Source organism: Lactuca sativa, chromosome 8 (genome assembly GCF_002870075.4).
Source record: "Lactuca sativa cultivar Salinas chromosome 8, Lsat_Salinas_v11, whole genome shotgun sequence".
In the NCBI taxonomy this organism is placed as follows: domain Eukaryota; kingdom Viridiplantae; phylum Streptophyta; class Magnoliopsida; order Asterales; family Asteraceae; genus Lactuca; species Lactuca sativa.
Window position 1 is genome coordinate 193,720,559 of NC_056630.2, and position 72,089 is coordinate 193,792,647.

A 72,089-nucleotide genomic window follows, 5' to 3' on the forward strand; every position below is an offset into this window, starting at 1 on the left:
CGAACACAGGGAACGGTAAACAATTAAAATAAATGCTAATATTATCTAAATAAAACAAATAACAAAAAGGGGGTTTTCTCTAGTTTTACAAGACTAGAAACTTAATTAGAATAACCAACACACAAATTAACTAAATAGCAGCTAAAACAATTAACTACCAACTAAATTCAATAGTAAAGAGGACTTCTGTTTAGGTACGACTCATTTGTTCCCATGGATGATTTTAATGTATTGGATTAATTCTTCATTGGCTACCGATTAAGATAATTAGGTTCACGTTCGCTATTCCTAATTCTTAGAAAACAAATTAATTCAAGCAATGGCCAGTTGTCTAAATTAACGGGGTTCCTAGATTATTGATTCGGGTTAAGTAAGACTTGTAGTGGTTAACTAAATTGGCCCTTCAATTAACCTCTTGTCGATGTTCATCCAACAAGCTTACACATTAACTTACCTATCTTCTAGTTAATTCTAGTTTCACATTCGTTATTCCTAGACATACAACTATGTGGTCACAATAAGTCATATGAAATTAATAACTAAGAGATGTTCATACAACTTAATTACTGATTTATTAACAGAATAATAGTTATTGTCAACACATAAGGTTCTTTAACAAGCTTAACAAAACATAATTACCAATTAAAATTAATCCTACTCAAATAATCAATCCATGTTCACAAAATTGTCTACCCTAACAGAAGAATAAGTTTTTAGCTCATGATTGCAGTAAACATAAACTCAAAAATGAAATCAAAGTATGTAAACATGATTCAAATCAAAAACTTACTAAGAATAAACCAAAATTGTCTTGATTCTCTTCACAATTGAATGTATGGTTGATTCTTCAGTTCCTCACGACCTAACAGCACTTCCAATCGTTTCTCAGCCTCCTAGGGTTTCTCTCCATGCTAGGGTATCGTTCTGAAAGTCCCTTTATACATATTTTCACAAAACAGAGGCTACTCGGCGAGTCCAGTGACCTACTCGGCGAGTAAATCACTTAAAACCTGTGTACGGCAAGTCAGCGCGTCCAGAATCGCGAAAGTTCGATACAACTCGCCGTGTAATCGACCCTACTCGCCGAGTATGTTTCGAATTAGCATTTTCTCAAAACACAAAAGTCGTCCTAAATTGTGTCTGGTTTTCAGAACATTTTGAATCTCATCAATTGGAGTTATGGTTCATGAGATATGGCCAAAATACTGACAAGGGGTCAAGCTGTCCAGCAACATCCTTCTTTCTTCAAAATTCAAGATCCAAGCTTCCAATCGCTAGTTCCGCTTCCTTTTCCATCCGAGCATGTCATTGTTGCTGAAAAACAAAATTATAAACTAATTAAACACCTTTTGTTCATTAAATGAGACAACAACAACATAAAGTATTAAGATAATGCATGAATTATATGACTAAATATGCTCATATCAGTCTCCAACTGAGATTTGGAGTTTTCTTGGTCTAGAGGGTTATTACTGAAGATTCATCCAGGATTTCTCTAAGATTGTTGTTCCCCTGACCCGACTGACCAAGAAGTCGGTGACATTCTGTTGGGGGCCTGAGCAGCAGGCAGCCTTCGAGACCCTTAGACAGTGGTTATGCGAGGCACCGATTTTGACTTTTCCAGAGGGAGTTGATGACTTTGTAGTTTACTGTGATGCTTCGATCACAGGCATGGGAGCAGTAGATGCAGTGGGGTCACATGATAGCTTATGTATCGAGGCAGTTGAAGCCTCGCGAGGCTAACTATCTGACACGCAATTTAGAGTTGGGGGGCTGTGGTTTTCCCCTCAAGATTTTGTAACATTGCCTTTATGGGGTCCGTTGTACCATTTACACGGACCACAAGAGTTTGAGGTACCTCATGGATCAGTCGAGTCTGAACATGAGGCAGCATCGGTGGTTAGATGTGGTGAAGGATTATGAATGTGAGATCCTCTACCACCCGGGAAAGACCAACATGGTGTCCGATGCCCTAAGCCGCAAGGCAGTAGCAACCCTGATTTGAGATATATGTCTAAGGATGACAGTGATTACTCCATTGTTGGTGCAGATTAGAGAGGCACGGGCAGAGGGCCTGAAGGAGGAGCACCAGAAGTGCGAGTTGATCATAGGTCAGGTGGCCTCCTTTGATTATGATAGTCGTGGGTTGTTGACCCTGCATGGGAGGGTCTGGGTACTGTACCGGGGTGGTGTACGGTAGATCCCAAGGGATGAGGCCAACAATTCCAAGTTCACCATCCATCCCGGGCAACGAAGATGTACGAGATCTTCGTCCAGATTATTGGTGACCCTGCATGAAGTGGGATGTAGCCTGGTACGTTGAGAGATGCTTGACCTGCAGGAAGGTCAAGGCAGAGCACCAGAGGCCCCACGATAAGATGCAGCTGTTAGACATTCTTGTGTGGAAATGGGAAGATATCACTATGGACTTCATCACTAAGCTTCCCATGACCGCAAGTGGAGTTGATTCGATATGGGTCATCATGGATCGGTTCACCAAGAGTGCTCATTTTATCCTGATCCAGGAGAGCATATCGGCTGAGAAGTTGGTTGAGATGTCCGTTTCACTTCCAGATTCTAGAAGTGGTTTCATGACGAGATGAGTACTCGTCTCCACTTCAGCATCACTTTCCACCCTCAGACGAACGGACAAAGTGAGAGGAGGATACAGACTCTCGAGGACATGCTACGCACATGTGTCTTGGATTTCGGTGGCAGCTGGGATACGTATCTTACATTAGCAAAATTTTCGTATAACAATAGTTACCACGCCAGCATAGACCTACCTCCCTTCGAGATGCTCTACGGGAGGAAGTGTAGGACCGAAATTTGTTGGGGTGAGGTCGGCCAGAAGGTCATGGGGAGTACCGAAGTGGTACTCAAGATGACGGAGAGGATACATCAGGTAAGAAGTAGGCTTCAAACTGCTCAGATTCGGCAGAAGAGCTATGCCGACAGACGCCGATTAGAGCTGGAGTTCCAGGTCGAGGACATGGTCCTCCTGAAGGTGTCGCCTTGGACAGGTATCATTCGGTTCCGAAAGCGGGCAAGCTGGGCCCAAGGTATATTGGTCCTTTCAGGGTTATAGCCTGGGTGGGCAAGATGGCATTCCGATTAGATCTTCCAGCATAGCTCAGCCAGATCCACAGCACTTTCCATGTTTCTCAGATGCGGAAGTACGCTCAGCATACGTGAGTAGATTCCAAACCCTAATTTTTAGGGTTTAAGCCATATAAATACCACATTATGACAGAAACCCTATCCTCCTTACCAGCCCCTCATTCTTGGAAACCCCATATAGCCCTTTCTTTTTCTTCTGTGTGTTTTAGCCTTGTGAAGCTTGTTTGGAGATTTGAAGCTTGAAAGAATGAAAGAGAAGATAGTGAATAGGAACTTGAGTATCTTAAGCTCATAGATCTAAGATAACATTAGCTTTTGGGACTCATTGGAGGTATAAATCTTTCATATTCATTTTTGAATACTTAGATCTAGTGTAGTGCTGTTTTGGGGTCTTTTAGTTCCAAGAAGGGACCTTTATGACTCAATTTTGTTTCTAGGCCAATAGATACCACTCTCAGTGATATTCATGTCCCATGAGTAGTAAAGTCTCGACCTTTAAGTTCCTTTTATGACCATTCATGAGTTTAGAGTCATTTCCATTTAAGTTAGTTGCTATACTCCAAGTTTGGTCTCACTTGGTGGGTTGCAATCCACCAAGTAATCGGCTTTATTGGTTAAGACGGGTTATTGGACTCAGATCTATAATTTAGATTTAGCGTCTTAAGGGATTAAGCAGTTTTAAAGAAAATGGCTTAATAGAGTAGTACGTTGGGCGTACACGCCAGTACGCACAGCATACAAGCCATGCAAGCTATACACGTAGCCTATGGAGGAGTACGCTCAACGTACTCTCAGATTTTGGGCTTTGCGACATTTGGGCCTCGGTTTGGACCAATCTTTAGGCTTAGCAGATGTTGGGCCGAAATGGGCAATCAAAAGTCAGATAATGGACCAAGGACAATTTTGGGCTTAAGGGAAGGCTCATTTGAGGAGTTGGGCCCAATTTAGAAAATTGGGCCATTAATTAGCCTTTGGTGGGCCATTAGTTATTTGGGAAGATTAGAAGGAATTAGGCCTAGGTTATGGTCCAAATTAGATCAGGGGTTAAATGGGCAGTTTACCCTTAAAAGGATTCTTAGTTTTTGATTAAGTGTTTATTGTGATAATGATAGTCGGGGAGTCATTGGCGCAGCCATCAGAGATTCCCTCACACGAGTTTTCAGCAATCAGCTTGAGATGTGAGTTTTCCTCCAGTAGGAAAGGGTCTAAGGCACCAATGTCGGCCTGTTTATGTATGTTAGCTTATACCGGACTTGAGTCCGATGTCGGGGCTAGCCTGATGTAGATTATATGTTTCCGGACTTCGGTCCGATGTCAGGGAAAGCCCGAGGAATGTTTGTATGCTTGATGTCTTCGTGATTCTTGCATGTGTTTGTTATGTGTTCCAGACTTCAGTCCGATGTTGGGGCATGCGCAAGGAATGTTTATATGTTTATGTTATGTGTTTATGTTATATGCTTGATGATATGTTATATGTATACCAGACTTCGGTCTGATGCCGGGTGGGGCCCGATGCCGGACTTCGCCCTGATGTCGGGTGGGTCCCGATGTAGTGGGCAAGGCCTAATGTATGTTATTATGTGATTATGTGTATGGTATGTAGTAGTTTGGGGAGACTCACTAAGCTTCGTGCTTACAGTTTTCAATTTTGGTTTCAGGTACTTCCGCTAGTAATGGGAAGAGCTCGGGATGACCACATGGCACACACCACAACTTTTATCCTGGGAGGATTCACTCTTATATTTTGACATATAATTTTGATACATTGATAGATGATATGAGATTTTTTATATACAAGGTTTATGACATTTTGATACTTGTGGTTTTATTTTTATGATGTTTGATGAAATATGGTTTTTCTTAAATGATTTAAAACGAAATTTTTGGACCATCTTTTTGGGATGTTTCACATGTTTAATCTCATATTATGCTCTCACTTTTGTGAATGGGATGCCGAGGATCACAAACGAGATGTGAATAACCATGCAAATTAGCTTGGCACTCTCTATGTCATTTATCATCTCATTTTAATGTACCGGTTAACCACACGCGCTCCATTAATCAATGATAATTTTCGAGACACCCATTACCACTCTTTATTAGTCCCCCATTAGTGTTCCTATTAACCACAAATGCTCCACTAATGACTTATAAAGTGTAATGTGCAACTTCATCGATTAGCATATAAATTCACATTTTCGTAAAGTACCTAAGAGTGGGATTTTAAATAAAATAGTTTAGTTACCTTTTAATCGCATTATACTTTAAATGAGAATTTATTATCCAATCAAATACGTTCGGCTAAAGACCATCCACTAGTCAATGAAGCGGTGGGTGAGAGTGGACACCCATTCAACTACCATTTTATAAGTAGTTTTCCTTATACCCCCCTTATAGACTAGCTTCGTGAATGAGGCATACTAGCGGTTTGACTGACTATTCATATACATATAATATATATTAAACTTTTAATAATATATATAGTATAAGGTGTATTTTAAAACATTTTAATATTGCAAGGGTTTAATTTTTTAATAAATTAAACTTTTAATTTAAATAAATATTAACCATTTTATGGATTTATTAATTATCTTTTAATTAATCATTTAATTAAGTTAATAATAAGATCCATAAGGATGTATTTTAAACTTTTCAAAATACTAGGGTTTATATTTTAAATTTTGAAAATTAAGAGATTAATTTCAATTTAAAAGTAAACCAATCATGAATTCAAGATAAGGATATACAATTACTTAGATAATTATTCAGTTTTACTTATTTAAAATATTATTTAAGGTAATTATCCTAATCAATTCATGAGAATCAGTAAAAAAATCTGATTTTTTGTGGGTCTGATTGTCCACCACGTCATGGTAAGCAATTACCACGCCGTGGTCAGACGAATTTGCAGGTGACCACGTCATGGTGATGGAACAGAATGACGATTTTGTTTTGCTTCTCCTTGTTCAAGTTCAACAATTCAATAGAAAGCAAACCCTACGCTCTGATACCACTAATGGGTTTAATGCAAAACAAATAAAATCCTAAGTGTGCATGCAACCCTAGTTCATGATCTATGTTTTCTCTATTTGAACATACAACTTTGAACAACAAACAAGAAACCCTATGATATCTAGCATACTTTCGAAATTATACTAATTAGGATTGTTATTGTAGAGAATAACAAAGAAACCTTCTTGAAAGACTCTTGGAAGAAAGCGCCACAAGTGTCGTGTCTCTAATGGTTCACGTCCAAACCCTAGCAACTAAGGAGCTTGAAGAGACAGAGAGGAAAGAGGTGGAAATTTCGGAATTCCTCTTAGAAATGAAGGCATGGACGAAATTCAACCCCAATGGGGGTTTATATAGGTGACAGGAAGGTGTTGGATAATGTATGTATCTCCAAGATAACCCTAATCCATTTTCTTCCTCTCTAAGGCATCCAAGGCACCCTTAAAGCCCAAGGAAACCCTAGAAGGTATTCTAGAATTCGTACCACCTATGGTAGGTTCTAAAATTCCTCAATGTTCAACTATTGAACATTTTCACCTTTGGTCCTCCTACTTTTAATTAATCCAATTAATCCCAAATTAATTCCAATTAATTTTTGATTAATTATTAAGTAATTAATACTATTTCCAATTAACATATTATTCTCATATATTAACAAACTATTTATTTTGAATTCTAATTAATTTATTAACCAATATAATAAATTAATCAATCAGTCTCTCTCTCTAAAAGTTACCTATTCAATTGCTAGGTTTGAGGGCAACCCCATTGTGCTACTATCAATTCAAGTGCATATAAATTATAGTTATGGGCTTAGACATCTAATCTAACAAAAACTTTGAGTGCTAGTGGCAAGGATTTTGACTATTTATTCTAAGGACATGCTTGAGGATCTGACTTATTGAGGAAGAGGTTGCAGTTGCCTCGGTTGGTAATTTTGTTGTGGAGATGGCGGCCTTGCTTGGTAATGGGGTAGTTGTCTTTGTTGATAGTCCATGTTTTGGTTATTTTTCCACCCTTGATTTCCTCAGGGATGATCATATGTTTTTTTATTGTGCCAAGAATAGCCTCTCATAGCATTTGCTTCTTCATATTCTTGTTCTTGCAATTAAGGTCACATATCGGTCGAGTGTCCCACTTGAGTGCAAATACCACAAGGACGAGGTGTGGATTGCACACCATTGCCCTTAGCAAGCATCATTACCACCTTATTAAACTTGGATAGTTGAGCTTCAATTTGAGGAGTGTGCACCTCTTTCACACCTTAGGGTGCATCCGTGTACCAATCTTCATCTTCACTTGTATGCTTTGAATCCTTCGCCATGTTTTTTATGAGATCCCAAATCTTAGTTGGGGTCTTATCGGTCAAAGATCCTCCACCTGAAGCATTAAGAATTCTTCTTTCCCAAGGATTCATGCCTTCAATGAAGTATTGGAGGATCTGATACTCACTAATACCATGCTTTGGGCAACGGGCACAAAGCTTTTTGAACCTCTCCTAATATGTACGAAAGGCTTCTCTCTTGTATTGTTTGATCCCAATTATCTTTCTTCTTAGGGTTGAGGCTTACATTTCTGGGAAGTATTTGTCTAAGAAGAGGCGTGCAAGATCCACCCATGTATTAACCATCCCCGGTGGAAGGTCATAGAGCCAATCTTTTGTTGAGTCTTGCACTGTAAAAAGGAATACCCTAAGCTTGATTTGGTCCTTTGTGACTTTGTGTGTTTTCATGCCAACACACACAAGGAACTCTGTGAGGAACTTGTGGGGATCTTTGTTTTCAAGGCCTCTAAAGGTTTGGAGGAGGTGGATTAGATTTGACTTTAGTTCAAGGTTTGTGGTTGTCGGATAAGTGATGCAAAGAGGTTATTAAGTAACCTCTTACCTCGGCCATTGGTGAAGGGTTTGTTCAAGTGGGTTTAGTGGAACACGGTTGTTGTTATTACCTCCATTTCCTCATTATTCTCCCATGATAAAAGTAGGAATTGAGGTTTCTGTGGGTATAGAGTCTGGGATTTCGTGAGTAGGTGAAGAGGGTAGAGTGGTATTTTTGGATGAGTATGGTTGAGGTGAGAGTGAGAGGGTTTCTGTTTCAGTTTCTGACACACTTGAGAGGGGTATGTTCTCCCAAATGTTGATGACCAGAAGGGTAGATGATGAAGAAGTCCCAAAACCCGGTTGCCTCTTACGAAGATTGGCTTGCTTCCGTAACCTCTTCGCAGTCTTCTCTATCTTCAATTCAATTGACAGTGGTGTACTTGTACGAAAAGATCTAGGCATAAACAATTAGTAACATTGTGTAACGGCAACAATTTGTTAGGCGTGTCAAACCAAACAAATAATAGGGGTACAATGGACTCCAAATACACTGATTTAATGCACTAAAAAGTAGTACAAGGAAAGCAGGGTCGAATCACAAAGATACAGGATAAAAGTATATAACTTTTTGCGCAAGGTACTTTGATCACAAAAGGGGATTTTGTTTGCAAAAGTAAAATAATAAAATAACAATCTACTTTGAAACATGCGGAAAATTAAATAAACTTGTAAACAATTTGATTGGATGGTTCTAGTTCTAGTTCTCAATGTTGTTGTTCAACTTGATTATGACTTGATGCAATTCATGATTGCTATTCTAAGTTAGTACTTGAAGATATTAACAAGCTCTAACACCTCTCGCTTGCCAAATTATCTAACCAAAACATGCTCTTTGACTAGACCTAGCTTTACTAATTCAACCTAAAGACGTTCTTAGATTGTATTAAAAAATTGCATTAAGTTATGTACAAGCTTCCCAACAATGTTAATTTCCTCTCATACGCTCGGAAGTGTGAAAAAATGTGATATATGTTTTACAATAAGAAAACGTATTGTTTGTTACCAATTATTAACTTAATAGAATGATACGGGAAACCTAAAAGTTAATTAACTACACAAAAATTCAATTCATTAAAGTGGCTAATAAAACACAAATCAAATTCAAGGGTTCTAGTTTAAACAAAAACATAATCACTAGAATATAATCACAAATCAAACATCAAATCATATGCTTCAAGTCAAGCAATCAACATGTTTTAAACAAGAACTAGAAATTAGGGTTTCTTAGCCACACATGGCTAAGAAAAAATCAATCAAAAAGAAAGATGGAATTAGAAATGTTTAATGATTACAAATGGAAATCAAAATGTTTGTAATGATTAGAAATCTTCAAAAGCTCCCAAAATCACTAGAGAAAGCTCCCAGAACCGTATGTGAATGAAAAATGTCGATCCCGTTGAATTTAGCACCCTAATTAACTGTTCACATACATTCCATGAGACCAAGCATTTTAGCATGGCCATTCCTTTCGCCCATGTGTTTTTGGCATGACCATGTGTCTTGACCATGTGTTTTTAGCATGGCCCATGCTTTTTGCTAAAATTCTAATGAGTCTTCACTGCTGGTTCCTTCTTTAGTCTAGCTTCACCAGGAGTCATGTTGCTCACTTATAAGATGAGAAAGGAAAAACACGAACCTTGTCGGTGTGACACGAACTGTGTTTCAAATGTATTCCTTTGATATGATGATAATGAAAAAAGGACTCAGGTTATGTAATCACGTTTTCTTCCATGGTATGACCGGTCCATCTTCTCTTCATGCTCCAAAGCTCCATGCTCCATGCTCCATGGCTAAAAAATAAATAAATAATAGTGAAGTATCAGGAATTCTTAATAAAATATGCAATTTCCCAAATAATTAACTAAATGCAAGAATTACGAAGCACAATGCTATGAAAGGACGGAAATAAACATGCAAAATGGGTGCATAAAATGACCTATCACTAGGCTCTAGTAAATACACAAGAATTTGGATCACCAAGAATATGTTCTTTCATATACCATTTCGTCCATTTGTCAATCGGTGGATATACGGGATCAAAGTCTAAAGGGGCATCTTAATAGATGTCATTAGCTTCTGATCCTTCACCTGCAATTGAGATATTATCAGTTACATCATGAAATTCATTTTCTTGATCATTGCCATTATCAGGATCCGATCCACTTGGCTCCCCCTCTACCAATGGATTTGAGATGTGATACTCCCCCTCGACATCAACATGGTTCGGCATATGTTCCCCCACAACATGAGCTTGAGTTGTCATATGTTGGCCCTCAACATATGAATCATGTCTTTCGTTTTGAGATGTCGAAATCAAGTGCTCCCCCTCCACTTTATTACCATTCTAAACATGCACTCATTCGACATTTAATCTTGAAGTTAATGAAGAATGTGCTTCATTTTCTTCATTGGTGAATGTCGAATCATCAGAGTGTTTCGATGCCGCAGGAGTACAAAAAATTAAATCAATATCAATATCATAAGAAATCATTTACTCATATTCAACATTTAATTCGACAATAATTGGTTTTTGAACAAAATATGTTCAACTCTTTTGACATAATAATCATCGAACGTGATATTGAATGTTTCTTCGATCTTCCTAATTCAGTTGTTTAACACCCTATAGGCTACAAAATTTTGAGAATATCCCAAGAAAATCCCCTCATCAGTTTTCGAATGAAATCTAGAAGGATTGTCCTTGAGATTTAAAATGAAACATCTGCAACCAAAAACATAGAAAAATTTGACATTAGTTTTCTTTTTGTTTATAATTTCATAAGGTGTTATGTTAAAACGGCAAAGAATGAAAGAACGATTTTGCGTAAAACAAGCAGCCAAAACTGCTTCTGCCCAAAAATATTGTGGTAAGTTCGCATAAGTGAGCATCGTTCTCGCCGCTTCACACAAGGAACAATTCCTTCTTTTGACTACACCATTTTGTTGCGGTGTATATAGGGACAAAAAATTATGTGATATTCCTAGTTAGGTCAGATTTTAATCAAGAATTCAATTTTTGAACTCCGATCCATTATCACTCTTTATTATTCGTACTTTCCTCTTTAAGTTCAATTCGACATTCTTGATAAATCAATCATCACTTGAGCAGTCTTAGACTTTTGTCAAAGAAAGAAAACCGAAGTAAACCTTGAAAAATCATCAAATATGACTAGGTTGTACTCCTTTTTATTAAGAGACTCAATAGTCGAAGGTCCACACAAATCAATGTGAATAAGTTCCAGAGGTTCAATGATTATCGAATCTATTATGATCGGATGACCTTGACGCTGTTGTTTTCCCTGTTCACATGTAGCACACAGTGAATCATTATCAAATTTTAAAACAGGTTTTTAGATTTTTGAAGTTGAGATGAGAAAGACGGAAATGCCATAGCCATCTAAGATTAGAAGATGCTTTCGACAATAAGTATACAGAGGGAATGCCCACAATAGGTTTTATGTCAAGAGTGAACATGTCTCCCTTTCGTTTCGACTTTAGCAAAATCTCCTTCGTTTCTTTATTAGAGATAACACTTCCTTCCTCATCAAAAAGAACATGATTTTCAGTGCCAACAACAAGTTGTAACACACTAATCAAATAGTGCTTTAAACCTTCTACATATACGACTCGATTCACTGTAAACTTCCAATTCGTCATTTTCCCATAACCTTTGACTTTACATTTTTGGTTGTTTCCAAACTTTACAACCCCAACATTGTCCAACTTTCAAAAGTCACATAAATTCTCCTACCTTCCAGTCATGTGATACGAGCATCCACTATCGATATACCAATTTTTGTTATATTACTCGTCACATAGTATTTGCGATCATTTAGAAAAATTTAGGTCCCCGAGACCTTCTAGGTCCTTGGACATTAGTTTGGAACACATTATGCAACGAAGTACGAACTTTTGATTTGAAACTGTCAATTAAGTCAATTTCATTGGCTTTAGGCATCGAAACATAATCAAACAATGGAGAACTTTCGACTTTGATTTTCTCTTTTTCATCCTTTGCCTGAGAAACATCAATCTTCTTCTTTGGGAATTCTCTCAACTTTTGTACTGATGGTATGGGCTCTTTAGATGAAATGCTTCCATTCATTGAATCATTTAAATACTTCTCATAAGCATCTCGAATTTGCTTCTGAGAATACTTAATTGATTAATATTGTCTTCCTTTTTCTTTGAGCCAATGGTTGATGTTTTTAACATCATTTCTTCCTTTCGCAGAAGATGCTTTCGTCTTTTGCTTTGAATTTGGATTTGGAAAATTTAGATTTTTTGTTTTGTATGGCATACTCTTCCTTTTTTTAGTTTCCAACTTCTCAAAATGTCTTTTGGGAATTTGCTTTAGTGAATATATTTGAAAACGATTTTGATATCGGTTATGATAACCAATCACTTTGAAAAACTTTCGATTTTGATCAAACTATTTTTGTGCATGACTTTGAACAACCTTCCTTTGAGCATGATTTTGAACAAACTTCCCTTGTCCATTATTTTGATCAAAAGCCCTTTGGTCATTTTTGTGAAAACCATTTTATCGAAAGTGATTTTGAACAACGTTTCGACTCTTTTGAAAATCCTTTTGTTTTTAAAATTGTTTATTTTGAGAACTCTTTCCATTCTTTGAAAGCTTCTTTGATGTTTCATGAGATTTTTGTTTGAAAACTTTTATTTTATGAAAAGCCTTTTCATTTTTCCAATAAGATTTATTTTAGGGCTTTTGATTTCGAAAGTCCTTCCTCGGAAGCCAATTTCTCCACATCCTTTTTGAAATCATGTATTTTTCTTCTTTTGAGACTTTGAATAACTTGGTGATGAATAAACACACTTTCCTTTATTTTTGTTCTCAACAATTGATTTTTTGTTTTCACGACACACACACACGTGTAGTGTTCTTTTGTCGTTGAAAATATTTTAAGTTTTTGTTCAAAACATTTTCGATTGTGTTCTGATTCGAATAAAAACCATCTTTTGTCACGCAAGAATTATCTTCATTCACCAATTTGTTCAATTCAGGATGGAATTTATCACCATTTCCTTTGGTAACAAAGACTTAGTTTGGAAACACAATATTTTCTGAATCTTTGAATTTGGGATAATTCACGGCATTCGATTCTAGATAATGTTTTCCTTTGTTTTTGAACACTTTCATGTACTCCTTTGAATCATAAAAAACTTGATCGACCACAACCCTTTGAGGTGGTTTCTTATTCGAAACATCATCCTCATCACTTATATAGTCTACAACCACAACATTATCATGATAATCACAGACTTTAAATGGTGAAGATTGATCATTATTTCAATTCAACATTTGATCATAAACTTCTTTTCCTTTAGCCACTGATTTAACATCAATGACTGACATATCTGAGCAATTGACACACTCCTCAGCTTCAATTTCATTGATAGTGTCAGAATTATCTTCGAATTAGCGAAAAAAATTTGAGAGTCAAGTGTCGACTTCTCTGTCATGTTTAAAATCTTAGTTTGTTCATTTTTTCGATAAGGTTTCATTAACAATATGTGCAAGTTCATCGACATTCAAATGTTCATTTATAATTACAACACCATATGGATAAGAATCATTTGGAATTTTATCATATGCAGCTATATTACTTTCGCAATCATATGTTGTTTCATCAATTTGTTCTCTTTTATACAAAAGAAAAGGAAGCAGTTTCTAGTGATGTTCATCACATATGTCAGCTGAGTGATAGAATTCAGTGAACTTTCCAAACAAATGCTTGGTAGAATTACAGTATATATTTCTATGTTTAATAAGCATTGAATTATCCATTCTAAGTGTATCTCTATCTATTAAAATATTAGTATCTCTAAGATCAAGAGACTCCACTAGTCCTTTCTTCTCCTCAAGTTTATTTCTAGCTTCATATATTTGGGGCTTGGACCATTCTGTTTCACTACTCAAAGAAATTAGCATGTCATTAAGATAAGCACATGTATCATCAAACTCATACAAAACATCATTATAAGAAGATGAAGGAATGTTAAAAGATATGAGAAGATCACATACCTTCGCACTTATTGGTGATTTAGTCGAGTCTATGGACACAAAACACCTCCATGTGATCTCATCTTCCTCACTCGAAACTCCATTCTCCTCTTCATCTTACTCTAACTATGCAAACATTGCCCCATGAGTTGGATTTCGCATCTCATCATCATCTGATCCATATGACCAGATCTGATATGTGCCCTCTTCTTTGTCACTCCCTCTTGCTATCAAAGAAACACCCTTTCTTCGAGCTTTGATTTCCTCAATCTTCTTAGCATAGTATTCCTCGTCCTTCACTCTCTCCTTTTTCTCTTCTTTCTTTCTAAGCATGCAGTCCTTTGCCAAGTAGTTCGAACCATTATAGTAGTTACAATCATAACCCGAGCCACCTATAAGCTCCAACTCCTTTTTTTCAAACAAATCCTTAACATCCTTCTTCTCTCCTTTCGAATCATCCTTCAAACTTTTTCCTGAAAAACTAATTCCTTTAACCTCATTGTTCTTCTTGAATTTTGGATTAAAAGGCTTCTTGAAGAGTTTCTTAACTTTGTTGTATGAGTAGTAAGAGACAACTTCATCGTCGGAGTTAAACAAGAAACCTTCTTCATCATCTTTGGCTTTATTAGTTTTGACTTCAAATTCTTTTACTCAACCTTTGACACCAATGCCAAGGGTCCATCAAGATTTAGTTTACTTTCTTCAACAATTTCATTGATTTTGTTTTCATGTGCTTTCAGGACATTATACAGATTTGCAAGCGGATAACCATCAAAACGTTCTTGAGTTTTGATCATCAAGCTTATGTTCCTCCACTCCTTTCGTAATCCCATCAGAAACGTAAGCTTAAACTCCAAAGTTGAACGAGTCACACCATATCGGTTACACTTGAAAATCAGTTCGTTCAATTGATCATAATACGATTCGATCGATTCATTGTGTTGTTGCATGAACTCTCCTAACTTAAGTAAACATTGTTTTACAGGACTCTTCTTTGTTTTCTCATTACCTAGATATTTTTCTTTAAATATATTCCAAATTTCTTTTGCAGTTTTAAAACCTCGAACGTAGTTATAGACTACTGGTGGAAGAGCACCACGTAGTTCGCGCATGCATTTCTTATCGTTTTCCTTCATCTTGTATCATCTTGTGGCAATATCTTCAGAACTTGTAGATGAACCAACATTGACTAACATCGTATGACAAAATTCTCCACTTCTGATGGATCTTATCAAGTCTTCATCGATTCCATTAAGATAATCCTCCATCCTATCAGCCCACTGCTCATAGTACTCCGGAATCAACATCGGAATTTTAGTTGCTGATACGAACAAGTGTAAGAAACTAGACATCGTGTTCATGTTGAAGTTCGTCATTGTTGTATGGAAGAAAGTGATTTTGATTCAAAAAGAGAGATCTAACAGAGTAATCAATCTAAGATTGAACATAAATCAATCGATCTAACACACAGAATGTAAAATCGAATCAAAACAATCAATTGAAACTAGTTTTCTGATTCAATTTGCGGCAAAAAATTTAATCGGAACAAATGATTCAAAAAAAATAAAAAATTAGAGAAAACTTCAATAGATGGAATGAATCCTGCTCTTATACCAATTAATGTAGTTAGATTTGATTTACGAACACAGATAAATCAACAAAAATAGTAAGAACACATGATCTAAATATGATCTGGCTGGCTCGTGTATTAGTCCAAAAAGAGTACAGAGTATTGAGAGTGTTTACATTCATGAGTGCTCAAAAAGTTGCTTCTACTCTAGTACTTACCCTATTTATAGGGTATAACAGACTCAACAAAAAATACAAGGACTAAATGTTCTAGCATCGAAACTAACAATGCCTTGTAAATACATAAAGTGTCGAAACAACTAATTTCGACACTTTACAAACTCTGACCACTTTTGACTCCTCACTATACAAATTCGATCCCTACATATTATGTATATTATTTCCCACAACAGGTTGAATTAATGGTTATGGATGTAGCAAATAACCACGATGGTGATTTCTTTGAGCAATTAACTTTGATGGTTAATGTGGTGTGGGCTTCTTGTAAACTGAAAGATATCATACATGAAACATCCCGAAAATACGGTCCAAAAATTTCTTTTTTAAAACATCAAACAAACCATAATTATCAAATCATTTCTTTAATAAACATAAGTTGTTTTCTCAAAACGGAGTATTAATTCAAAACATGCTTATTTTATCAGAGTAAAACATCCCGGGCTAAACTTCCTGGTGTGTGCGATGCAGTCATCCCGAGCTCTTCCCTCCACTATCGGAAGTACCTGAAACCAAAAATCAAAACCATAAGCACGAAGCTTAGTGAGTTCCCCAATTTACCACATACCATACACATAATCACGTACTGGGCCCCCGCTCGCTGTATCGGGAATTGCCTGGCATCGGACTTGCTCAGGCATCGGGCCCCGCCTGGCATCGAGCCCCGCTCGGTATATAGATTTGTCTCTCATAGGCCCCGCCTTTCTCTAGGCCTCGCCCGTTATACACATACAATCATATAAATATGCTAATACATAAAGAAACATACTCTATTGTACTCCTGATCTAAGGCCTCGCCTAACTTGGGCCTAGCCCCTGGTCTGCTACTGATGAGTTATGGAACCCCGTCCATAATCCTGCTGATAGTGAGATACGGGCCCCCGCCCACACTCACTTCTCTCCTATCACAGACCTCGCCCCTACTCTGCTAATATTGAGATATGGAACCCCGTCCATACTCAGCTAGTGATGAGATACGGGACCTCGCCCACACTCACCTCCCTAGCATGCACATACAAGTATCACAAAGACAACAATTATGATCTAGCATGCACATATAAATCTTCCTCGGGCTTGCCCTGACATCGGACCCCAATTCGGAACATACTACCAAACAAACATACTTCGGGCTTTCCCCGGCATCGGACCTTGGTCCGGAACCTATCGTACCGACACATGCAAGAATCACAAAGACATCTAGCATACTAACATTCCTCGGGCCTCGCCCGACATCGGATCGTGATCCGGAACATATAACATACAATGTCTAGGGCTAACGACCGGGTCTTCCTACTATACACAAACATAATAGGCCGGCATTGTGGCCTTAGACCCATGCACACAGTGACAAGACTCACTTTGCACTGCTGAAGTCCTGCTGATACTCCTTTGGCTGCTAACTGGAAATTCCCAAAACTATTGCTCCTTCGGCTCCCTGGGCTATCACTAACAACATGAAACTTAGTCCCAAATGTCCACAAAGTCAAACTAGGTCAAAGTCAAAGTAAACAGTCAAAGTCAACGCTCCGAGTTGACTCAAATCGTCGAGTTGCTCCATCAACTCGCCGACGTCAAGCATAAATGGAAACGGGACAACTCGCTTCGATTCGTCAACTCCCTTCCTGGACTCGCCGAGTCCTTCATTATGTTTGTGAAATCATAACATATTAAGCCCCTACACTTCAGATCCAGACCCCAAACTTCGTCTACATGCTGGAAATGACCCCTTAAGGGTAAAGTTTCCAACTTCACCCACTCCTAATTCTTCTTAATAGGTTTAGCCAAAACCCTAGCCCCCTTAAGACATAAATCTATGAACACTGCCCATATTACTCCAATCCACAGCAGGGGAACCAAGATCTAGGCCCTAGTCACCCAATAAACACGTAAAGTCCGGAACTTTACTTCCATACATGGCCCTTTGGAGCTTAAAAGGCCATACTATCATCCTTAGGGTTTGCATGGGACTCTAATGGAATAAAGTTTGCACCTTTATGCCTTATCAACCCTCAATGACTTCAGATCGGAAAGTATCATCAACTTGGGGCATCCTTAGCCCATGAATCATAGTTCTTGGACAAAAACCCCCCATAAAAGGGACTATAAAGGCAATTTAGGAGTTTGATTAACAGAAAGTGATGAGATTAGAAGGAAATCCCTGGATCCACAACCTTCTCATTGAACCTTCAAACTTCTTCTTCCTCTTCTAGCCTTTAAGAACACATAAAACACTCAAGGATGGCTCACACACTCTAAAAAGGCTCTAGGGTTTCGTGGGTTAAGTTCTGGACAATGGGGGATGGGAATGGAACCAAGAGCATGAGAATAAGATGTTTAAATAGGGCACCAAGTCCCGGATTTAAGGTTTCCAAAACCCTGACCAACTCGTGAGTTGGTCCTCCAACTCGCCGAGTAGGTTACTTAACCCGCGACCCAAAATATGCTCCTACTCGTCGAGTCCTACCACCTACTCGACGAGTTGCCTTCTGATCTTGAGGTTTTTCCTTTTCCTTCTAGGTCTTCTAAATTTGGAGTGTTACAATACGGGATACTTACACGAAAAGGGTTCAAAAAGAAACTGATAAAGCTGAAATTGAGACTATAAGACGGTTAAATCAATAAATTTCTCTTGTTCGAGCCGAAGATACAAGATGAGCCCACATTATAAAACAATAACAAGTTTGAAGAATTTGTTTTTGGAGATTGTCAATGTTCTTAATTATGTTGAAGATTGGGGATCTACTTTACATAACCAAAATCAGGCGAAAGATATTTTTCATATTTCAAGACATTTGATTTTGTGTTTTATTTACACATGATATTGGAGATATTTGGTCTCACGGATACCTTATGAAGCATCTTCAAAGAAATGATCAAGATATTTTGAAAGCAGTTTCTTTGGTGAAAGTGACAATGAAAACATTGAAAGCCTCAGATAATAGGTTTTGTACAATGTTGGAGAAGGTATTTTCTTTTTGTCATAAACATAAAATTAAAATTGTGGAAATACCGAAATTTTGTGTTACTCCAAGAAACCATAGGACGAAGGTTACGATCAAAGTTTATATTTTCAACATGGTTTTGGGTATGCAAATTCAAGAATATGCGGACCATGTTAGTGAAGTGAGCACCGATTTTCTAGAATACATGGTAGCTTTGAGTCCTTGTAATTCATTTTCTGTGTTTGAAAATTCAAAGTTGGTGAATCTGATTAAGTTGTACAAAACGGATTTTAATGATTCGGAAATGGTGTATCTTGATGGTCAACTTGAAACCTATTATCAATCTTTGATTGATAATGAGAGATTTGTTAATTTAAAGGGCATTAAGGAATTTCTCGTTTGAGGGTGGAAACCGGGAAGCGTTGTCACTTCCCTTGGTTTATAGGTTATTAAAGTTGACATCGGTTTTTTTCGGCACAATCACAACCGGTGAAAGATGTTTTTCCACTATGAAACTCTTGAATACCGACTTGCATAATAAAATGAGTGATGAGTTTATGAACGATGCTTTGATTTGTAGTGTAGAAACAAAGTACTTATGGATGTAAAGATCGAACGAGTAATGGATCGCTTTTGAAAAATTGGTAAACAAAGATGTCAACTTTAAATGTAAGAATTTTGCGTTAGTTATATCTAATGAAATTAATATTATTATTATTATTATTATTATTATTATTGTTGTTGTTGTGCTACTCCTTGTAGTATGTATCATTGACAGGAGTGAGTAAAAAGAAGACAAGAATGTCCTTTCCAATGTTCTTAGAGCCACCATTAGAGTGTGAGGTTGGGCCAATTTCAAAGCACATCAATAACGCCAATCCATCAAAATACAGAAAGATTATGTGTATTACAAGCTAAACAAGCTTCCACAATATTATATACGTGTGTGTGTATATATATATATATATATATATATATATATATATATATATATATATATATATATATATATTGTGATTTACTTGAATATGGGATTGTCCCATGTAATACTAGACTATTAGATTTCGGTTTAAAGTTCTTTAAGCATAAAACTAGTTGAGTGCATTGGTGGATTCAAGAAAAAAAAATACCATAGGGACATTAAATAGTAATCCTAACACAAAACCTTACATAAATTAATTCAAAACTTATAAAAATTCAAAAATAATATACTTTTAATAGACTTGCTCATATGTATAAAATGGTCAATCAATAAACTAAAAATTCTAACATATTTTTTTATAAGAAAAAACATTTCTAAATGGATGCCACCAATTTTAATTTATATCAATATTTTCAGAATTAAGCCAACTAGGGCTAGCCTGGCTGGTAGAGAGTAATACCTCTTGGAGTAGAAGCCCTAGGTTCGAACCTGTGCAAGAAGATTCTAACTAAGGAGTAGACTAACATACTAATCAACTAATCTGTCTACAAAAAATATATTTAGAATTAAAATTTATATATACACATATCATGCTATATAGAGAAATGTCGATTCTATTCTTCTTTACATTTACAAATTGTGATGAAATAACTTCTTTTTGTATTTGTACTCTACAAAAAAAAAAAAAAAAAAAAAAAAAAAAAAAAAAAAAAGAGAAGAGGTTTTATATTAATTGTCTAGAAATTTCTAAGTTTTTATAATTTTTATATATGCTTTATAAAAATAAAAAAACATATATAAATAACCAAAAAACCTAGTGGCCCGCCATTACATATGTGAGATGTAAATCATGTATACAACAGCAAACCAGTAGCTAGCAGAGTATCCAAAAAAACCAATTCATATTGGAATTGAAACTCTTACACTGCAGCTGCTAAGATTCGAACCTTCATCTGCTTATACACAAAATGCAAACCACGAAAATTATACATCTAACTTCATATCCTTATGCATTGTCCTAAGAACCAACGACACTTGTTCGACTTGCTCCTTAGTGGAACAAGCCGAAAGAAGCACTCTTGCAGTTCCCCCATCCGGATAACATCCATCCGTTATCATTTCCTCAAATATTTCCAAACACTTTGAATATTGTTTCTTCCTAGAATACGCTCCAAGCCTAGAAGTCCACGTCACCACATCCCGTTGTAACTTCTTGGAGGGCAACAGTCGGAAAATCTCTTCCATTTGTTCAAAATATCCCGCACGTCCATAAATGTTGATCAAGATATTGTATGTTGTGATATCGGGTATGTATGGTTTGTTGTTTTCCATAACGGATAAAACTTGTTCCATCTTTTTGAAATGACCAAAACGCCCGTAGACGTTTAGCATTGTGTTGAGCACAAATGTGTCGGGGTCGAGCCCGGACTTGTGCATTCTTGTCACTATTTCTTCGCATTTTATAATGTTGCCAACTTTTGAGTAGGCAGATAGAAGCACCATATGTGATTTCATTGTTGGCTCGATTCCTAACCTTTTCATTTCCTCAAATACTAATCGAGCATCTACAGAAAGAAATAAAAACAATCAAGAATGATATTTACAACATTGTACTTTGAAATAGTGAATATCATAACAATTGCATATCCACTATCTGCATATATAGGAATAGTGAATATGTGGTTGTTGTGTATATAATGTTTGGAGTAGAAGCACCCAAAACGACGTAGTTTTGACTAAAAAAATCACTTTGTACAAAAATTTCTAAACTTGGAAACCACGTGAAAAACGAATTAAAAAGCTTTTTCTTACCCTCATGAAGACCAGATCTTCCATATGCATCAACCATTATGTTAAATGATGCTCTATCTGGTTCACATCCCATATGCTGCATTAATGAAAAGATTTCTGCAGCACCATAAGGAAAACCTGCCCGGCTGTTGGAAAAATATACAAAATTTGTTAAATTATGTCAAAAAGATCATAATAAACGGGACCCACAAGATGAAAATGTTAAATGATGACCTGTAAGCTTCCATGAGTGCATTATAAGCATAAACATCAGGCTCAATTCCAGCTTCTTGTAGCTGCTCAAATACATCTTCTGCTTTCTCACAGAGCCCTTCTCTAGCAAATGCATTTATCAAAGCAGTGTAAGTACAAATATTCGGTTTGCACTTTTGACTCTTCATTTCATTGAACACCTTCAAAGCCATGTATGAACGATTTGCCTGGAAAATATATATAACACAAATTCAAAACCTAGAAAAAAGGTGAACAAGAAAAGAACTTCAATAGATAAAATATATTGTTTTTTTTTAATAAATGAAAACTGCAATTTTTATCACCTTCCCATATAAGTTTATCAACATTGTATAGGTATCAGTAGAGGGTTGGCAGCAATTTCTCTTCATCCTTTGAAAAATCTCTACAGCTTTCTGTGAGTTTCTACCCTTTATCAGCCCATCAATATAGGCATTATACACCATAGCACCTGCAAGAAATAGTAATATACTTTCATATATTTATATTTATTATAATTTATATCATCCAATAGAAATTGCAATGATGTAATACTTGGTGGAAGACTGTAATTCCGCATTTCCATAAAGACAGCTTCAGCTTTGTCTAGTAATCCAGATGTACAATAGGCTCTTAGAAGAAGGGCATAAGTGTCCTCAGTAGGAATGCATCTAGCTTCAAGTAGGTTGAAATAAGTAGATTCTGCTTTCTCAGGGGATGACTTTTGGCCAAAAGCATCTATAAGTAAATTGTAGCAAATGACATCTGGTTGGAAACTACTCCTGTACAATATCCATTCACACATCTGTAATGAGAGTAGATGTTGACAAATGATCAAACCAAATATGTCATAAATGTAATACAAAGATAACAAAATGGTTCTTACTAATATGATTGGATCCCATCTTTTATTGAGACGAAATTGAACAGCAACACTGATGATATCATCCCATGTAGTGTGAGTGGGAGGAAGAGTATTAAGAGCATCGCATACCCTGTTCACATCAGTTTCCTTTTTCATGAAGTTCAAAATCTGTTGTGCATCAGGGCTCAAAACTGGAAATATTCCATCAACAAACCCTGATCCATATTTCCATCCTTGTCCCCTTAAAGAACCACCTATACAAAAGCAATATAATATGCATTTCATAAGATTATTAAAGCAATAGTTTAGATTCTGAGATAATGAAAAAGGAGCTTTTGTAGATGCCTCTTTTCCTTGAAACTTTTTTATGATTGAAGTTTCTTAATTTCCCCTGTTTGTCTATGTAAAGGCTATCGCGTTTGAATTTGTCTCTAGGCTGAGCATCAGAATTTCTTGCTGTCCATCCATGGTTGCACTTGCAACTTCTTGGGTAGATAAGGAAATAATTTGCAGAAAATTTGATAGTCAGCCTACAAACAGCAAGTTCAACAGTAAGAAAAAGATAGAATTACTTCAGAAAATGTACATTGCTCCCATACATATCTTTCTCATCATCTAGGAAAACTTTAATGAGAGATTTGGATCTCATATTCCTATTATTTGATTAATCAATGTTAACTATGCTTCTGTTAATGGATATCTATGCATTTATACTTGATTTGAAGAACTTGAATTAAAGCTTACAGTTCTATCTCTCCTGTAAATTCTCCAAAATCCAAACTGAATATACTAATTACTGATTTATTGATTGTCAAACACAAAAACTTCATCAGCATTGTACTTCGATTGTGATTTGTTCCATTAATCTCTTATTTCCTTACCACTCATCACTAAATACATCTGCCCTGTAAAATTCAAAACCTGAAAATGCTAATTACTCATTTATGGATTGTCAAACACCACAATCTCGTAAGCATTGTACTTCGATTGTGATTTTATTCAATTAATTCCTAGTTTGCTAATCACTCGTCGATAAATTATCTTTCCTGTAAAATTCTTAAAGTGGTTTTTATTGCAAATAATCGTGAGAAACAGAAACTTACATGTAGAATTTGACTGAGGAGATGAAGATAGACCTTCTGTTGCTGTGGAATCGGTGTGAGAGAGCATGAAAATATCTGCAGAAAAATTCGGAGAAGAAAACAAATTCATATAATCATATCTCGTTGTGTAAACGGTCACTAGTTGTTCAAGCGCTGAAATTTTGGATAGAACCGGAGGAATTATGGTTGTAAAAGTGCAGTTTATTTGTATAAAAATAACAAAAGTATAAGGGGAGGAGTGAAAGATCACGTAAAGTTTGAGGACCAAAGCTAAAACTAAATTAAATCAATTTGTCACATAGAAGCCTCTCAATTCCCCTGCACGGGTCCAGATTCCACAGTTCAATAGACGCCGTCTCCGGCAGTATCTCGCCGACCTCTCCGCCTCCGGCCGGACGGCAATCAAGTAAGTTATACTGACACCGTTGTTATCAGTATCAGAATCCTATGTGCTTATCCAGATCTCACCCAATGACAGCTCGACACTCCATTTTAGGTTTTACTACGTTCTGATCAGTTACGAATTTTCTACTGGATTCTTTTCTTGAATTGATCAAACTTCTGATTATCAGTTTTTTTGTATTTCTTTTTGTTTACTTCTCTACCCTCTGTGTTTGTGTTTGAATCTGGTGAGGTTCGTGATTTAAAAATGTCACAGTTGGATCCCGTTTCTTCTGTAGCGAAATGCAGATGAATCAAATAGATTAACATTATTGAAGATGAACTCGAATTTGCTGTGTTTCCGCAAAAAATAATATTTCATTGATTATTGAGAGTGATTGTTATCACTATTTCCGCACCATAGATTTATTTATACGTGTATAGTAGCATCAAACTTTCGAATGAACCTAATGATAAAATTGGCGTTTATGTCGCAGGAGTAATTAGAGTTCTCTTCAGGGTAAAATAAGCTAAAATCAAGTGAAAACAATGGCACCCAAATATAACAATAGCAACAAACCTTTTACATGTTCAATTTCAACTTTCTTCCTTTCAATCTCCTTCCTTTTTGCCATTTTTCTCTCCCTCTTTCTTCTATCATCTAATCAATCATCCAAATCCACATTACTCTCTTCATGTCTCATTTCCACTTCTACCCCCGATTCAATCAAAGTATATGTTTCAGATCTACCTCGATCACTCAACTATGGTCTTTTAGAAAAATACTGGTTGTTATCCCATGATTCAAGACTAGGGAGTGAAGTAGACAACCAAATCCGATCAACCAATTCTTGGAACAATAACAAAATCAAAAACATTCCAATGTATCCCGAGAGTCCATTGATCAAACAGTATAGCGCAGAGTACTGGATCATGGGTGACCTGGCAACACCACAAGAATTAAGAACTACATCTTTTGCTAAACGGGTTTCAGCTCCTGAAGAAGCTGATGTCATTTTTGTCCCTTTTTTTGCAACAATAAGTGCTGAATTACAACTTGGTGTTGCAAAAGGGGTTTTTAGAAAGAAAGTTGGAAATGAGGATTATTCAAGACAGAGGGAAGTTTTGGATTTTGTTAAAGGGACTGAAGCTTGGAAACGATCAAATGGTAGAGATCATGTCTTTGTTGTTACAGGTATTATTATCTTTCATCTTGTTTCCTTAATCAACTCTTCCTTTTTATGAATTCATATGCATTACATTATAAGCTTTGTTTAACAGACCCTGTTGCAATGTCGCATGTTAGAGAGGAGATAGCTTCATCCATTCTGCTTGTTGTTGACTTTGGTGGGTGGTATAGGGTTGACTCAAAAGCTGCTAATGGAAACACATCTGATCATATGATACAACATACACAAGTTTCATTGCTGAAAGATGTTATTGTCCCCTACACTCATTTGCTCCCAAGGTTTGACATATCACAAAATCAAAAACGCAAAACTCTTCTTTATTTCAAAGGAGCTAAACATCGACACAGGGTATGTTCATGTTCATGTTCATGTTCTTCTACCTTTCATCATACTTTTAATTTTCATTTATCCTTAGCAAAAATTGGTTTGTTTAGGGGGGTTTAATACGAGAAAAACTATGGGATTTACTAATCGATGAATCCAAAGTCATAATGGAAGAAGGATTCCCGAACGCAACCGGAAAGGACCAATCAATAAAAGGAATGAGAAATTCCGAATTCTGTTTACATCCAGCTGGCGACACTCCGACCTCGTGTCGCCTTTTTGATGCAATTCAAAGTCTTTGCATTCCGGTGATTGTAAGTGACAACATCGAGCTCCCATTCGAAGGAACAATTGACTACACAAAGTTTTCGGTATTTGTAGCCGTGAGTGAAGCCCTACAACCAAATCGGCTTGTGAATCGGCTCAAAAGCTATACAAATTTGCAAAAAGATGAGTTTAGACAAAACATGGCTCGGGTGCAGTCGTTTTTTGAGTACGATAATGGTTACCCGGGTGGTGTGGGTCCGGTCCCGGTTAACGGTGCGGTGAATTTTATATGGCGGAAAGTGCACGAGAAGTTGCCGGTGATTAAAGAGGCGGTGGTTCGAGCGAGGAGGAAACCGCCGAATGTGGTGGTCCCGCAACGGTGTCATTGTACTTGAATTATCGAAATACTGCAAAATCTATTAAGGGTTTGAATCTCAGCAGCTACAGTGTGCAAAATCTATTAAGGGTTTGAATCTCAGCAGCTACAGTGTGGAGTTTCAGTTCCAATGTGGATTGAGCTTTTATATGGGAGGAGGTATTTAGTGGGTTGTTGTGTATCTGATTTACTGATAGATGTGGCGGTTGTGGGAGTGGGAAAATGTTTGTTTGGGTTGTGTATAATTGGATTTAATTGTTTAGTTTGTTATAGTACGATATGTTTCGGTTATTTATTATTCAAAGAGGAAAAACCGATACGGATATTTTTATGTGATAGTATTACTACTAAAAAAATATTAACCAATTTGTTTCGTGTGATTTTTTTTTATTAACATCACTAAGGGGATAGATTAGTTATATGCATTAATGAAAGAAAGAATAAAATGGAGCATTACAGTGGAATAAGGAAAAATCATTTTTGGTTATCATTAAGAAATGGAATGAAACATTCTTCATGAAATGTGGATCCTTGTAGGTGGATTTTCTTTGGATGGGGAAAGAATGTTTTTTTATTACTTTAGGTAATAGAATGATATATACTAGAAGTATAAATTATTTGCATTCGTATAATCTTCTATTAATACTAAACCTTTTGAAAATTTTAAAATTGATAAGCTTTTTTTTTTTTTTGAAGATAAAGAAAATACTTTTCTGTTATACTGTATTTATATTTTAAGATTTTATGGTATGTAATTCCTTTTATTTTGTAACTTTTTTAGATCATAGATAAAAATAATTCAACTATTGCGTATTTTGAATGAAATAGTATATGTTTACCGGTTTATATGCAATTTTTTCATTTAATTAAATTTATTTTGATAAGATAATATTTTTTTCCTTTATTTATCAATTTTACTTTATTTAGTTTTTTATTTATTATAATAAAAAAACATGTTTGAATGATTCATTTCATTCATTCCAAAAAACCAAATATGACAATGAAATGTAATAATTCATTATATTACATTGTTATTATATTGTGTTCATTTTGTTCCTTCATTATTTTGTTCTATCATACCAAACACCATGTTATAGTTATTACTTTTAAAGTTTGTAGGTTCGATAAAGAGAAACGAAATTTGAAGATTAAAAAGTTGCATTGGTTGTAGGTTATATGAAACGTTTTAAACTTACAATGACATCTTAAATAATTAAAGACTGAAAGTTGAAAATAAATAATGAGCTATTCACTAAAATCTCATATATGTAACCGACTTCACCATTGACATCTTTTTCTTTTTTTTTTAAACCTACGTAAGGAGCACATGTTCTCTTTTTTTAGAACGGCATATACATACACTCACTATTTTACTCTTAAATTTATATTTTTCATTCACAAGATTTGAACCCTAACCTCTTTGATTGGAGGGCTCTTATCCGCAACTTTTGATACCGTTAGGACAAATGTCATTTGGAAACACATGTTCTCTTTTAATGTGGGTTTTTAGACGATAACATTTTTAGGGACCACGCATGCAATTTTTGAAAACCATGGAAATGATTAATTTTTGAAAATTTAGACTCAAACAATAGATAGATGTAAACCACACCAAAACAATAATTTACTCTTATATTTATATATGAATAATGAATAATTACAAAAATGATGTAACATGTTTAAAGGACTAATGACATGATATGGGATGGTTTAAAAATTATTAAAGCCTAAAAACATTTTTTCCAACTTTTAGCAAACATCTACAATAGATTGTAGAGCTTTTTAATTCGACTTTTCCTACTTTATTTTTTAATAAAGATAACATTACGTAATGTAGCAAAAAAAAACATCTCCCAATTGAATGACACTTTGGAAAATAACGGCTGACTAGAGATTGTTTTCACAAATAGTCGAATTAGATATGTCATGTGGCCTTGAAATGCCGTGTTTCGACAACTCAACAAAAGTTTTCTTTTATATATATATATATATATATATATATATATATATATATATATATATATATATATATATATATATATATATACAAAAATGATGTAACATGTTTAAAAGAGTAATGACATGATATGGGATGGTTTAAGAGTCATTAAACTCTTAAAACCTTTTTTTAACTTTTAGCAAACAACATCTACAATAGATTGTAGAGCTTGTTTATTCAACTTTTTCTACTTTGATTTGCCATAAAGATAATATTACAGTCTACGGAGTACATCCGCAAACATCTGTAGAAAAAGAGGTGAACCAAACATCTACAATATGTAAGAAGAATATTGTTTATTTTTAACATTTGCAAACTATTTTACAACCATAAAATAGTTTTTCAACATTGAAATTTAATTAATTTCATTCTTACAACACTCAAAACTGAAATAAAATTCGTACAACCACATAATAATTCTAGTCTTACAATTGCAATTACTTCCATATTTTATATTAACTACTCAACAATATCATCCCACAATTGAATCATATATTCACAGTAGTACCATGTGTAACAATCTCGTCTTCATTATCCTTAATGTGACATTGTTATTTCGAAATGTGACATTGTTATTCCGATAAACTGTACCGATTTCAGTTTAACTAAACTGGTATATTTAAGTTTTCTAGTTTTATTAACCAAACATGTAAAGTATTCGCTTTTTCGATTCGGTTAAGATTCATGTTTTTGTCCTGGACAATTAACTGTGAAAACTGAAATTTTAATTCAATGTTTAGGAAGGTATTTAACTTTATCATTCAAAATTTATATTATATTTTTATTTATTAAAAATTGATAGTTTTATTTTAATTACAGCTAACATTTCTGTGTATTATTGTTTATAATCCTCTTTTGTTACTAACCAAATATTAGTTATTGTAATAAAGATATTTATGTTTGTTATTCTTCATTTATTTATCATTCAATATTTGCATTTTCCAAAAAAAAAAAAAAAAAAAAAAAAAAAAAAAAACATAATCTAGCCATGAAATCAAATAACAGTTATGATTATTATTATTATTATTATCATTATTAGACCTGACAAACGTGTCGTGTCGTGTCGTATTAAGAAATTAAACGGATTGAAAGGACTTGACCCTAACCCGACCCGTTTAATTATCGTGTCGTGTCGTGTCAACCCGTTTATTTTCATGTCGGATTTCGGGTTAAGGTTTAAACCAGGTAAATATGTTGTGTCATATGAGGTTGAAATATTTTAAAGGTTAGAAAGTAGGAGTTGTGAAGGCAAAAAGGAAAAAATGAAACACTGGAGTTATGAGATGGAATAACAAAATTTATATTAAATTTAAAAGGAAAAATAAAAATAGTTAAAGTTGGAGAGTAAAGGGATAGGTGGTGAGAATGACTAAAAGTCTATAACATATAATATATTTACAAAATATGAAATTTATAACATACAATATATTTATAAAAATAATTAAGTAACTTTGAAATTTTGAATATTACTTTTAATTCTCGAGTTTGCCCACTATAAGTCTATAAAATATAATATATTTATAAAAATATGAAATTTATAATAAATAATATATAATTAAATGAGTCATATTCGAGTTGAAAGTCTTGACTCTAACCCTACCCATTTAATTATTGTATCGTGTCATGTCAACCCGTTTACATAAACGTGTCGAAATCTTTGACCCTAACCCGCTAATTTTGTGTCAGGTTTTCGTGTTGTGTCATGTTTTGCCAAGTCTAATCATTATACATCTAAAATTTATTTGGATAATTACAAGTAGAAAATAAACATCAGATTCAACTATTCTCAATAAAAGAGGGACGTTAACATGTTTATGTTATATATTTTATGTTTTTTATTTATTTAAATCTAGATGACATTTGAAAGAAACATTTTTCTGTCCGTAGGCGTTAGTCCATGTCTTAAGGATAAGAGGACACTCAAACATTTGATGTATGTGGTCGTCTAAAAAGTATACAGTATGTGAGAACACACAAACATAAACCTCTTCCAGCCTGCAGACACAACATAAATGTTTAAAAAGAGTTTTTTTCAAAAAGAAAAAAATACAAAACAAAAAAGCAAAAACAAACAAACAAACAAACAAAGACCACTTATATAACCCAACAAAAAGCGTCTCCCAATTGAATGGCACGTTGAAAAACAACAGCTTCCTAGATGTCGTTTTCCACAAATAGCGTCGAATTAGACATGTAATGTGGCCTTAAAATGTGGTGTTTTCAACAACTCGAAAAATGTCTTCTTAAATTATATAGGATTTACAAAAATGATGTAACATGTTTAAAAGAGTAATGATATGATATGAGATAGTTTAAGAATCATTAAACCCTAAAATCCTTTTTTTAGAGTAAATTACACGAATGGTCCTTTAGCTTTACACGTTTTCTTTAAAATGCTCCTTACGAAACTTTTTTTCCTGAAATGGTACCTAAGGACCAAACCTTGCACACAAATGGCCCTTCGGGTGGATGTCCATCTGATGCATCATTAACATGCCCCATGTGCCTTGTACATGAGGGCATTTTCGTTAGTTCACCTAAAGGATCATTCATGAACTTTTGTCTAACCCCCCCCCCCCCCCCCCCTCTCTCTCACACACACACATACACACACAACTAAAGTTACATTTGGTTGAGTCATCATCGTTTATGGAATCTACAATACACTAATGCGTCATTGTGAGGGTTTAATGATAAATTTCACATACAAATCTATATAAATAGTGTTCATTATGGTTATTAAAAACAAGCATATGTACATATATAGAAATTTTAAAGGCAAAATGAGCTCTCAATTGCTTTCTTCTTTTATTTAAGATACAGATGCATCATATATGTTCTCTTAAGCATGTAGTAGATAGTAGTGTTGTAGAAATCGGTCTTAGCGGCCTATTAATCAACAATAAATTGTTTGGCGGCCTTCAACCGATTACGATTAGGGTGCTTGACGGAAATTGATTGAAATCGGTCAAACTCGGGCTTGGCGGTCCTTGGTTGCCCTTAGTCTATCCTCGGCGGTCATAGGTGAGAAATATTTAAAAAATTCAAATTTTTTAATTTTCAAATACCACACCAAAATTTTCAATTTTCAATTTTTTAAGTTTTCAAATTTTAAAATATTTTACTAAAATTTCAAATTTTCAAATACTTATTTTTTAGGATATATTAAATTTTTAAATAATTTTATTAATAATTTAGGGTCCCCGATTAATCGCCGCCTAGTCCGATTAATCGTTTAACGTCAATCGACCGCCAAGTTGCCGCCAAGCGATTTTCACAACCTTGGTAGATAGATTAGAGATAACAACTATTCGTTTTAACTGATTAAATAATAATCTACAAGTTTATCATTTATATTGCTTAATCTTTATTGAACAAAGCCTTCACTTCAGATCATGCTCTTGCATAGATGTTTCATTTATGTTTGCCATTTTAACAAACACATAGCGGGCAAAAAGAAAAGTTATTGATTTCCATTTGTGTGACTTGTTTTATTTTATTCAGCTTTTTCTATTTTTATTTTATTTTGCCATAAAGATAATAATTATGTAATCCAAAACACTCAGTCTCATGACTAATTTGTAGGTTCCACAAATTTTAATTAATAGAACTTAATATACAAAAGAAAAAAGGAAAACTTTTTTTTTGAAAAAAGTCTCTCATCAAGGACTTGTAATTGCATACATCATTTGTTTAAAAAAAATGCACAATAGTTTTTGCTTTTTACATAAAGCTCAAAGACTGGATTTAGACATGAAAACATGGCCTGAACATTTACAAAATTACAACTTGGACTGCTTTGATTTCCCACGCTTGTTTCACCATTAAAGTACAACAATATATGCAAAAGGTACTACCCAACAAAGCCTTTTCACACTTGTTGATGTGGAGGTCTTCCAAGCTGGACTTCCTCGCCGGCTGTAGGATACACCACCGTCTCCCCCATATAAGCTCCTAAAAACGTCGATAAACTAAGCTTATCAATGGCTTCTCCATGATGCGATTTGCAGACCAGATAAAGCACTGTTTGGATCACAACGATGAGCAGCAAGAACATCAAAAGCAGAAACCCACATAAGATTCCGATCATCGCCCTCCAAACCATCGCCAAATTGAAATTTACTCCCCCATATTCTACGAACCACTGATACACAACAAGCAATCCCTCCAAAAAACCATACAACACGAATGCAATTCCCATTCCCACTTTCTTCTTCCCATTCGCCAGATCCTTACCTTTCCTCAAAGCTCTATATCCATGGCTGCTTTCCAGAACTGTAACAACGCTACCCAATTCACAAACAAAGACAATGTATAAGAAACCTATAACGTATAAGATTCGGATGATAAGCGTAAGGAGTAAACTCAGGGTTGAGTAATTGAAGATAGATCTGGTTATAGCGAGCGCCACTTCGCCGATTATGTCGTAGATGAAGAACACCAGGTATATGAATACGAAAGTGACAAGGAGCCGTTTCCAGACCTTCGGGATGATTTTCATGACGTTTTGGAAAACGATTTCTCGGTCGGTGTAGATGGAAGCGACGGTGAAGACGACGGCGGCGGTGGAGAGGAGGGAGAAGACGGTGAGGAAGATGAAGTAGGCGATTTTGAATAGGACGTAGTAGAGCCATTCGATGGCGCTTACGTGGAGTCGATAGTAGGAATCAGTGTCAAGCAGCAATGAATTTCGTTCGAGTTTCCAGAACAAATAACGGGAGATTTCGATGTGAGCTAAGAAGATGATTGTGAGAGGAAGGATTAAGGTAAGAGTGATTTGTGCGAAGATTTTCTTCCATGAGAAGATGGTTGTGAATGATTGTTTGAAGATGCCGAAGAAGCCAATGAATTTCATATCTTCTAAGCTTTGATCCATGGTGATTTTAGGATAGTTGCAGTTGTGAGGTGTATGAATATGAATGAATAATATAGTGGATTGCACTTGATAGTTGATAGTTATAGGTATCTTTATTTGGCCTCATTTGCTTTTAGTATTCATTTCAAAAACCGCTTTTGTGAGTTGGATCGTCCTTTATTACGCCGCCACAAATACAATCCAGGCGTTTTATCCAAACCAAAGTTTAATTTTTTTTTTTTGAAACGGGCAAACGAATTAATTGGAGCCTACTCGCAATATTTCAAGAAGCCCCCGGGTTCGAGCTCCTTTGCAGAGCAAACCCAGCCCCCATAGGGATTTCCAGGGAAAAATTCCCCATATGTTGTACCACAAGAGGTAGTTTAAGGGAATAGAACTCCCGACCTCACACCCCACATGGGTATAAAACCCGGTGCATCAACCCAGCTAGACTAGACATCACTTGCAACCAAAGTTTAATTAAATATTCTCCTACTTTGTTCCTACAAATCCCTCTACACAATTAAATGTACATATGTTATATTAAAGTATTAAAATATCATTAAATTAGCATTAAATTGAATAGAAGGATTTATAGGAAGAAATAGTAATTTAAAAAATTAACCGAAAGCTTACAGCTGTTAGTTTAAGAGCTATATGAGAAGGCTTTTGAATTCTTTTTGCCAAACACGTCGTAATGATAAATCGCTTATGTCGGGTGTAATATTACATCTCTCATCTCTCATAATCTTAGTAATATAGTGACAGATTCAACTTATAGTTGTATTTTTCAACTCTAACATGTGTAGAAATAAATTTTCAAAATTGTTCAAACAAATTTTATTCCTAAGAATATATGAAGCAGTCAAAATTGATTTGTCACCTTCATGAATCCATTCTCGTATTTAATATTAATATCCCAATATAACTTGATCACAAAAGGATTGTTCAAAGACATAATAATGAATAAAAGGGAATATAACTGCAAAATAAATCATAGGATAAAGGATAAACATCACAAATTAGTATCCTGAATTTAACGTTCACATCAAATATATATGCAAAATATTTAGATAAAATGATGCAAACGTGAGAAAGATGGAAAACGAATGATACAAGTGTAAGGAGAGAATAACGTTGATGGAAGGGTGAATGAAAACTTAGTTTGGTTAATGAAATTAATGGTATCAAAAACTGAAATATATGTAACTAAAATTAAGTGATTCGCCTATTCATTTTTAAACTTTTTAAGACTTATCAAATGAATTTTTTACCATTACAGATTTCTCCATTTTTGCACCTGCTATAACATTCGTCTAGAGCCTTTTATCGTTCAATGCATTTATTAAAATCATTTAGACTAAATTATTTCTTGATATATAAAATAAACAGTTGTAAAAGACTAATGGTGTTAGCCACAAGTAAGAAAACAAAGACAAAAACTCTAAAGGGTTATATAATTAACATAGATGAAACATCACCTAATTTGACCTAAATATGCTTCGAGTTGCAATAACCACTTTACAAACACCCAATTTGCCTAATGATACGTTAAAAACTCAATATTTGGATAAATACAAAACATTCTCAACAATATCTCAAAATGGAACTTGTCTCCATCTTCAAAATGATATTGTTTCATCGAAATTGATGAAGCCTCCATGTGTGTCACCTGAAACACGACTCGGTATGTTCAGTTCCAATAATTATTTTCATTCATGCAAGAAATAGCAATGTACTTTCATTTCTTTGTATTTCATAATTGTAATTTTTACCTTTTTTTATTTGGACCATTGTTGTACATTTGGATAACATTGTTATAAATGAATAGATTTTTAAAATGCAATGTTGCAAAAAAAAAAAGTACATTGTTTTTTCTTGCATTTGTACCTCTTTATATTATATGTAAATTCAATGGAACAGAATGTAGCAGAAGAATAAAAAATATACCTGTAATTACACAAAGGACTTTGAGGACTCTGAGAATCAAAAGTTTTCACTTTTGTGAGGATTTCTTTTCCACCTGTCACTTTGTGTGGAAAATCTTCTGCCACAACAGGGTTCTTCTCACTATTGTTTGATCCTTCAAGATCATTCTTTTTCCTTCTAAAAACTCCCCATAGATAGTTCTTCCCTTGGAATCCTGCAAATCCAATCAAATCATTTTTTAGTCAATCGAATGGAATCTCAAATTCCAATTCCGATGGAATCCACAAACCAAATTTAAAAACAAAACTCACTCCAGAAAGGTCGAGGCAAAACTCTAGAAGTAAATATCAATAAATCTGCATTTTTGGCAGGGGCTGTCATTGCAAGCTCTTCATCTATCATATCACTCACCAAGTCCTCATAGTCCCTTTCATTTCTAGGGTCAAATTTGGAATATAATCACAATAAATAAATCAAACATGAGAAAAACAGAACTTGTGAAAGATTAAAAGATATTAAAATAAAAAATTGACATTACTTTGTGTCTCCTGGAAAGAAGTAAAGAGCAATATTTTCATCAGAAGGTTGAGACTCCAAGAAGCTTTTTGGCCATAAAACAGTCTTTGGATGCATTTCTAGAGAAAGCAAAGAGGGAAGCACATTTGCCTCTTGACACACCTTGAAACAAGCTTTATTTGATAAATGACCAACAAACCCTTCGAATAGATTATAATCTGTTTGAGTAATATCAAAGCTTCCCCTGCAAATTTTTCAAGAAAAATAAATGACAGGTGGCAAAGTCGGGCAGGTTGGTAGGGCAGCCGGGCAGGATAACGGAATACATTACCTCCATACTGGTTCCTGGACTGGTTGTGCAGGTTGATAAGGGATGTATTCTACATTATTTTCAACACCTGTTGATTGAGTAACATCAGCACTAGTTTTGTCTGTTCTTATTTCTTGTTCATTATGCATCTGGTTTGCTGTTTCAGCCTGGAGATCATAGGGTGTTTGATTCGTAGGATGATTTTCAAAGGAATGGAATCTGTCAAAGGAATTGGAATCCAGAGAAGTTAGAATGTAAGGAATCATGATCTGTACAATCAATTATCTTTTGGTTATTGTAAATATATGTAAAAACGAGGGTATTTTGGTGTTTTAAGAAAAAAGGAAGAACGGAATTGAATTCCTTCCACGCTGGAATGGAATCTCGTATTCCAATTCCATTGGAACCAAAAAACAGCGAAAGGATGAAGAATTAGAAAACTAACTTTTCAGGACTGGTCTCTGGTTCTTGAATGCCTGTTTTATTCTTTAAATTTACATCCGTGGAACTGGAATCACAGCAAGAATGCTCGTTGGAATTGGAATCCACCATCTTTTGAGTTTTATTGGAATTGGAATCCACCATCTTTTGAGTTTTATTCTCATTTCTTTCCACACCCGATAAACTTTCATCTCTTTTCCTTTTATCCTCTCTTTTCAATGGAGCCTCTAAAGCAAGAATACACTTTTTCAACCGAAATTCTTTTAGGGAATTTGATGGAGAAACAGCAAGTTTCCTTTTCTTTTTTGGTTTCTTTTTTGGTTTTTTCTTTTGTTTCTTTGTTTTTACTTGTGGTGCAATTGCAGCATTCTGTTTATCAGATCTTGAAGGGTTGAATTTATGTGAAGTGAAAGGATTTGAAAGTGGTTGTTGGCAATCTTCACAAGCCCATTCGACAAATTCATCGAATGATTTTGGTATTACATTTAGACAGTATCTGAATAACAAAAAGTGAATGTCAGACAATAAACACAGAAGAATAGATTGGAAAATTGAAAAGAATGGTATGTACCTGTGAATAACAAATTTTAAACACTTGATACAATAAACATAAGCATTGGTGAATCCTTTGTCTCCACATGTTTGACAAACCAAAACCTATAGAAACAAAAAATTAAAAAAAATCATATCATAATTGATAAACACTACAATTGCTCGATTATAGTTATACCATTGTTATTAAGGCAAAATGGTACCATGGTTCTTTGAAACAAGCACAATGTCAGGTAACATATATAAAATATGTGCATAGGTGCATTTGTTACAGGTGAGGACTATTTTCAGTGATAAAAATAAGGAGGGCATTCACGTCTTTTACACATGTCAAACTTTGTTCCCCCTTTTTGGGTGGGACAAAACATGAGTGTTCTGTTCTATCTTGATCTGTGTAACAAAAGAAGCTTAGGGAATTCATCTCTTTCAACAAAATATCAGTAAAATTTTATCAATTTAACACAGATGTCTTTCCTATATGCAACTTTTTTTAAAATATTAAAGAAGAAAATTATGTTTCCGACTATAAATTCTAGAATACCCACATCAATTTAGTAAAGCCGACGTCAAAATCAAGTCCAATTACCAAAATTTTAAAACCCAAAACAACTCCAAATACGAAAAATAACCCCTTCGATCGTCAAATCTTAAGCATAGCCGTTTCTTTAAACGAGTGGGTAGAAATTGGGGGTGATAGAGGAGAGAGGGCTTTAGGGTAAAGTATCGCAATGCTGTACTACGTCAAGCTATAAACGAAAAACCCTACAAAGTCGGGGGGTTGTTGCTATAATTCACTAGCATAATTATAAGCAATCAACAGGAATAAAGAATTTTATCAGGTTATCAAGTTTTGATTTGAAGTAGTAGGATTAACGAAATAACTGGAGTATAAGACTACAAACCTCATGAGAAGAAGTCTTGGATTCCATTAATGGATGAAGAAGAAACCCTAGAGTAGCGAGTAAGAAGATTATTAACTGGAGATCAACATTCGCGCTTCAACAAGCCAAGAGATCATCACACCATATATATTAACCAGGTTTTTGGTTAATTTCACTTGGATTGTAAGTTACTAAAATTACAAGTTTCGTCCCTCTACATGTAAACGAAAACTTTCCTTCGTGTGAAAATAGTTTGTTTGGATATATTCATACACCATATATATTAACCACGTTTTTGGTTAACACTTAACAGCTTGTGGTTCAAGGGTTGCGACTTAACAGTTTGACTTTTGATCATACACTTCTGGTTCATGGATTAACAATCAAGTCTTCACGAATGTTGGGGGACCTGTTTCACATAATAATGTTTTTTTTTTATAGAAGAAACGGAATATTCGAATTATAATTTTATTTTTAAATCATTTTCAATTCCAATGTTAAGTTTTACGCATTTTTTTACGACGTATATTATAAATGTTTAACTATGATATCTATATATATTGTATTTAAAATTTAAAATATTAAGCTGGTGATTATATATGTTTCAAAATTCAAAAGTATATAATAAACTTATTTCTGAACTTATAAGTTATATTATATTAAAATGAACTTATAAGTTGTAACAATAAATGATATTTAAATAAAGTATTATATTAAAATGAAGCGTTATTCATTTATCATCTTAGGAGCTTTAATGTCTCCATTTTTGGGACTCTAGTTAAATGACCATATAAAGTCTTTTGCGAATTAGCAAGGATTTTTGAATTGATATAAGGCAAAATCGATAATCTTTAGCAGTATTATATAAAGTTAATATATAAATTTAAGATAGTTTCTGGGTCCTAATCTACTAACCTAATAGGTTTAGATAATCATAATGATTCATGAAAATGTTTTTCTTTCATAAATCTTTAAGGTTACTGGATATGGACAACATGTTATTACATCCAAAATATGTCATCTCATCATCTTATTCATACATTGGTTATACATTGGTGTTATATTACCCCATATTTTTTATTTATTTTTTATTTTTAGCTTTTTAGTTTTTTTAATTTTTATTTCTCCAATTTGTTTTTTTTATGTCATAATAATTATAAAAAAACATATAAATTAATAACACATATAATTTAATTAAATCCTAAATTAAAAATAGCATTTTAAAACTAAAAATGACATTGCAAAGAAAAAAACCGATATATTATTCGTCGACCAAATATTTCCGCTCGATCTTTGCCTTCATTTTTCGGAGCACCTGCACTTGTCTCGGTGGCATATTATCCTCGCTATCCTTCGTCATACGATCTTCCTCGGCTTCTTTACGTAGGAACTTCAAATGCTCACGTTGCAATTCATATCTTTTAATTGTGATGTTGTTGTAGATGTCAAATTTATGTTTTAGTTTCGCGTGCTCTCAAAGTCTACTTTCGTTTTCCTTCGTATGTCGTTGACCCCGCTTCGTCTTGTCACGCCCTATCAGTCATCGAGGCGAGGAGATCTCTTCGATGTTGTTGAGGTCGTCCGGAAGGTCATCGGTATCAGCATTGAGGTTGATATTTGTACCTTCGTCGGAAACGTCGACTGAACTCGAGTCGCGAGACCTCTTTGATTGTTGTTCCGATGATGTTGGTGTTCTAAACCATTTTGGGTCGTCCTTAACAATCTCCCAAATCTTTTCGTGCTCGAAAACGTGACCCGACTCGACATGATGTTGATCCCTCGCTACTTTAAAAACATCAAAATCGATCGCACCACTTTGTTTGTGCGAGGAAAGTTTGAACTTACTTCACTTCTTATTGATTGAGTCCACTTGCCACTCAGCATATCGAGATTGCGATATGTGTCATCCTTCATCAAAATTGGGCGAAATTTACCTATCACAACTTCCCAAAAAGCGACTTTTCTCATATTGTTTCCCTTAGTTGAGTTTTTTGATGTCCTGCACCACGACACCGCCAACGCATAGTCTTTTTCCGTTGTCCACCATATTGGAGGTTCTTCTTCCGATTGTTCCACCGCGAACTCTATCCCTTTCCTTCTTTCTCTCCTTTTCTTGGCCGTTGGTTTTTGACTACCCCCGGTTTGCGTCTCAGTAACAGTTTGTTGCGTGGGCAAGGTCGACCTTATGATTTAGTATGTAAAGGTAGGGCTTAGGGCCCCAAATTGTAAAGGGTCCCATTTAATTTCAAGTCCAGCTTCTCTCCATCTATTCACGGTCCATGCGCTACTCCCCATTCCCCAAAAAAACCGCGCCTGCGATTCTTTCGACTACAATCATGCCTGCGACGACGTCAAGACTCAAGACGATTAAACTTCCGTTCTTTTCTCCATTCTCGGACTCGATTATAGGCCTTCTTCTCCAATCAATTCTTCCACTATTCCACAGACTGTCGACTGAATCGTTGCTATTCTCGCCTCTCGGTTTCTCCATTGCTCAAAACTCTAAAATCAAAATCAGCTATTTTGTTGTCATTGAATTTGAAACACTAATGTGCTTATATTTTCCCTTTTGAGCTTTGATTTTTCTATTTTCTTATTATGTAATTGGCGTTAATAGCCGATTAGCTGAAACTAGTGTTCTAAAAATCTTAATCGATATTGTTGATTAATGGAATAATGGTCGCCTAGCCAATAAGTTGTGTCTCAATGCTTCAATTTGTTTTGTTTGGTGAATCATTCCTCAAAAAGGTAGATGTTTTTTGGCTCTTGGTTTGGTTGATTGGCCCCAAACTCGAAAAGTCTTCATCAATACTACAAAACTAAATTATGATAGAATGTACCCATAGTATAGAATGATAGAACAAGCTTTTTTGATCAAACATGCGATATTTGATATGAATTTTGTGGTTTGACCTCCTAATTGGGTTTTGTTTTTAATGAGATTCTTGTTTGACATCCAGTTATATAATGCCTTCTGATTAAAACACAATGTTTTATTATTAAGTTATGTAATTTGTATTTTAATTATTTTTGGCTTTTTCCAAATGGCATGAATGATCAAATTTGTTAATCTTTTCAATTTTCTGATTTTTTATTTCAGATTGGCAGATTCCATTGTTCACTGATTCCAGATTGGCAGATTCCATTATTTTTTAGCTTTCCATTATCTTAGGGTGGTATAATCCTAATCCATATCTTCTATACTTATAGTTATTATTAATCAAATAATTAATAAACATGTCAAAGAAAAAATACGAATCAGGTGCTTCAAAAAGGAAACTAAAAATGCAAGAAGAAGCTTTTATAGATAAACAAAAAGGGTCATTTTTAAAATATTTAACTACAAACAAAAATGTTGATAATGAACAAGAACAAACTAATGTTGATAATGAACCAGAACAGGCTAATGTTGATAATAATATTGAACAAACTAATATTGAAATTGATAACGAGTAAACTAATAGTGAAAATGATAACGAACATACTAATATTGAAATTGATAACGAACAAACTAATAGTGAAAATGATAACACACCTTTAAACATATATGATCCAAGTAGATGGAATAATATTAGTACTAATTTAAGAGCTTTAATTGTAGAAAAATGTCCTATTAAAATTTATGATTTTAAATTTACAAAAGATTAATATTTAAGAAGCTTTAGTACATCTCTTTATATACAAAAAATACCAAATGGAAAAAAATAAGAACGAACATTGTTCTATAGACCGAGTGGCAGTGTTGTCTTCGTTGCAATGAGAGGGGTTTTCCGCGAAAGAGAACTCATATGCCAAGAGGACAGTGGGAGGCAAATTGACCTTGAAGAGCTTCAAGAGTTAAGTGATGAAGGAACCTCAAACACTAGCGCTCAACCCGAGGAGGAAACTCCTGTTGAGCCAGTTTGACGAATTCGTACCTCTGAGACGTTCCACTAGAGTTAGTGTTCCACTGTGTTATATGGTTTTCATATAACAGCTGAAGGTGATGCGTTTATCAGTGATAGTACATTGATAAATTTGGATGAACCTAACAACTACAAGGAATCCATGGCGGGTCCTGAGTCCGCAAAATAGAAAGAGGCTATGGACAGCGAGATTCAGTCCATGTATGATAATCAAGTTTGGAACTTGGTTGACAATGTACCGGGTCACAAGACATTCGGGTGCAGTTGGATCTTCAAGAAAAAGAACGACATGGATGGGCGCGATTGGTTGCGAAGGGCTTTACTCAAACTCCTGGAGTTGACTATGATGAGACATTCTCACCAGTAGTGAAGATCAAATCTATAAGGGTTATGCTAGCCATAGCTGCGTTTCATGATTATGAAATATGGTAGATTGATGTCAAAACCGCTTTCCTTAATGGGAAGTTGGCTGAAGATGTTTACATGAGTAGGGTTTCATCAATGTGAAGTACCCTAATAAAGTGTGTAAGCTTGAGAAATCCATTTATGGATTAAAGCAAACATCTCGCATATTGAATATTTGTTTTGATGAGAAAGTCAAAGAGTTTGGTTTTTTGATAAGTGAGGATGAGTCCTGCGTATGTGTCAAAGCTAGTGGGAGTACAATTAGCTTTCTGGTATTGTATATGGATGACATACTTCTCATAGGAAATGACATTTCAACCTTGCAAGAGGTTAAGTCCTGGCTTGGAAAGTGTTTCGCTATGAAGGACCTCGAGGAAGGTGCTTACATTCTAGGTAGGGATGGCAAAAAAGCCCGAACCCGATGGGGAAACCCGAAACCCGATCATTTCGGGTCGGGTAACGGGTCGTTATTGGGTTTTTTATCGGGTTTGGGGCAGGGAGTGGGTTATCCTCGCCCCGAACCGCCCCGCCCCGATTATATATGTATATATGTGTGTGTGCGTGTGTGTATATATATATATATATATATATATATATATATATATATATAATGTTCAAAAATTTTTGCTGTTAATTGTACGCGTTCAAATATAAAATACTTATTGTGGACAATTTTTTTAGTTATTAACAATCTGGTGTTAATGATCATTTTTATGTGTTTTGACGTATTAAACAAAACTTAAATCAAATAATTTTTAATATAACGTCCAGTTTATTTTATTAAAGTGATGCATCATGTTTTTAATTTAAAAGAGTTGCTAGAACATGTATATTTTATAAGAGATTGGGGTACCCTAAAAGAGAATAAAGATTTCGTTATCAATTATTGTAAACCCGATAAGATACCCGAAACCCGACGGGGAAACCCGAAACCCAATGGGGCGCCCCGATAAGATACCCGAAAGTTATCGGGGCGGGTTTGGGAATCCATGCCCCGCCCCGAACCCGCCCCATTGCCATTCCTAATTCTAGGGATAAGGATATTGAAAAATAGGAGTAAAAGACTAATAGGACTTAGTCAAAGTACCTACTTGGATAAGGCGTTGAAACTTTTCAGCATGGAGAATTCCAAGAAAGGAGAATTGCCTATCTAGAGCAATACCAAATTGATTAAGACTCAGAGTCCGAGTACCTATGTTGAGATAGCATAAATGAGCCAAGTACCATATGCGTTCGCAGTTGGCTCGATCATGTATGCTATGACATGTACTTGCCCTGGTGTGGCCTTTGCTTTGAGCATGGTTAGCAGATATCAGGGGAATCCTGGTAGAGCTCACTGGACTATGGTAAAGAACATTCTTAAGTACCTGCAAAGGACTAAGGATTGGGTCCTTACCCTAGGTGGAGTGATGACTTGAGAGTGATAGGGTATAGTGACGCCAACTTTCAGACCGACAAAGGTAATTTCCGCTCTCAGTCAGGCTGGGTATTTACCCTAAATGGAGGAGCAGTAACATGGAAAAGTTCCAAACAGGAGACTGTAGCTGATTCAACGTGCGAATCAGAGTACATAGTAGCAAGCGAAGCGTCGAAGGAGGCAATATGGCTGAAGAACTTCATCGGAGACCTTGGAGTTGTACCAATTGTAAAATATTAAAGTCATAGAAAAAGGGGATTTGTATGTAGTGATTAGAGCAAATGACTAAAGGAACGAGAAATTAACCAACTGATTATAGCAAATTCAGAAATTATGAGAACTCCAACTCCATGTATGACAAGTAACAATGTGATTCACAGATGACATGATACTTACTTAGTTCTATCTAAGTTGGTACTTGAAAGTGTTAAAAATCTCTAACACTTCCCATTCACCAGTTTGTCAAATTCAAAATGAGCTCTTTGAAAATAACCTAACCTTTTAATTTAAATCTAAACAAGCTCTTAAACAGAAATCAAAAGGTTGCATTACGCTTGAAGTGAATGTTCCCAACAACACTTGATACTCCACACAAGCTTGGGAGTGTAAAAGTGTGTGAATATGATTTACACTTGATTCGGTCAATGAAAACCAGTTTAGTGTTTGTTACTTATTCTAATTCACAAAAAATACGGATTTCACGACTTAGATAACTTGATTGATTGAACTCTAATTCAAATGACCAATTGGAAATATGAAAGAATCAAAAATTCGATTGAAACAAAATCACATTCACTAGATATAAATTAAGAGCAAACATCAAGTCACATGATTGAAATCACATCCAAACAATTCAAAACATGAAATTGGAGAAACTAGGGTTCTAGTCACACATGAACATGATCACAAGTCTAGAAAATGAAATTAAAGTTCTTACAAAATGAAATCAAATGTTTCCAAGTCTTAATCAACTCCAAAAGTCTCTAGAAAATCGCCTAAAGTACTCCCAAAATCGATGGATAGAAAAATGAATTTGGTTGCCACTTTTTAGAAAGATGAGAAACTGCCACTTAACCCATGACCTCATTTCCACAGCCCGTGGAAATTTACACTGACGTTTCCACGGCCCGTGGAAATACCATAAAGTTGGATGCTGAATTTGGTTGAGGCTTCAAAGCATGTTGTTGGAACAGGCTTGTAACATCCCGAAACTATGGTAAGCTATTTAACCTTTCTATTTTTGCAAGTTGTCAAGATAAGTCCCTTAAGTTGAAATATTGGACTTATGAGTACGCTGGGCGTAATGAAGCGTACGTCGCGCGTACTCGCACGCTTATATTGGACGTGGACTCGCCTGGGTACGTTGGGCGTACCCAGGGTTACGCTGGGCGTAAGGTGCCCATATGCAAACCCTAATTATGGCTTGTGCACTATAAAAGGAACGTTAAGCCCTTTGCCCCAACCACCATACTTCATTAAGTGAGCCTTAAGAGAGCAGAAAACCCGTATTAAGCTTGTGTGTGTGTTCTTGAGCTTGAAAGTGCCTTTTTAAGGTGAAGAAGGAGAAGAGGAAGCTATTGTTGGAGCTAGAAGTTGGAGAGCAAGAGTAGATCCGAGTTCTATATATGTTGGAGCTTCTTCCTGAGGTAAAAAGCTCAAAGCTTTCCTTGCCTTTCATGAGTTTTGCTTTATGGACCTATTTTTAGAGTTTTTGGTTCAAAGGTGGAGACTTTATGTGCAAAGAGTCTCCATAAGCTTAGATCTTGTAACACCATAAATTTCAAAACTATTTTTCGCATTTTATAAAAAACATAATTCATTCATTATTTATAAAAACATCATTGTTTAAAACTCAATTCATAACATATATCAATCCCAATATCTCATAACATAAAAATCCCGTGTGTGTACTGATCAAGTCGGCGCCTTCCTGAGATCCTCACTAGTACCTGAAACACATAACACGAAACACTGTAAGCACAAAGCTTAGTGAGTTCCCCAAAATACCATATATAACACATATTAGCCACTCGAGGCTATAACTCTGTGGGTCCGTGCACCCAAACTCTGTGAACCCTTAGGTTCTATCTCTGTGAACCTTCAGGTTCTAACTCTGTAAACATGCACAACATAAATCTGTAGCACCTGGTTTCCGGTATGTGAAATTTATTTGAGCATTGCCCTAATTTAGCCTTAGACTCGGCGAGTCACAGGGTCCGACTCGCCGAGTAGGGACGAGACTCAGGACGCGTTTTAAGTAGGCGACTCGACGAGTCCATATCCTGGACTCGGCGAGTCACCGCTGCGGGATGAAACCCTAAGTTTCAAGGGTTTGCACCCTATTTAAACTCTCATTCCGCCCCAACTCGTCCCCATTCACCCCCAGAACTGCCCCTACATCGTTTTCCCTTGTTTTCTTGAGAGTTTGAGGTGTTCTTGGTGTGTTCTTGAAGGTTTTGAAGAGTTAGAGGAGTAGATCAAGAAGAGGAGAAGGAGATCAGCCATCCTTGTGTCATTTCAACATTTCCTTTGAGGTATAACCCGTTTTCCCCTTGATTCTATGCTTAAAACTTCATTTGGGTCCTTCTTGGTCAATTCCCCAAGTTTGCATGTTCATTATATGTTGTAATAAGGCGTTTGGCCTTTGGATCTATGTAAGATTGAGCTCCAGGAGCTCAGATCTGTTAGCTTTTTGGCCTCATGAGGATTGTTAGCCCTAGATCTACCATTTTGAGACATTTTGAGCCTTATAATCCATATTGGTGAATATCCACACGTAAAGTTGGAAACTTTACGTGTGATTCGTGTCCTAGAAGTCCAGATCTATGAATGGCATGGTCTGGAACCGAGCAAATCGGTATATTTAAGGAGTGCATGGCGACGACTCGGCGAGTCGCATAGGTGACTCGGCGAGTCTGGTCGCGAGTCACCGAATTGGTCCCTTCTTCATGTGTCGAGTTGAGCCTTGAGTCACAGGGGGTGACTCGGTGAGTTGGGAACTGAACTCACCCATGTTAGGACTCGGCGAGTCAATGCCCTGACTCGGCGAGTCCAAGGCAATCTTCTTAGCTCAAGAACAGACTCGGCGAGTTGTTCATACAACTCGGCGAGTCTTAGCATAAAGTGTTCATCGGATGAAGATGAACTCGACGAGTTGTTCATACAACTCGGCGAGTAGGATGAAGGTGTTGGATGGCAGTTAGAAGGTGAACTCGTCGAGTCATAGCCCGACTCGACGAGTAGAACCAGGGACCCAGGACATTGGTTTGCTAGGGACTCGGCGAGTCGGGTCAACTGAAAGTTGACTCCAGCTTTGGCTTAGAGTTAATCCAGGGGTAAAATGGTCATTTTACCTAAAGGACAGTTAGCAGTGTTTGATTGAGTATGTCGTGGAAATTGCAGCCGGAGGACTCCCGGAGCAGCAGCAGTCAGTTAGTTCCCGATCAGTTCAGCAGCTACTTTGAGGTGAGTTACCTTCCAGTAGCGGTGGGTCTAAGGCCACAATGCCGACCCACCAGTAGGAGTTGTATGATAGATGATTGTCTTTGTGATATCATCTAAGTTCGCTAGTACCTGACATGTTATATGTTAGCATGATATGCTGTATGTGATAGTAGTAGAGTTTGGTTGTTCGGACCGAAGGGTAGTCAGACACCCCAGATACGTCTGACAGTATGTGACGATATGTATGCATGTTGGCTTGTTATGTTATATGTGATCATAGTAGTAGGGGTGAAATAGTCCCCGAGGATCGGTTGTTAGGACCGATGGGTAGTCAGCACCCCAGAATGGCTTGACACGGGTAAGACGGCACCCCAGAATGGCCGTATGGGTAGGTCGGCACCCCAGAATGGCCGTACCGGGTAGTCAGCACCCCAGAATAGCCTGGCAGTATATATATATGTTATGTGTTTGTATGGTATGCGGTACGTTGGGGGAACTCACTAAGCTTTGTGCTTACGTTTACAGTTTTGTTTTCAGGTACCTCTGCATCGAAGGGGAAGGAGCCGGCGCGGTAGCGGCACGTCATACACACACTCTTCGGTTTCCGCATTTATGAGATTTACTGGGATTGTACTCTGATATTTGATGGGATGTACGGTTTGGCTTTTGAGAACATGGTTGCAATGTGTTATGGTGTGAACAAACAATGTTTCTTTTTATTTAGACAATGTTTTTATTTATTAATATTTTCTAAAATAATATCAAAAAAAAAAAAATTTGGGTCGTTACAAGTTGGTATCAGAGCCCTGGTTTGAGGGATTCGGACACGCCTTCGGGAGTGTTTGGACTCAAACCGAGGGATTGAAAGACTTTTCCAAAAGAAATTATTCTTTAAAACCCGGAAAAGAGTCACGAGAAAGAGTAAAGTGTGTGACGCGCGCGACCGGCCGAGCTCAAGTAAGTATTCCCCATAGTACCCATACAAGTTTATGTTATGTTTATCAGCTTTATGAATATTGCATGCTAGAATAGGCTAAGGATCTAGGAGTGATGCCTTATGTGCCTGTTTATTTGTTCCAGCTTATTGAATATTGCATGTTAAAATTGAGTAGACAGCAGTAGGGTAGCCTGTTTAGGTTATGCCTGATAGTATGAGCTTAGCATCCTATGTTAAGTGTCGTTTCTTGTTCTAAGAACAGTTTTGGCTTGAGTCTGTTTTTCCTTATCCGAATGCTGCTTGCTTCGTGCTTGGTGGGATTCTGAGTAATGGGAGTGAGCCACTAGGTAAACACGTCACACCACAGGTAATCAGGGTTGAATAATCCCAAAGTGTTGGAACTGGCCCTAATGCGCAGCTCTTGTTTGAGTCCAACCGTTGTAGGGACGGATCTTTTACTTAAGGGATTATCTAATCCTCATTACATGTGATGGTGTCTAGGTAGTGGCTAACTGGCATTATGAGGAGACCTACAGCAGCTGAGGACCAGTTGTGTTGAACTTGAGTTCTCCCTAGGGCAAGCCTAGGGTGAGAATATCGGAGAGTAGCAGTAGTAGAGGGGAGTTGGTGGAGTCGAGGAATTCCTCGGAGAAGGTACGGATAGATGTGGAAGGTAGTATGGGCCCGTACTACTGAAAGCAGAGGATCCGTACCCGAGCCGAAGAAGGCCAAGACGAGACCAAGGAACCTGTAAGTAGTTGAGATCCCTCAGAAAGTAGCAGTACCACTAATGATTATTATTGATGTTTTGCAGAATGGTGGTACTTCGACCGAGACCGACAGATGGCGGGTCAGGAGAGGGGTCAGGTTCGGGATCTGGCACCGAGCCGATTGAGGAGAGGCTACGTGAGTTCATCACGTCGGAGATCACTAGGGGCATCCTTGAGTCGACCCCCATCATCTTTGGGTCGATCAAGGAAGGGATCGTGGAGATGATGGAGGATCGCCTACGGGCATTCAGGAGCGACTTGGCCTCTAGCCAGTCAGGATCTCGCACACTGTCCTTCAAGGACTTCAGGAGCAGTGGTGCGCCGGATTTCCATGGGGTGAAGGACCCCATTGTCGCCAGACGGTGGATTGCGGATATCGAATCCGCCCAGTTGATCAGCTTCTGCCCCGAGGGGTCGAAGGTGAGGTACGCAGCAGGGTGTTTACGGGACCGGGCCCGAGATTGGTGGGAGTCAGTGGGTGACTCGATGGGAGCCTCGGCTATCGAGGCAATGACCTGGTCGGACTTTGTGGCTAGGTTCAGGGCAGAGTTTGCACCAGCGGTCGAGCTTCAGCAGCTGGCCAGGGAGTTCTTAGACATGAGGCAGACGACAGAGACCGTGGCGGAGATCACCGCCAAGTTTCGGGAGAGGGCTTTATTGGTGCCCCAGTATGCAGGTGACGAGGATATGAGGAGGACTCGTTACCACGATATGCTACGAGCTGACATTCGGGAGCATGTTAGTTTTTCGGCTTGCCCTACCCTGGACTCCATGATTGCCAGGGCTAGGGAGAGAGAGATAGATTTGGAGCACATCCGGAAACGGAAACTTGAGGATGGTCAGTCATCGGGGGCTTCGGGGAAGAAGCCCAAGGGATCAGATGGGAGGCCGAAAGGCCAGTCGGGACCGAGCCGCTGCAGGAGGTGCGGCAGGCCGCACGAGGGGGCGTGCAGGATGGGATCGTCAGGCTGCTACAAGTGCGGCAAGTTTGGGCATATCAGCAGGGATTGCACTGCTCCTGCGACCGTTATTCAGACATCGGAGTTGCTGTGTTTCCACTGCAACCAGAGGGGCCACAAGAAGGCCAATTGCCCCATGTTGACAGCTTCAGCGCCAGTGAAGGCGCCAGCTCCAGCGACCCTGTGGATCACGGATGGCCGTCAGGGCAAGGCAGAGGCTCCAGTGGTGAGGAGTCGGGCATTCCAGTTGACTGCCGAGGAGGCACGCGCCGCGCCCGATGTGGTGACGGGTATAATTCCTTCCTTCTATCTTTTATTTTACGTTGTTATGATATTGATATGTGCTCTGTGTGTATACATGTGTATTAGGATCGTTCCATGTGAACGGCATCCCGGTTCAGGTATTGTTCGACTCGGGTGCATCCCGATCGTTCGTTTCTCTTGCTCTTAGCAAGAGATTTCATGAGACTTCAGGCGAGTTAGATTGCCCGTTAGAGGTAGAGATTGCCGATGATCGATCGGTGCGAGCATCGACGGTGTTTCGAGATTGTGTCCTGCGACTGTTTGAGGAGTGTTACCTGGTAGACTTGGTTCCCATTCCATTGCGTGGGAACAAGGTGATTATTGGCATGGATTGGTTGAGCCCTAATGGGGCAGTGATAGATTGCGCACAGCAGCTAGTGCGAGTCAAGACCCCAAGCGGGGGAGAGTTAGTGATTCATGGAGAGCGGCCGCAGTGTGGACCCACTGTATGTTCAGCAGCGAGGGCTAGGCGCTACCTTCAGCAGGGATGCGCGGGCTATGTCGCGTACGTGATGGACACCCGGGAGGCGGGTAAGGCGACCGTGAGCGAGGTCCCGGTGGTTCGAGATTTTACTGATGTTTTTCCGGAGGAACTACCTGGGATACCTCCGGAGCGACAGGCGGAGTTCAGGATTGACCTCGTCCCCGGTGCGGCTCCGATAGCCAAAGCACCGTATCGGTTGGCTCCTCCCGAGATGCAGGAGTTGTCTACGCAGCTGCAGGAGCTGCTGAACAAGGGATTTATTCGGCCGAGCAGTTCGCCCTGGGGAGCCCCGATTCTGTTTGTGAAGAAGAAGGATGGGTCGCATCGGATGTGTATAGATTATCGGGAGCTGAACAAGGTAACGGTGAAGAACCGTTACCCGCTTCCGAGGATTGATGACCTCTTTGACCAGCTTCAGGGCGCATCTTGGTTCTCCAAGATTGATTTGCGTTCGGGTTATCATCAGATGAGGGTCAGGGAGGAGGATATGCAGAAGACCGCGTTTCGGACGCACTTTGGCCATTACGAGTTTGTGGTGATGCCGTTTGGGCTCACCAATGCTCCTGCCGCGTTCATGGACCTCATGAACCGTGTATGCAGACCGATGCTGGACCGGTCTGTGATAGTCTTTATCGATGATATCTTGGTTTATTCCAAGACCCGGGAGGAACATGAGGAGCATTTGAGAGAGGTGTTAGAGACCCTGAGGAGGGAGAGCTTGTATGCCAAGTTCTCCAAGTGTGAGTTTTGGTTGCGCGAGGTGCAATTTCTGGGGCACCTCGTCAACCAGAACGGGATTCTGGTCGATCCGGCCAAGGTCGAGGCCGTGATGAGATGGGAGGTTCCGAAGTCCCCATCTGAGATTCGGAGCTTCCTAGGATTGGCAGGCTACTATCGGAGATTTATCCAGGATTTCTCCAAGATAGCCGTGCCCCTGACGCGGCTGACGAAGAAAGCCGTGGTCTTTCGGTGGGGACCCGAGCAGCAGGCTGCATTTGAGACGCTGAGGCAGAGATTGTGTGAGGCGCCGATCTTAGCCCTGCCAGAGGGCGTAGAGGATTTCGTGGTTTATTGCGATGCGTCCATTTCTGGGTTGGGCGCGGTGCTGATGCAAAGGGGGCATGTCATTGCTTACGCTTCGAGACAGCTCAAGCCTCACGAGGCGAACTACCCGACGCACGATTTGGAGTTGGGGGCGGTGGTATTTGCCCTCAAGATTTGGCGACATTACCTCTATGGGGTTCGGTGTACCATCTACACGGACCACAAGAGCTTGAGGTACCTCATGGACCAGCCGAATCTGAACATGAGGCAGCGTCGGTGGCTGGATGTGGTGAAGGATTATGATTGCGAGATCCTTTACCACCCGGGAAAGGCCAATGTGGTGGCCGATGCGCTTAGCCGCAAGACGGCGCCGATCAGGGACGCCTGTTTGAGGATGACTGTGGTGACACCCCTGTTGGAGTAGATTCGGGAAGCTCAACAGGAGGCTATTAAGGAGGAGCATCGGAAGAACGAGCGCGTAGTAGGTCAGGTTTCCTCCTTCGATTATGATAGCCGAGGGTTATTGACACTACACCATAGGGTGTGGGTGCCGTATCACGGGGGCGTGCGCCAGATTTTGATGGAGGAGGCGCACAAGTCCCGATTCTCTATTCATCCCGGGGCGACGAAGATGTATAGGGATCTTCGTCTAGACTATTGGTGGCCCTGCATGAAGCGGGATGTGGCATGGTACGTCGAGCGGTGCTTGACCTGCAGGAAGGTCAAGGCCGAACATCAGAGGCCGCATGGCAAGATGCAGCCGTTGGACATTCCACTGTGGAAGTGGAAAGATATCACGATGGATTTTATCACAAAGCTTCCCAAGACCGCGCGTGGAGTGGATTCGATTTGGGTCATCGTGGATAGGTTGACCAAGAGTGCTCACTTTATTCCGATTCCGGAGAGCATATCGGCCGAGAAATTGGCCGACATCTATATCAGGGAGATTGTGGCACGGCATGGGGTGCCAGTATCGGTGATCTCGGACAGGGATGTGCGTTTTACTTCCAGGTTTTGGAAGAGATTCCATGACGAGTTGGGCACTCGTCTGCATTTCAGCACCGCCTTTCACCCGCAGACAGATGGACAGAGTGAGCGGACCATCCAGACTTTGGAGGACATGTTGCGGGCGTGTGTTCTGGATTTCGGTGGTAGCTGGGATACCTATCTTCCTTTGGCTGAGTTCTCCTACAACAACAGCTATCACGCGAGTATCGACCGCCCTCCCTTCGAGATGTTGTACGGACGGAGGTGTAGGACCCCGATATGCTGGGGTGAGGTTGGCCAGAGAGTTATGGGAAGCACCGAAGTGGTGCTCAAGACGACTGAGAGGATACAGCAGGTCCGGAGCAGGCTTCAGACTGCTCAGAGTCGACAGAAAAGTTATGCCGACAAGCGTCGATCCGATTTAGAGTTCCAGGTCGGGGATATGGTCCTCCTGAAGGTGTCGCCGTGGAAAGGCGTCATCCGATTCAGGAAGCGGGGCAAGTTGGGCCCGCGATTCATCGGACCGTTCAGGGTCTTAGCCCGGGTGGGCAGGGTAGCGTATAGGCTGGATCTGCCAGCCGAGCTTAGCCAGATCCACAGCACTTTCCATGTTTCGCAGTTGCGGAAGTGTCTAGTGGACGATTCTGCAGTAGTACCTTTGGAGGATATTCAGGTTGATGACAGCCTGAACTACATCGAGCGCCCAGTCGCAATCCTCGACAGGAAGTCGAAGGATTTAAGGAACAAGAAGGTGGAGCTAGCGAAGGTGCAATGGCAGCACCGCAAGGGTTCAGAGTGGACTTGGGAGCCGGTAGACGAGATGATGGAGCACTACCCCGAGCTGTTTCAGGATCAGGCAGCAGACTTCGAGGACGAAGTCTAAAATAAGTGGGGGAGATTTGTAGCACCTGGTTTCCGGTATGTGAAATTTATTTGAGCATTGCCCTAATTTAGCCTTAGACTCGGCGAGTCACAGGGTCCGACTCGCCGAGTAGGGACGAGACTCAGGACGCGTTTTAAGTAGGCGACTCGACGAGTCCATATCCTGGACTCGGCGAGTCACCGCTGCGGGATGAAACCCTAAGTTTCAAGGGTTTGCACCCTATTTAAACTCTCATTCCGCCCCAACTCGTCCCCATTCACCCCCAGAACTGCCCCTACATCGTTTTCCCTTGTTTTCTTGAGAGTTTGAGGTGTTCTTGGTGTGTTCTTGAAGGTTTTGAAGAGTTAGAGGAGTAGATCAAGAAGAGGAGAAGGAGATCAGCCATCCTTGTGTCATTTCAACATTTCCTTTGAGGTATAACCCGTTTTCCCCTTGATTCTATGCTTAAAACTTCATTTGGGTCCTTCTTGGTCAATTCCCCAAGTTTGCATGTTCATTATATGTTGTAATAAGGCGTTTGGCCTTTGGATCTATGTAAGATTGAGCTCCAGGAGCTCAGATCTGTTAGCTTTTTGGCCTCATGAGGATTGTTAGCCCTAGATCTACCATTTTGAGACATTTTGAGCCTTATAATCCATATTGGTGAATATCCACACGTAAAGTTGGAAACTTTACGTGTGATTCGTGTCCTAGAAGTCCAGATCTATGAATGGCATGGTCTGGAACCGAGCAAATCGGTATATTTAAGGAGTGCATGGCGACGACTCGGCGAGTCGCATAGGTGACTCGGCGAGTCTGGTCGCGAGTCACCGAATTGGTCCCTTCTTCATGTGTCGAGTTGAGCCTTGAGTCACAGGGGGTGACTCGGTGAGTTGGGAACTGAACTCACCCATGTTAGGACTCGGCGAGTCAATGCCCTGACTCGGCGAGTCCAAGGCAATCTTCTTAGCTCAAGAACAGACTCGGCGAGTTGTTCATACAACTCGGCGAGTCTTAGCATAAAGTGTTCATCGGATGAAGATGAACTCGACGAGTTGTTCATACAACTCGGCGAGTAGGATGAAGGTGTTGGATGGCAGTTAGAAGGTGAACTCGTCGAGTCATAGCCCGACTCGACGAGTAGAACCAGGGACCCAGGACATTGGTTTGCTAGGGACTCGGCGAGTCGGGTCAACTGAAAGTTGACTCCAGCTTTGGCTTAGAGTTAATCCAGGGGTAAAATGGTCATTTTACCTAAAGGACAGTTAGCAGTGTTTGATTGAGTATGTCGTGGAAATTGCAGCCGGAGGACTCCCGGAGCAGCAGCAGTCAGTTAGTTCCCGATCAGTTCAGCAGCTACTTTGAGGTGAGTTACCTTCCAGTAGCGGTGGGTCTAAGGCCACAATGCCGACCCACCAGTAGGAGTTGTATGATAGATGATTGTCTTTGTGATATCATCTAAGTTCGCTAGTACCTGACATGTTATATGTTAGCATGATATGCTGTATGTGATAGTAGTAGAGTTTGGTTGTTCGGACCGAAGGGTAGTCAGACACCCCAGATACGTCTGACAGTATGTGACGATATGTATGCATGTTGGCTTGTTATGTTATATGTGATCATAGTAGTAGGGGTGAAATAGTCCCCGAGGATCGGTTGTTAGGACCGATGGGTAGTCAGCACCCCAGAATGGCTTGACACGGGTAAGACGGCACCCCAGAATGGCCGTATGGGTAGGTCGGCACCCCAGAATGGCCGTACCGGGTAGTCAGCACCCCAGAATAGCCTGGCAGTATATATATATGTTATGTGTTTGTATGGTATGCGGTACGTTGGGGGAACTCACTAAGCTTTGTGCTTACGTTTACAGTTTTGTTTTCAGGTACCTCTGCATCGAAGGGGAAGGAGCCGGCGCGGTAGCGGCACGTCATACACACACTCTTCGGTTTCCGCATTTATGAGATTTACTGGGATTGTACTCTGATATTTGATGGGATGTACGGTTTGGCTTTTGAGAACATGGTTGCAATGTGTTATGGTGTGAACAAACAATGTTTCTTTTTATTTAGACAATGTTTTTATTTATTAATATTTTCTAAAATAATATCAAAAAAAAAAAAAAAAAAATTTGGGTCGTTACAAAATCACATAGAATAATGCAGTGCAACACATAACACATATATAGCATACAAACACTATATCACATAACTCCGATTACCTACTCAAGGTAAAGTATAGTGAGAAGACTCACCTCGGATATCTCAGTAAACCTCTGACTCGGTAAACTCTGGTCTAGCCCCTGCCTAATCACATGAAATAAATACTCTAATTAATACAACCCTCAGGGATAGGCTAATCTCTCTCTCTATACATCCTCTAGGAAGGGTAAACGACTATCCTACCCTTCCGATGACTCTAAGGTCCAAACATTGACTAACCCTAAAAGTCAACGAAGTCAACGGTCAACCTTGACCAAACTCGCCGAGTGCACAATTATGACTCGGTGAGTCTACACGTTTTCTTCACTCTCTTAGTCCTCATTCGACTTACTGAGTCAATCCTCAACTCTGCAAATCATCACTGATCACAATCTGTGAAATGTCCCGACCCAACTCGCCGAGTCCGGCTCCTGACTCGGCAAGTACCATCGTGCACTCTGTCCTCTAGATTCCCTCTGACTCACCGAGTCACTTCCCCAACTCAGTGAGTCACACCAACTGTGTGATTATCGGGAAAACCCTCGTCTTACTCGTCAAGTCGGCTATTGGACTCGGCGAGTTCATGCCATGCTCAAGCTGAACTGACCTCCTGAGGTCAGATCCGCTCCTCTAAACCGTAGATCCAACTTCCCAAAGCATTATAATCACGTAAAGCTAACATCTTGGTGCTCATGCAAAGGCTCAAAGGCCTTATTTGAAGATATGACCTCTAAAATGACATCCTAAGCTCATAACCCCCATTAACACTCATAAAGCTCAAGGGAAAAGCGTCTCTGGACCTCTTTGGATCCAGATCTATAGCACCAACACGAGAGGGGACCAATTACTCCATATAACCATCCTCTAAAGTAGAGGTGGCAAAAATTGACACGACACGAAACCCGACACGAACCCAACACGAAATAAATGGGTTTTGGTAAGATATTTCAACCTGTTTAAATAAACGGGTTGACACGACACGACACGAAAATTAAACGGGTAAGGTTAGGGTTGAGAATTTCAACTCGAATATGACTCGAAAATGACCCGTTTATTTATATGCAAATTTTTTGAATTATTTAAATAAACTAGAAAGATACAAAACCAAAACCATAAGTAAAAGAAAACCTTCGAATTGATTCGTTTTATAATGTTGAAATGACTTAGCCGTCTAGATCAAGACTTAATTTCAGTTTTTTCATTCTCTCCCAAACTGCCCAGTCTCTTTCACCACTCTCACATCCTCGCGACCTTTTCATCCGCCTCTCCAACTCCCACTCTTTTAATTTTTCCATCTGAACTTGCTATGACTTCATCTATTCTGCATCCAAACTATTAGTTTTTCCTCTCCGCCTACCTAACTCCTACTCTTTCAACATGCTCAATCTTTTAACCTCACATGACACGACATATATCAAGGTATAACACTAACCCGAAACCCGACACGAACTCGACACGAAAATAAACGGGTTGACATGACACGATACGTTAATCAAATGGGTCGGGTTAGGGTCAAGCACTTTCAACCTGTTTAGTGTTTCGACACAACACGAACCCGACACGACACGACACGATTGCCACCTCTACTCTAAAGGGGCTAAAAAGCCCTAACTCTTAGAATTACACCATAAACTAAAGAAGGGTCGAATGAATACCTCAAAATGAAGTCTCTGAGCCCTGGAATCACTGGATTAGCACCCTCTTCAGCCTCCTCTTGTCTTAGTCCTCTTCTATTTGCAAAAACACTAACAATGATCAAGAAATTACTCATTTCCTCTCACAAACACTCTAGCTCACTTAGGGTTTCTCTCTGGGGTCTAGTAGCCGCAAAGGACGGCCAAAAGGCACCTTAAATAGGCCCCAAACTCGAGGAATTAGGGTTTCATTAAACAGCGTGGACTCGCCGAGTCCAGCCATCCACCCGGATAATGATTCGCGTCTCTACTCGGCGAGTCTACGCATCAACTCGCCGAGTTCTTCCACAAAACTTGAAATTCAACGAATAAATATAATACTTGAAATTAAGGATGTTACAGATCTGGACTTTCCCATTGTATTATGTGATGAGGGTTCATAAAAATCCAATCTTGGTCGTGGATATTGAGTCATGCATGAGTTATGGACTTAACATGGAAAGAGGAAAGGTGTTTTGAGTGATGGGTGACCTTTACAACCATGCAAAGGCTTAAAGGTTTCAACTGTATGGAGTAAGTAACCCTAGAGAAGTCAGATCTGGAATATGAGTTCATGTCTTAACGGTTTAAGACCAAAATCCATAAAGTAGCTGAACTGGGACTTACGCTGGGCGTAATCCCAGTACGCGCAGCGTAAGTGGTTGCACACCCCGATTCTGTGAAGGCACCTGGTATGCCCAGCGTACATGTTTGGTACGCGCAGCATAACCCGGAGGGTTGACTTTTGTTGACTTTTAGGGTTTGGTCAACTTTAGGGTATTTGATCCATTCGAGGGGTAAAATGGTCTTTTACCCTCCTGAGAGTGCTAAGGGAGAGAGTGGTCTAGCCTTGGGAAATGTGTTGATGCCGAGTGTTTATTTCATATGATTAGGCGGAGGCTAGATCCTATCTCACAGAGTCCGAGATTTCAGAGTTACCGAGTTACCCGAGGTGAGTCTTCTCACTATATGTTACCTAGAGTGGTATTTATGGGTTGACCGGAGGGTCCTATGTGCTATGAATGAGTTTATGTGCTATGTGATATATGTATGTTATATGATGGTATAGACCGGACCGGAGGGTCCAACGATACAGACCGGACCGGAGGGTCCAACGATTTAGATCGGGCCAGAGGGCCCAACGAGCTATGACTGGACCAGAGGGTCCAACGAGCTACGGGACTGGAGGGTCCCGCTAAGACACATCGGCCGGAAGGTCGTACTATAGCCTCGAGTGGCGTATGTGTTGTATGTGGTATTTTGGGAAACTAAGTAAACATTTATGCTTACAGTTGTTGTGTTATGTGTTTCAGGTACTAGCGAGGACCTTGGAAAGGTGCCGACGTGATTCGTACACACAGTCAGGAGATTTTATTCGTGATCCTGGGGTATGTATTATTTTGATAACTACTGTGGAACACATGTTTTGAGAATGTTTAAATATAAATTTGGTTGTTGAAAAATGAAAAATTGTTTTGAAAATTTACGTCGTTACAAGTTGGTATCAGAGCCTTGGTTTGAGGGACTCGGATGCACCTTCGGGCGTATATGAACTCAAACTGAGGATTTGAGAAAATTTTCAAACAATAAAACTAATTTTTCTAAAAGGGCAGGAGGTTTTGAGACAACTAGAGCGGAGCAGTGTGTACGGTCAGCCAACGCCCGAACGGTGAATCCCCAAAATACCCTTACATTATGTTTTATGATATATGATATGTTATGTTATGCATGATAGAGTAAGCCAGGTGTTCATATGAGGACTAGAGTGGCCTGATTTGTGATGCCTTAGCCTAGGAGAATACTGCTGCTATGAGATGCCTTGAGAGTGAATAGGTAGCAGTAAGGAGCTTATAGGGGGGGTCTAACGGAGGGTAGTCGATGCATAGCGAGAGTAGAGTACTTGTGATCTGGGATCCAAGGAGGAGGACTTAGGGTGAATACTGATGCGGTGTGGTCGGTAGTATAGGGCACGTACTACTGAAGACACCGGATCAGTGAGCAGTCCAAGTAAGAATCCTTAGGATGCCAGGGGGCGAGTAGGGTTGCGTTATCGAGTGCGAGTATGCTCGGGCGAGTCTCTGATGTTTTTATATTGTATTTCAGAGACACCATGGTTGGGACACGACGCACACCTGGGAGCAACAGTGTCAGTGACGAGGAGATTTGTCGGTTGATTCATGAGGAAGTGGTTGCGGCCATACGAGTTGAGATACCGGAGATGTTTGGGTCTATCAAGACCACGCTGATTGAGACTTTTGATGAGAGGTATGTGGCGCTCACTGATGCTACTGTTGTTGTGGCCACCGTAGCCGTCGCTGCTGCCAGACCACAGGGAGGTGATTCGTTGCTGTATCGGGAGTTCAACAACACGAAGCCACCAGAGTTCGATGGGACGAAGGATCCAATCGCTGCGATGAGGTGGATTGCTGATGTTAAGGGATGTTTTTACACTTTTTCGTGTCTGGAGCATTTGAGGGTGCGGTTCGCGCTGAACCATCTTCGCCTGGGGGCGAAGGACTGGTGGAAGTTTGTATCAGTAGATTTCACCCCAGCTGAGCTTACTGCGGTGACGTGGGAAAGGTTCACCACCATGTTTCATGATGAGTACATTCCCCCTGTGGAAATGGAACGATTGGATCAGGAGTTTTTAACCCTCAAGCAGGGTACTGATTCAGTTACTGTGATTACCCGAAAGTTTCATGAGAGGGCAATGTTTTGCCCTGAGCAGGTGCTACCGAGTAGGCGCCCATGAGCCGGTATCTGAGTATTCTGAGGAGAGATATTCGGTAGTTCGTGGCGAACTCGACTTACCGGATATTTGCCGAACTCCAGGTAAATGCCCGGAAGAGGGAGATCGAGCTGGAGACTCAGGCCAGGGAGGAAGCGGAGTCTCAGGGAAAGGATCGGCGGCCAACACAGTCTCAGCAGGCAGCCAAGCGGGCAAAGCCCGCTGATTCTAGATATGGGGGTGCGAAGGGACGTACTTGTGGGAAGTGAGGCAAGAGTCATGAGGGGACGTGCAGAGCGGGGGTATGTTACAAGTGTGGGAAGGAGGGGCATATCGCGAGGGATTGCCCCAAGGGATTTTTGGTTTGCTTCCATTGCAACCAGACCGGCCATCGGAAGGCCGAGTACCCTCAGCTGCATCAGGGATCAGCACAGGGATCTGCGCCTGCTACTAGGTTTACCGAGGTTCGGCCAGTAAAGGCCGAGACGCCGAAGGCTCGCGGGAGAGCCTTCCAGTTGACACCGGAGGAGGTCCGCACAACACCCGACGTTGTGGCTGGTATGTATTTTTCCCCCTATTTATTTTGAGTCTGAGATATTATGGTTATATTATGATATGCGTAGGTACTTTTCTTGTGAATTTTGTGCCTGCCTTGGTGTTATTTGACTCGGGAGCGAGTCAATCTTTTGTGTCGTTAGCTTTTAATCGTCATATCAGTATTTGTTGAGAGGCACTGAGTCGACCTTTGCGGGTTTCTATAGCTAACGAGCGAGCGGTGTATGCCACAGATGTGATTCGAGGATGTAGGCTTGAGATCTTCGGTGTGGGGTTCCCGATTGATCTAGTCTCGATTGCAATGGGGGAAGTATGTGTCATAGTGGACATGGATTGGTTGAGCCAATTTGGAGCTATTATAGATTGCGAGCATCAGTTGGTGACGATACGAGACCCTAGTAGGGGAGTACTTACGGTGTACGGCGAGGGTACCCGTCCCGAGTCAGCATTTTGTTCGGCGGCTAAGGCGAGGCAGAGTCTACAACAGGGCTATAGTGGGTTTGTGGCCTATGTGATGGACACGCGAGTGGCCACTGGGAGGCCAAGTTCGATTGATGAGGTCCCGATAGTGTGCGAGTTCCCGGATGTCTTTCCTGAGGAATTGCCCGGTGTGCCTCCTGAGAGGCAAGTAGAGTTCCGTATCGATTTGGTACCGGGGGCAGCACCTATCGCCAAGGAGCCCTACCGTCTTGCGCCACCAGAGATGCATGAGTTATCCTCGCAGCTTCAGGAGCTGCTGGGGAAGGGTTTTATCAGACCGAGTAGTTCACCTTGGGGAGCACCGATCCTTTTTGTCAAGAAAAAGGATGGTTCACACCGGATGTGCATTGATTACCGGGAGTTGAACAAGTTGACGGTCAAGAACCGTTATCTGTTACCGAGGATCGACGATCTGTTCGATCAGTTACAGGGAGCGTCTTGGTTCTCCAAGATGGACTTGAGGTCGGGATATCACCAAATGAGGGTTCGGGATGAAGATATCCAGAAGACGACATTCAGAACTCGTTATGGGAATTACGAGTTCGTGGTGATGCCTTTTGGGCTCACCAATGCACCGGTAACGTTCATGGATCTCATGAACAGGGTGTGTCGGCCGATGCTGGATCGGTCGGTGATCGTATTCATTGATGATATTTTGGTGTACTCGAGATCTAAAGAGCAGCACGAGGAGCATTTGAGGGAGATTCTCGGGGTATTGAGGTCGGAGAGGCTTTTCGCCAAATTCAGCAAGTGCGATTTTTGGTTATGAGAGGTCCAGTTCTTGGGCCCCTCGTTAACTAGGATGGGATATTGGTCGATCCGGCCAAGATTGAGGCAGTTATGAGATGGGAGGTGCCGAGATCACCCACCGAGATTAGAAGTTTCCTAGGTTTGGCCGGCTATTATCAGAGATTTATCCGAGATTTTTCCAAGATCGCCATGCCTCTCACCAAGTTGACCCGGAAGGGTGTTGCTTTTTCATGGGAACCTGTGACAACCCGAAACTTTCATCCTATGTAATTGGTCCGCATATTGTCTTTAAATCTTGAATTCTTCATCCTTTGTAAATCTTGTGGTTCCAAATGCGTGTATTGGACATAATATAGTCTAGTTATGGGTCTCAGGAGGTGTTGGAAAGTGTTTTGCATTATGAAATGGGATTAAACACACCAAAAGAGGTGTCTGCGGCCACACTTTTGTGTGTAAAGCCACACACCCATGTGTGCGGCCGCACACCCTCTAGCCTCACACCCAAACATATATATAGATGAATACCCTCTTCATTCATTCATTTGGATGCTCCTTACCCTCTCTCTACTTTCTTTCTCTAAAATCTTCAACCAAGAACACCTTGAAGGCCTCATATTTGTGATCTAGTTCATCTTCAAGCTTATTAGTGGTAAACACTTGAATCCCAAGCTTTAAAACTCATCATGTTCATCATATTCATGGTCCCTTGAAGGTGTACGGCCACACACCTTCATGAGGGGGCAGCACACATTCAAATCTCCTTAGTGTGAAGAGCAAACACTTCATTTGGACTCACAAGAGGAGTGTACGGCCGCACACTCCTGTGTACGGCCGCACACACTTGTGTGCAGCCTCACACACCCTTCTGGCCGCACACCTCAGCCGCACACTGAATTTCAAGGCCATGCACTCACTCAAATGCCCACTTTTGGCCCTAAACTTGCATGAATCATTAAGTATGGATCATGAGACACTTGTACTCAGTAATGCCGAGCCCTAAGGATGTTTTTCCATCATGTTTAAGCATGAAACACCCTAGTACTAACCCAATTATGTGTCATCACATGATTTATAGGGACCGTTGGCATTCAGGGCATCCGTTGACACTCGAACCCTACGATAAACTGTGAGTTCATACCCCTTAAATGAACCTTTCAAATGTTTTTATATGTTTTAGGGGGGGATACAAGTCAAATATACATGTTTATGAATGTTAATCACATGCGATTCACTACCTGTAGTTCAAATCACATGTGATTTATCACTATGCCTTATAAAAGAACTTTGCGTTTTCAAAACTATTTTGGATAAATAAACTATTTTCTAAATGTTCCCTTTTGACAAAATTTTTATTAAATATATTTTCTTATAAAATGTAACCACACTAATATATTTATATAAGTAAGACTTGAAGGACTTAGGACCGATAGCTCGCCTTATTTCCTGTTCTTGTTTGATAGTGGGCTTAGGGTAGTTGTTATCCGTCCGACTGTCGTTGATTTCTTAATTATATATCATGTATATTGGTGTTGGATACGAGCCTTTTCATTTCAATCGATGCCTACACTACTTAATTGTCAAGAATTACACACACTAAGTTGACTATAATGGGTATAGTTAAGGCCACTACTACTCGTTACTGCCACTACTTTACATACTATAACACACACTATCACGAGATGACACACTAGCAAGAGAACTCACTACGAGCTATACAAAAGACTACTACACTATGACTCACTAGTAAGAGAACTCACTACGAACTATACAAAAGACTACTACACTACGACTCACTAGTAAGAGAACTCACTACGAACTATACAAAAGACTACTACACTATAATACAAGAGAAAGCGCTAATCAGGGGATAACACACTAACTCACTACGAGATGCGCTATTCGCTACATACTATGGCCAGAGTTTTCCGGCAGGAAGACGACGCTACATGTATAGATCTATACGGGGCAGACACTATTACATCCCGACTGTTAACCTCAGTCCGAGCCATGTAGGCCCAGAGATGCCGCTACTTCTCTACACTATGCATGACTGGGAAGGTCATGGGGTACCCTATTACTCACACTAGCAGGAGCATACAAGGAATACACTACATTCACACTAAAATACTAACACTAAAGAATAAGTTAAAATCCCGAAGTAAATAAGTATCTATTTCTTATGGGAGTTTTCCCCACTATCACCGATATCAGGCATAACTTTTCTTATTACACTACCTATTGGAGACTCAATAATATACCTTTACAATAAGTGGTTTTAAATGAAGATAAGTACATGCAACTTAAAGGCTTTCACTTACAAGGTATTTTCTGGAAAATATAGGATTTTCTAGAGTTTTCTACTACTTTCGAATGTAAACTGCAACTTTTCATACTATCTGCACTAATACATTTTATACTAAAATTTACATTAAACTCTTATGAACTCACCAGTTTTATGCTGATACTCGTTTTCAAAATAACTTGTATCCTCAGGTCAAAGATAGACAGGTACAGGTGCATCATTTTGGAGAAGGTGGAGCTTACAAGATCCATCTCTTATTTTTGTATTACTTTTGGTGTTTGTTGAACATTACAGAACACACCTGTAATTAAACTTACTATGAAATGAAATGGTTGTATGTTTCTTGTTTTTACTATTACGCAATTGTGATGATACTGTACATGACGTCCCCCACCTCGAAACGTATTCCACCGTTATTGGTTTTAGGGTGTGACAGATTGGTATCAGAGCATTGTTTATAGTGAATCAAGTATATCAACCTATAAAAGATATACGAACTATAAACACTTCGGGACTAAAACACTCTGACCAAGAATATATACTGTTAAGTATTTAAAAGATTTAACTAAGTATATATACACACACATCTCTATAAAACACAGGAGTCAGTATCACGCTAGAACAGAACAAAAGTATTAAGATTGTTGGACAGCACAAATTGGGTTTAGAGACATATAGTCACATTTGGGGGAATGTAGCCTGATCAACTACGTTTTCCTGGGAGTGACTAGCATGTGCCTAAGCTTAGTTGTGGTGTTGCAACAAGTCTAAAACTTACCAACACTACCACAATAACGTTACCCTAAGAATACTATAGGAGTATTTTGTATCTCTAAAACATACATATGTGATAACTAAAAGGGTCGTTACTGGTAGGACAATAGTTGCTAAGTGGATACACCACGGTTACATGTGACTAGGGCGCTATAGACTCAGAATCTGTAGCCTTTGCTTCATTTCCTGTTCTTGTTTGATTGGGGATCTGGAGTTAGGGTTGCTTATTCGAAGGACTATCTTGCTTCGGTTGCATGTAATTGGTATGCACTATGCAAGAATTGGGTCGACTAGTAACGATTCATATTATAAGTATCTTAGAGTAGTACGTCTATTAACCTTTCTATCCCCCTTTCTCGCATAGATAGCATGGCTGGCTTCCACCTACCCGGCGACCCGTACTATCCAAACCAGGGCAATGAAGGATGGCTCGATGAGGAGTCAGATGATGATCACCCGATCCCTTTGGATGTTCAACATGTTGAAGGCTTCTCGGATAGTTCCAGATCCGAACCAAAAGTTAACAACCAACCTCCTGAAGCTCCAAACCCCAACCCCCGTCCGGTATTTCAGGGTCCCACTCATATGTGGGCCATATCCTTGCAACGATGGAGCGAGGAGCAGGGCCAGCCTTTACCTTACAATGGAGACCGAAGCTTCTACAACATAAGCGAAGGAGGATCAGCGGATCAGGTTCTGCCCATCATGATCCGAAGGATTGCCAGGAATATCGAGCAGGGTCAAACAACCATTGGTCGAGTTGTAGAAGTGGATGCCAACTCAAATCTCAACATGGTTTGCATCCGCCAACTCGAAGAATCCATGGACAGGACAAGGAGGACCAACGAGGCTCTGCAGCATCAGCTGGCTGCATCCCGAGCCGAAGTTAGGGAACTCCGAGCACGTCAAAGGACTCACGAACGACACCTTCAAGAAGTTATGCGTCAGATAGCGGATCTGAGGGTTCGCCCAACAAGTAACTGTCGCCAGTAGAAGATGTCTAGTACCTCACTCTTTTGTTTAAAGGACTAGCCTTTCCCCTCTAGGTTTCGTAGATCTCTTGTCTATAAACATTCCTAGCCTAAAAGTACCTTAACTAGACCTCTAAACTGCCAACATTTTTCCCTATGGTTTGATGTAAGACCTTCTGTTATGTAAATTTTTCCTGAACTTGTATTATATCATCAATACCAGTATATTGGCAGCTAACTATCCTATTACTATGACTCTCACTCTAATTTTTGGATTATGTTGAATTAATCCATGAAACACTTTATTCATATTAGCAATAGACTCTTACTATTGCTATCATTCTTGTGATCTTCCAGTAAAAGATGCCTCCACGAAAGCGTCCAAGTAGAGGAAGACCAGCAACTCAAACCCCTCCTCCACCACCTCCTCCTCCGCAGTTCGACCCAGTGCTGTTCCAAACGGCTGTGACTGCGGCTGTAACGGCAGCCATGGCTCAAATGAACTCTGGTGATGCGAGCAGTGGTAACTCTAGATTTGGTGAAGTCCATCAAAGAGTGCAGGGATGCACTTATAAAGACTTCATGAACTGTAAACCTGCCTTCTTCGATGGTACTGGAGGAATTCTGGCATTATCTCAATGGTTCGAGAGAACCGAAGCTGTATTCGAAATGTGCTCTTGCCCCGAAGAGATCAAATTCAAGTTCGCTACTGCCACCCTCACTAACAAGGCTTTGACATGGTGGAACGGCCATGTCAGTGCACTCTCCTTGGTCACAACAAATGCTATGGGCTGGGACGCTCTGAAGGATCTCATGAGGAGAGAGTACTGCCCTAGGGGAGAAATTCAGAAACTTGAGGAGGAACTCTACAACCTCAAGATGGAAGGGACTGACATAACAACTTACACGGCCAGGTTCTGCGACTTGGCGGCTATGTGTCCCAGCATGATCCCATCTGAAAGCAAAGAGATTGAACGGTACATCTGGGGTCTAATGCCCCCATATCGAGGAAATGTTCTAGCCTCACGCCCTACCACCTTCGACAGTGCCAAGGAATTGGGCCAGAGTCTGATAAACCATGAAGTCTCTTCTACTCCAGCAACAACAACCACAACTACCACTGCACCACCCGATTCATCTGACATAAAGAGGAAGCGATGGGATAAAAAGAAAGGCAAGAAAACTCAAACCTCCTCCAAGGACCAGCAAATCGTGGCGGTTCATGCTGCCACTACTCCAGCCACTCCTGCACAACCAAAAGCTTATAGTGGGAATCTACCCAAGTGTCCCAAGTGCCCTTTCCACCACAACGGCCCTTGCCGTGAATTGCAATGTTCCAAATGCGGTCGGAAGGGCCATATTGTGCGATTTTGCAAGGCCCCTCCCAAACCTATCTCGCAAGTTTCCGGTTCAGGAGTGACCCCGACATGTTATGGTTGCGGTGAAGCTGGTCATTTCAAGAAGAACTGTCCGAAGGCTGCGAATGCTCTGGGGAACTGGTAGGCTACTCGCCATTGGTCACAATGAAGCAGTAACGGATCCCACAGTAGTCACGGGTACGTTTCTTCTCAACAACTCTTATGCTTGTGTCTTATTCGATAGTGGTGCAGAAAGAAGCTTCATAAATCAAAACTTTAAACACTTACTCAAACAATCCCCTCAACCACTAAAAGAAACATTCGTTGTAGAAATGGCTAACGGGAAGACCGAAAGCTCTAACGAAATCTACATAGGCTGTACCCTCACATTAGACGATCACTCATTTCCAATCGATCTCATACTAGTCTCTATCAAGAGTTTCGATGTCATTGTCGGTATGGACTGGTTGAGTCTTCATCATGCCGATATCCTATGCTACGACAAAGCCATTCGCTTAAATCTTACGAACCACAAAACTCTGTTAATCTATGGAGATAAACCCGGTACGAGCCTTCGTATCATCTCCAGTATTCAGGCTCAGAAATACTTGCGTAAGGAATATCGCGCCTTTCTTGCTCACGTTGTCGACACTAGCCAGAAAGCGAAGGATCCGAAGGACATCCCTATTGTATGCGATTCCCCCGATGTCTTTCCGGAGGACCTTCCAGGTCTACCTCCCAAACGTCAGGTTGAGTTCAGAATCGACCTAGTTCCAGGAGCTACCCCCGTAGCAAAGTCTCCCTATCGGTTAGCACCTGCCGAGATGCAAGAACTATCCGGTCAACTTAACGAGCTGCTCAGTAAGGGCTTTATAAGACCGAGTTTCTCACCTTGGGGAGCTCCAGTCTTGTTCGTAAGGAAGAAGGACGGATCGTTCTGTATGTGCATCGATTATAGGGAACTCAATAAACTCACGATCAAAAATCGCTACCCTCTCCCTCGTATCGACGACCTATTCGACCAATTACAAGGAGCAAGTTACTTCTCCAAGATTGATCTTAGGTCCGGATATCACCAGTTACGGGTACTTGAGGAAGATGTTCCGAAAAAAACTTTTCGAACCCGATACAGGCACTTCGAGTTCGTAGTGATGCCCTTTGGACTGACTAACGCTCCCGCAATATTCATGGACTTAATGAATAGGGTATGTTGTCCGTATCTAGATAAATTCGTCATCGTCTTTATTGATGATATACTCGTCTACTCTCGGAGCGAGGAAGAACATAAGGATCACCTGCGTCGAGTCCTGGAAACGCTGCGATCAGAGAAGTTATATGCGAAGTTCTCTAAGTGTGAATTTTGGATCCGAAGAGTTGAATTCTTAGGACACGTGGTTAGTGAAGAAGGAATCCACATGGATCCCTCCAAAATTAAAGCCATTGAGAACTGGTCAACACCGAAGACGCCTATAGAAATTCGTCAATTTCTAGGCCTTGCTGGCTACTACCGCAGATTCATCCAAAACTTCTCTCGGATTGCGAAGCCTCTCACTATGTTGACACAGAAGGGCGTATCATTCGACTGGGAAGAGAAACAGGAGAAGGCATTCCAGACCCTGAAGCGAGCCCTATGCACCGCACCAGTATTGTCCCTTCCCGAAGGAACAGAAGACTTTGTGGTGTACTGCGATGCATCGAATCAGGGACTCGGCTGTGTCTTGATGCAATGAGGTAAAGTCATCGCTTATGCCTCAAGACAGCTAAAGACACACGAAGTGAACTACACTACTCATGACATCGAGTTAGGAGCGGTCGTCTTCGCGCTAAAAATCTGGAGGCACTACTTGTATGGAACGAAGAGCGTAGTATATACTGATCATAAAAGCCTCCAACACATACTAAACCAGAAAGAGCTCAACATGAGACAACGTCGTTGGGTCGAGCTACTCAACGATTACGACTGTGAAATTCGATATCACCCAGGGAAGGCCAACGTGGTAGCCGACGCCCTAAGTAGAAAAGAGTATTCTGGTCAAAGAACCAAGTCGTTAACGATGACTATCCATTCGGACCTATCCGCACAGATCAAGGAGGCTCAGTTTGAAGCCTTAAAACCTGCGAACGTGATGGGAGAATCCCTACGCGGAATGGATAAGATTTTGGAAGTCAAGGGTGACGAAGCCTACTATCTCATGGACCGAATCTGGACTCCTCGCCACGGAGGTTTCAGAGATTTAGTCATGAAGGAAGCTCACAACACTCGATACTCCGTCCACCCAGGTTCGGATAAGATGTATCTGGATCTCAAAAAGCTATACTGGTGGCCTAACATTAAAGCTGAGATAGCTACCTTCGTGAGTAAGTGCCTTACTTGCGCGAAGGTCAAGGTCGAACACCAGAAGCCATCAGGTCTCCTCCAACAACCGGAGATACCAGAATGGAAGTGGGAACGGATCACAATGGATTTTGTAACCAAGCTGCCCAAGACAACGGGTGGGTTGGATACCATTGGGTCATCGTCGACAGGTTGACCAAGTCCGCACACTTCCTACCCATCAGGGAAATGGACAAGATGGAGAAGCTCACAAGAACATACCTTAAGGAAATAGTACGTCTGCATGGCGTCCCTATATCTATTATCTCAGATAGAGATAGTAGGTTTACATCGAGATTTTGGGAATCACTACAAAAAGCACTAGGGACGAGGCTGGATATGAGTACGGCCTACCATCCGCAGACTGACGGGCAAAGTGAGAGAACGATTCAAACTTTAGAAGACATGCTGCGAGCTTGTGTGATTGACTTCGGTAAATCGTGGGATACACACTTACCTCTTGTAGAATTTTCCTACAATAATAGTTATCATACGAGCATCAAGGCAGCTCCATTCGAAGCCCTCTACGGCCGAAAGTGCAGATCCCCTCTGTGCTGGGCTGAGGTGGGTGACACTCAGTTGGCTAAGGGACGAGTTCCTGATAGCGCTCTCACTAGTCCGGAGATCATTCAAGAAACGACCGAGAAGATTGTACAGATTTGTGAACGATTAAAAGCCGCTAAGGATCGACAGAAAAGCTACGCGGACAAACGAAGAAAACCCTTGGAGTTTCAGGTAGGAGACCGAGTCCTTTTGAAGGTCTCACCCTGGAAGGGCACGATACGCTTCAGAAAGCGTGGAAAGCTGAACCCAAGGTACATAGGGCCTTTCGAGATTCTTGCTAGAATTGGCCCTGTGGCTTACAAACTCAACCTACCCCACGAGCTAAGTAACATACATCCTACCTTCCACGTCTCAAACTTGAAGAAATACCTGTCCGATGAGACTCTAGTCATTCCGCTTGACGAGATCGAGGTTAATGAGAGCCTCAACTTTATGGAAGAGCCTGCGGAGATTATGGATCGGAAAGTAAAACGAACGAAGCAAAGCCGCATCCCAATTGTTAAGGTTCGGTGGAACGCCAAGCGGGGACCGGAATTCACTTGGGAACGCGAGGATCAAATGAAACTCAAATATCCCCATCTTTTTGCATTATAGTTCGGCAATTACCCTCTGTAGGAATTCTAAATTTCGGGACGAAATTCCCTCTAACGGGGGGATAATGTGACAACCCGGAACTTTCATCCTATGTAATTGGTCCGCGTATTGTCTTTAAATCTTGAATTCTTCATCCTTTGTAAATCTTGTGGTTCCAAATGCGTGTATTAGACATAATATAGTCTAGTTATGGGTCTCAGGAGGTGTTGGAAAGTGTTTTGCATTATGAAATGGGATTAAACACACCAAAAGAGGTGTGTGCGGCCACACTTTTGTGTGTACGACCACACACCCATGTGTGCGGCCGCACACCCTCTAGCCTCACACCCAAACATATATATAGATGAATACCCTCTTCATTCATTCATTTGGATGCTCCTTACCCTCTCTCTACTTTCTTTCTCTAAAATCTTCAACCAAGAACACCTTGAAGGCCTCATATTTGTGATCTAGTTCATCTTCATGCTTATTAGTGGTAAACACTTGAATCCCAAGCTTTAAAACTCATCATGTTCATCATATTCATGGTCCCTTGAAGGTGTACGGTCGCACACCTTCATGAGGGGGCAGCACACATTCAAATCTCCTTAGTGTGAAGAGCAAACACTTCATTTGGACTCACAAGAGGAGTGTACGGCCGCACACACACCCTGAACGGCCGCATACACTTGTGTGCAGCCTCACACACCCTTCTGGCCGCACACCTCAGCCGCACACTGAATTTCAAGGCCATGCACTCACTCAAATGCCCACTTTTGGCCCTAAACTTGCATGAATCATTAAGTATGGATCATGAGACACTTGTACTCAGTAATGCCGAGCCCTAAGGATGTTTTTCCATCATGTTTAAGCATGAAACACCCTAGTACTAACCCAATTATGTGTCATCACATGATTTATAGGGACCGTTGGCATTCAGGGCATCCGTTGACACTCGAAACCTTTGCGTTTTCAAAACTATTTTGGATAAATAAACTATTTTCTAAATGTTCCCTTTTGACAAAAATTTTATTAAATATATTTTCTTATAAAATGTAACCACACTAATATATTCATATAAGTAAGACTTGAAGGACTTAGGACCGATAGCTCGCCTTATTTCCTGTTCTTGTTTGATTGTGGGCTTAGGGTAGTTGTTATCCGTCCGACTGTCGTTGATTTCTTAATTATATATCATGTATATTGGTGTTGGATACGAGCCTTTTCATTTCAATCGATGCCTACACTACTTAATTGTCAAGAATTACACACACTAAGTTGACTATAATGGGTATAGTTAAGGCCACTACTACTCGTTACTGCCACTACTTTACATACTATAACACACACTATCACGAGATGACACACTAGCAAGAGAACTCACTACGAGCTATACAAAAGACTACTACACTACGACTCACTAGTAAGAGAACTCACTACGAACTATACAAAAGACTACTACACTACGACTCACTAGTAAGAGAACTCACTACGAACTATACAAAAGACTACTACACTATAATACAAGATAAAGCGCTAATCAGGGGATAACACA

At 39.5% G+C, this 72,089-nt stretch overlaps 4 protein-coding genes across 6 annotated transcripts; 1 reads left to right on the forward strand and 3 right to left on the reverse strand.

The window, feature by feature from the left end:
* Positions 1-20,508: 20,508 nt before the first annotated feature.
* LOC111900155 (pentatricopeptide repeat-containing protein At2g35130) lies at positions 20,509-23,854 on the reverse strand. The gene is made up of 8 exons (XM_023896026.3): positions 23,697-23,854; positions 22,939-23,123; positions 22,615-22,847; positions 22,284-22,533; positions 22,055-22,200; positions 21,732-21,937; positions 21,519-21,643; positions 20,509-21,271 (listed from the first exon to the last, which is right to left on the reverse strand). Coding segments are annotated over exons 1-8 (1,728 nt in total). The 5' UTR covers positions 23,699-23,854; the 3' UTR covers positions 20,509-20,690.
* Positions 23,855-23,955: 101 nt separating this feature from the next.
* LOC111900156 (probable arabinosyltransferase ARAD1) lies at positions 23,956-26,565 on the forward strand. Of its 3 annotated transcripts, none has more exons than XM_023896027.3 (4): positions 23,956-24,102; positions 24,575-25,272; positions 25,359-25,615; positions 25,702-26,565. In XM_023896027.3, exons 2-4 carry the CDS (start codon positions 24,627-24,629, stop codon positions 26,251-26,253), a joined length of 1,455 nt encoding a protein of 484 aa, XP_023751795.1. In that variant the 5' UTR covers positions 23,956-24,102; positions 24,575-24,626; the 3' UTR covers positions 26,254-26,565. The 3 variants fall into 3 exon arrangements, with proteins under 3 accessions (XP_023751795.1, XP_023751797.1, XP_023751796.1); XM_023896029.3 differs by having other exon boundaries at positions 24,060-24,192; XM_023896028.3 differs by having other exon boundaries at positions 24,070-24,212.
* Positions 26,566-32,104: 5,539 nt separating this feature from the next.
* Positions 32,105-33,109, reverse strand: LOC111900135 (uncharacterized). The gene has a single exon (XM_023896006.1). It carries the CDS (start codon positions 33,107-33,109, stop codon positions 32,105-32,107), a length of 1,005 nt encoding a protein of 334 aa, XP_023751774.1.
* Positions 33,110-34,522: 1,413 nt separating this feature from the next.
* On the reverse strand, positions 34,523-37,965 carry LOC111900157 (uncharacterized). Its single transcript, XM_023896031.3, has 8 exons — positions 37,739-37,965; positions 36,856-36,941; positions 36,289-36,780; positions 35,865-36,062; positions 35,556-35,777; positions 35,329-35,453; positions 35,039-35,231; positions 34,523-34,760 (listed from the first exon to the last, which is right to left on the reverse strand). Exons 1-8 carry the CDS (start codon positions 37,763-37,765, stop codon positions 34,757-34,759), a joined length of 1,347 nt encoding a protein of 448 aa, XP_023751799.1. The 5' UTR covers positions 37,766-37,965; the 3' UTR covers positions 34,523-34,756.
* Between the last annotated feature and the right edge of the window lie 34,124 nt (positions 37,966-72,089).

Bases quoted from the DNA above. Each gene is read 5' to 3' on its own strand.
- LOC111900155 (XM_023896026.3), bottom strand. The intron at 22,848-22,938 runs GCATCTACAAAA...GCTTTTGTATAG, and splicing joins AAAAGTTTCAAGGAAAAGAG to GTGGTTCTTTAAGGGGACAA. The intron at 21,272-21,518 runs GTAAGAAAAAGC...TTCTTTCTGTAG, and splicing joins AAGATCTGGTCTTCATGAGG to ATGCTCGATTAGTATTTGAG.
- LOC111900156 (XM_023896027.3), top strand. From the start codon at position 24,627: ATGGCACCCAAATATAACAATAGCAACAAACCTTTTACATGTTCAATT. The intron at 25,273-25,358 runs GTATTATTATCT...TTTGTTTAACAG, and splicing joins TCATGTCTTTGTTGTTACAG to ACCCTGTTGCAATGTCGCAT. The intron at 25,616-25,701 runs GTATGTTCATGT...TGGTTTGTTTAG, and splicing joins GAGCTAAACATCGACACAGG to GGGGGTTTAATACGAGAAAA.
- LOC111900135 (XM_023896006.1), bottom strand. From the start codon at position 33,109: ATGGATCAAAGCTTAGAAGATATGAAATTCATTGGCTTCTTCGGCATC.
- LOC111900157 (XM_023896031.3), bottom strand. From the start codon at position 37,765: ATGGAATCCAAGACTTCTTCTCATGAG. The intron at 36,781-36,855 runs GTACATACCATT...TTTGTTATTCAG, and splicing joins TTAAAATTTGTTATTCACAG to ATACTGTCTAAATGTAATAC. The intron at 36,063-36,288 runs GTTAGTTTTCTA...TTCCTTTGACAG, and splicing joins CCAGAGACCAGTCCTGAAAA to ATTCCATTCCTTTGAAAATC.